The sequence below is a fragment of the Giraffa tippelskirchi genome, chromosome 13 (genome assembly GCF_054371585.1).
Source record: "Giraffa tippelskirchi isolate mGirTip1 chromosome 13, T2T-mGirTip1v1.2.pri, whole genome shotgun sequence".
Taxonomy (NCBI): domain Eukaryota; kingdom Metazoa; phylum Chordata; class Mammalia; order Artiodactyla; family Giraffidae; genus Giraffa; species Giraffa tippelskirchi.
This window is the reverse complement of record NC_137287.1, coordinates 115,589,617-115,660,012: the sequence shown is the minus strand read 5'-3', so window position 1 is coordinate 115,660,012 and position 70,396 is coordinate 115,589,617. Positions and strand designations below refer to the sequence as shown.

Here is a 70,396-nt window from a genome sequence, read left to right as displayed (position 1 = left end):
TGTATGCCTTGTGACTTTTTTCACAAAAATTGGACATTTGAATCTAATAATGTGGTAACTCTGGAAATCCATTTCTCCTCCTTCCCTAGGGAGTGATTTTATTTTGTTACTGTTTTTGTGAGTGCTGTTTTGTTTTTGTTTGTTTTTGATTGCTTTAGTCTGTCCGTATGTTGAGGATCAGTCTGAAATGAAAACTTACGATATTTTCACATTTTTTCTGAGCCCTTTCCAGGACATGCATTCTCACTTTCTAATTTTTCCTATATACGTAGTTATTTTTTAAATGTCTGGCTCCCAGAAAGAGAAAAATGAAGTGTAGGGAAATGGCCACTGGCCCTGGAAGTCACTTTGCCCAGAGGGGGAAGGGCTTGCAACAATGAGAGGAGGTGCTTCTTTATGAGATCAGAAGCAGCAATCAGCAGGCAGAGCATAGATCCCTGATATTTGGAGAACAGAATTCTTTCTGCCCAAGTTGGCTGCCACAGCTATGTTTAAACTTCTCCAGGAACATGTGCACAGTTATCTGTCCTGTGGCTGCTACTCCCCTAAGAGCTGAAATTGACGGAAATTAATTACAACTATTATCCTCCCCTGCTTTTTTCCCTGCTTTATTTAGTACTCCAATGCCAAACTTGCCTGTTACTCTAGGTATCTCTTGATTTCCTATTTTTGCATTCCAGTCCTTTGTGATGAGAGAAACATCTTTTTTTTGGTGTTAGTTCTAGAAAGACTTGGAGTTCTTCATAGAACCATTCGACTTCAGCTTCTTTGGCATTAGTGGTTGGGACATAGACTTGGATTATTGTGAGGCTGAATAGTCTGTCTTGGAAACAAACCGAGATCATTCTGTCTCTTTTGAGACTGCACCCAAGTACTGCATTTCAGACTCATGAAGGCTACTTCATTTCTTCTAAGGGATTCTTACCCCCAGTAGTAGATATAATGGTCATCTGAATTAAATTTGCCCGTTCTTGTTCATTTTAGTTCACTGATTCCTAAAATGTCAATGTTCACTCTTGCCATCTTCTATTTGACTACATCCAATTTGCCTTGATTCATGGACCTAACATTCCAGGTTCTTATGCAATATTGTTCTTTACAACATTGGACTTTACTTTCACCACCAGACACACCCACAATTGAGTGTTGTTTCCACTTTGTCTCAGCCTCCACATAGAACAGAAAATTGGCTCAAAATTGAGAAAGGAGTACATCAAGGCTGTATATTGTCACCCTGCTTATTTAACTTATATGCAGAGTACATCATGTGAAATGCTGGACAGGATGAATCACATGCTGGAATCAAGATTGCCAGGAGAAATATCAATAACCTCAGATACGCAGATGATACCACCCTTATGGCAGAAAGTGAAGAGGAACTAAAGAGCCTATTGATGAAGGTGAAAGAGGAGAGTGAAAAAGCTGGCTTAAAACTCAACATTCAAAAAACTAAGATCATGGCTTCTAGCCTCATCACTTCATGGAAAATAGATGGGGGAAAAAGTGGAAATGGTGACAGATATTCTTTTCTTGGGCTCCAAAATCACTTTGGGTGGTGACTGCAGCCATGAAATTAAAAGACACTTGCTCCTTGGAAGAAAAACGTTGACCAACCTAGACAGTGTATTAAAAAGCAGAGACATCCGTTTGCCGACAAATGTCCATCTAGTCAAAGCTATAGTTTTTCCAGTAGTCATGTACGGATATGACAGTTGGACCTTTGGTGCATACAGGAAGAAGACAAAACAATAAACTCTGTGTCTGGCTAGTCCAATTGCACCCGTTTTTTATTTTATTTATTTATTTACGGCCACACTGGTTCTTCGTTGCTGCATGAGGGCCGTCTCCAGTTGAAGCAAGCTGGGGTTATTCTCTAGTTGTGGTGTGGGGGCTTCTCACTGCAGTACTTTCTCTTGTTGTGGAACATTGGCTCCAGGGTGCATGGGCTCAGTAGTTGTGGCAACATGGGCTTTATTGCTCCCTAGCATGAGGACTCTTCCTGGACCAGGGATCTGAACCTGTATCCTTTGCATTGGCAGGCAGATTCTTAACCACTGGACCACCAGGGAAGTCCAGTTGCACTTGTTTTTGTACACTTTACTCTAGCTGGGCTCTAGGGCCACACATGTTATCTCCATTGCCTTTGTGGTATCTTGGAGCTGTTACTGCTTTGCCAAGGGAGACAAGGGAAACACTGACAGATTCAGATTTTCGTGTTGAGGAGAATAACACAAGTTAAAATCCATCATCCAAGTCATTCTTCCACTTTTGGTGCCCAACTGTCTTGGGCATCAAAAAATCCTTTCCTCCCCAAGGTATAACTGCCCTCTTTCCTCAAAGGATTCTTAGTCTTGAGTTTAGTTATTAATATTTACACACCTTTTTTTTTTCAATTCTCTGGCTTTTCCAGGAGTTGACTGGAAGAGGAAGCAAACAGTCTATGGGAATATATTATGCATTTTTGTACCCAACAAACCTTCTACTCTGGGACACCCAGTTTCATGTCTCACAATAGGGAAACCTCAGAACTTTCATTTATGTGGACCAGTCAGATTAGCCCAGTGCCTATATTCCAGGCTCTATAGCATGTCTCCTACAGCTGATGGGATTCAAGAATGATTTGCAATTCTAGAGTCTTCACCAAAGTTGGAACATACATATATTCAGAGTAAACCCTGTCTGGATGAGAGTCTCATCTTGAAGTAATCAGAATTTTTGCAGAAAATTGTCTCAGTTTAGGGGATTTGTTTTCTCATTCTTAACACTGAGCAGAGACCAAACTTGCATGTCTAATGACAAAATTTCACTGGTTCATAATGCCCCTGACATTGGCTCTAGCAACTGGTGGTCCAGAATGTGATTCACAGCTGAAGGATTGGACTCTGTCAATAAGATGGATGGGGAAGGGGTTCAGGGAAGGGATGCCTAAAGAAATTCAGAAATGAGATGGTTAACCTGAGTGTCCTGCAGCTGGGAAGATCATGGTCATGTGGAACTTTGTAGCATTGTGTTCAGAAGACTTGGCAAACAGTGTCAGGATGGTCATTCTCTTGGGAGCTAAAGCACAGTCACTGAACTGAAGCTGAGAGTTCTTTTCTCAAGACTGAGAATAGCCAAGTCAAATGTCAGTGATGGAGGCACTGAAAAATGTCCAAGTATTCAATAACTGTGATAAATAGAGATGATATCAGGAAGATAGTTGGACAAATTGGGACTCCTGACTTGGTGAACATGAATCAGAAGACACTGCGAAGAAAAATTTGTTATTAGTGCAAGAACATTTCATTTGAGTTTCAGGGTCACTGCTTGGTTTGATTTCAAGGACAAAGAGTAGTGTAGATTTGGTACTTTGGTTCTACTAACTACTCAACCTGAGAGGCGAAGTGATATAAACCTATCCAGATTTGGCTCATCACATCTCTAACAGTGTAAGCATTGACCACATGCATGAGGAAAGGTTCAGGAGGGAGTGGGGAGCAATGGATTAGGACCAGCTCACATTCCAGCTCTGGATAAAGTGGTGGGGGGTGGGGTGGGATATGCAGAGAGGAAGAAGGGCTCACACATAAAATCCTTTCATTTTAATGATCATACAGTCATTTCTCAGGAAACACAACACTAACATTAGGAAAACAGTAAAAGGATGCACATTTCAAGGATTATGGAGTTTACAAAGATCTTAAAACTGGTCTGATTTTCCCCACAGCTGTGTTTCAGACGGTGTATCAATAAGCTCCAGACCTTTTTGTTTTCTCAGATTCTCTGTTTAAGCAAAACAAACAAAGAAACAAAAGAAACAGGTTATAAGTCTTGTAAAGTCTCCCTGGACCGCGTTAAGTCATTTTTATCGCAGGGAAAGCCCAGAGGACGGCATCTCTTTCAGTGCCCCTCTTCCTGCACGGCTTCAACTCCCATGCTTCATTAACCTCTCTTTCATTCCCTCAAAACTCAGTCATTGTCTTCTGGGTGCCAGGCACTACAAAGAGTCACTACGGGTATTAAATAAATAAGTCAAACAAATTTTCTGCTTTTGAACTACTCCCAAGGCCATGTTCCATCTCACTTTCCTAGAGATCACCTACACCATAGCCCTGTTACCTCTGTGGACCTCCTTCTAGTTTTGTGACTGGGAAATGGTGAGGTGTGGGCTGGGAGCTTAGCTCTAAATGTTGCTATGGAAAGTTCTCAGGTCTTGGAGTTCAAGGTTTGGGTCTGGGTGATCTTGTGCATGTGAGATGATCCAGCCCTGGATGACCAGATTTGGTCAGAAACCTTGCCCTGACATTTATTAATGTGATCTTGGGCCAGCTAGTTACCTCTGTTGGACTTTGTTTCCTCATCTGTCATATAAAAATAATGATACACACCTATCTCAGGGTGATTTTAATTTTAAATTCTATCAATATATGTAATTACTTAGCGTAGTACCCAGCACATGCCAACTGTCCAATAAGTGATGGCTATAATTTTCTCTCTGGACTTTTGATTTCCTAACCGCAAACTGACAAGTGATTATGAGATCCAACCCAACTATTAAACATTTTGATTGTGACAATAATCCCACCTCCCCTCCCCAGCCAGGATTTGTCCTGGGATCTCAGAGCCTCTCCTTTTCCACTCCCCAAGAACCAAGGGGAACCATTAAAGAACCATTAAATTCCTTACTTTATGTAATCTTGCTCACAGGCTAGTTGACATTCTATTTTAAGCTTGTAGTTGTTAAGATTGCCATCACAGCCAGAGTAGACAAAACTTTGACATAATTTGGCAGTTGTGTTGTAGAAATATCTGAAGTGAATTTCATAGCAGCTGCCAAATTTGAGCGGCATCTTGCAGGGATCTGCGTGAGAGGTTCACATTGAATTAGGGGGAATTAAAGAGCTTGTCTTCACAGGCATTTACACATTTGTCACGGTAGTCTGGAAATACCCCTATTCAGGGTCACTGAAAGACATTTGGTTTCCTCTTGGAATTAAGATCACCTGGCAAGATTGCCCTTGGGCATGCAAATTGATTAAAACTCCGGTTTCTGGTCTTCAGCAGTGATTTGGAGAGACGGTGAGCCATGAAAAAGGAGGTTCTGTCAGCGGTGGTAGTGGTGACTTAGTCAATAAGTCTGTCTGACTCTTTGCAACCCCATGGACTGTAGCCCTCTAGGCTCCTCTGTCCATGGGATTTCCCAGGCAAGAATACTGGAGTGAGTTGCCATTTCCTTCTCCATGGGGTCTTCCCAACCCGGGGATCAAACCCACGTCTCCTGCTTGGCAGGTGGATTCTATACCACTGGGCCACCTGTGAAACCCTTTACCAGTATCTTGTGCAAAGTAATGACATTCACCTTTCACATCTTACCTTATATTAAAGCACAATCTCCTTCTCATCTTCCTCACCTCTTAACTGCCCGGACAGGACATACAATGCTTACCTTCCAGTTTTCATAGACTCACTATACTAACCATGTCCCCAGTTTAAGTTAACTCTGCGTGCTGCTCAAAACAGGATACATACCAAGATGCATAACCTTGGAGGTAATACTTTTTCACCCTCACACCCTGTCATCTCTCCCCTTGTCCCCTTCCCAGAGGCAAACCTTCTGTTCTTAGTGATAAGAATAACCCTTATGGCCACAGCAGGGGAAGGAGAGGGTGGGATGAATGGAGAGAGTAGCATTGAAATATATACGTTACCATAGGTAAAAGATAGCCAATGGGAAGTTGCTGCATAGCACAGGGAGCTCAGCTAGGTGCTCTGTGACGAGCTAGAGGGGTGGGATGGGGTAGGAGGTGGGAGGGAGGCTCAAGAGGGAGGGGACATATGTATACTGTGGCTCACTCATGTAGATGTATGGCAGAAACCAACACAACATTGTCAAGCAATTATCCTCCAATTAGAAATAAATAAATTTAATACAAAAAAAAAAAAAAGAATCACATAGTAAGTGGTCCAAAGAGCTACAACATGGTTGTACTGGCAACCCAGAGATTGTTGTTCATCCTACTCAAGCAGCCAGACTGGGATTTATTCCTTGGTAAAAATAGCTATTTAAATACAGTGACATACACAAGCTTATTTTATACATACATTCCCTGATACAGGCATGCTTCTGATCTACATTTTGTACAAGGGAAACTGAAGCTAAGGGATAGTATGGGATTGAGTGACTTGGACTAGTGTCCACATTTGTTAAATGACAAGGCTGGAGTTTGGGTTGTCTGACTTACAGTGTAGACTGTGTTACTTTTTCCCTATGTTCTGGAAGCACTTGACCTGTACATAGTACCTGTGGAAGAAAACCTCATTGTCTTTTACGTCTACATTGTAAGCTGCTCTAAACAGTAACCGTGTGTTCAAGTGTTCCGTACTTCCCCAGAGCCCGTGCTAGCGCTAAGTCACTTCAGTCACGTCCAACTCTTTGTTACACCATGAACTGTAGCCTGCCAGGCTCCTCTGTACATGGAATTCTCCAGGCCAGAATACTAGAGGGGGTAGCCTTTCCCTTCTCCAGGGGATCTTCCCAACCCAGGGATTGAACCCAGATCTCCTGCATTGCAGGTGGATTCTTTACCATCTGAGCCATCAGGGAAGCCTGGTTTGATTCCTGGTGCAATGCAGGAGACCCTGATTCGCTTCCTGGGTTGGGAAGGTCCCCTGGCGAAGGGATAGGCTACCCACTCCAGTATTCTTGGGCTTCCCTGGTGGCTCAGATGATAAATAATCCACCTGCAAGGCAGAAGACCTGGGTTCAATCCCTGGGTTGGGAAAATCCCCTGGAGGAGGGCATGGCAACCCACTCCAGTATTCTTGCCTGGAGAATCCGATGGACAGAGGAGCCTGGAGGTCTACAGTCCATGGGATCACAAAGAGTTGGACTTGACTGAGCAACTAAGCACAGCACAGATAGCTGATTAACAGTGTTATGATAGTTTCAGGTGAACAGCGAAGGAACTCAGCCTTACATATATACATGTATCCATTCTCCCCCAAACTCCCCTCCCATCCAGGCTGCCACATAACATTGAGCAGAGTCCCCTGTGCTGTACAGTAGGTCCTTGTTGGTCATCCATTTTAAATACAGCAGCGTGGACATGTCTATCCCAAACTCCCTAACTAATCCCTTCCTCCAATTCTTCCCCCCATGCCCTTGAATGGTCTGGAATTTTTGAAATTTACTGTGAAACCTGTAATTCAGAATACTTCTAGACCTTTGCACCTCCTACAAAAGAGAATCCCATTTGGAAAGGACTTATTTGCATCACAGTTTGTTTTTTCTCATCAAACATCCACAGGATGCCTAGAGTAGATGCCCTAAGTCAAGGTAGTCAGCGTTTATGGGTATTGATACTAAAGGAGGACTTTCTTGGACCATCTGCATATCAATTTTTTTCTAATTCTTTCTTCCTCATTCATAATTGGTCCTTGGATTTATTTTCTGCTTCAGTTTCATACCTTTGAGTTTTCCACATATCATGTCAGTAAGCTTAGTCACACCACCCATTAATGGAGTAGTCAGCAAGGAGAAGGTGAAGAGCCCCAGAAGAAATCCCAGCTCGATCAATTTCATGGTGTAGCCAGTAGCAAGTAGGAGAGTTTTGGTATCAACTGATGTTATATTCTGGGCCTGATACTTGAGAGGGCTGGGCCCACTTACCCCAAGGGCCAGGACTGGGCATTTCCTAGTGATGAGTTGGACAGTGAGTGCTTGGGTATCCAGCCATGAAGCTGAAGGTCCCAAGCTGATTTAGACCCCTGATAGTGAGTCACAAGTTTATCTAGAATGCAAGGCTTCTATGTATGTTTAACCATGGAGGGTAGAACCATCAGAGCATTGAATTAAAAAGAGATTGCTTCCTTTCCTCACCTTAACCTTCTACAGCAAAGAAGAGACTTATCCTGGTGCAACAGAAAGAATGTAATAAATACAACAGTAATGATAGTAGCTGTATGATCAGGTTACTCAAGATGGCTGTTCTATTGTTCTCTGTACATCCCCTATTTGACCAGTGCTGCTTCTCCTACTCACATGACTGACCTTCCTGTGTACTTGCCTCAGTATTCAGCTAGGGACTGTTATCAAAGGGGTGGTGAGAGGCATGCCCTTTTACTAGTTTCCCTGGTGACTGATGAGCCAACCTGAAGTTAAGTTCCCCTTTAACTACTGATCTCTACCCCCTCAATCTTGCTGGCCTCCAGAATGAAGTCTGCTGCCATCTCCTGCCCACTGTCTGCTGCACACAGCGGGGTGTCCTACAGATTCTCCCATCCATTAAACCTTTGATGTCTCTGCTGATGACTTTGGGCTCTTTTTTTGTCTTGAAGCTGGACAAGTACAGGCCTTGCAGGCCTGTTGGGTGCAACCCAACAGTAGCTAAACCCTGTAGCAATTTCTTCATGAAAAACACTGTTTAAATGAAACCTTATATCTAAGTCTGTATCTACATCTATTTCTATCTCACTAAATAATCACATGCACCCCATGAATTAGGTGCACTTGTGATCATCATTTACAGATGAAGAAACAGGCTGAGGTTAAGCTATATGTACAAAGTCACACGTCCATTATTTAGTGAACACAAGATTTGAACCTCAAATGTGGGACATATTGGTTCTGTTTTCTTGTAAGACTTTTGAAATTTTGACTTTTGCATTTGCACCTATAAGCCACCTGCTGTTGTTGTTCAGTTGCTAAGTTGTGTCTCACTCTTTGCGACCCCCTGAGCTGCAGCATACAAGGCTTCCCTGTCCTTCACTATCTCCCTGAGTTTGCTCAAACTCGTGTCCATTAAATCAGTGATGCCATCCAACCATCTCATCCTCTGTCATCCTCTTCTCCTCCTGCCCCCAGTCGTTTCCAGCACCAGGGTCTTTTCCAGCGAGTCAGCCCTTTGAATCAGGTGGCCAAAGTATTGGAGCTTCAGCTTCATCATCAATCCTGCCAATGAATATTCAGGGTTGATTTCCTTTGGGATTGACTGGTTTGATCTCCTTGCTGTCCAAGGGACTCTCAAGAGTCTTCTTCAGCACCACAGTTTGAAAGCAACAATTCTTTAGCCCTCAACCTTCTTTATGGCCCAACTCTCACATCCATACCTGACTACTGGAAAAACCATAGCTTTGACTATACAAACCTTTGTTGGCAAAATTACCCCATCTAAGTTTGTCATAGTTTTTCTTCCAAGGAGCAACCGTCTTTTGGTTTTGTGGCTGCAGTCACAGTCCACAGCAATTTTGGAACCTAAGAAAATAAAATCTGTCATTGTTTCCACTTTTTCTCCACCTATTTGCCATGACCTTGGACGTGGGATATCTCCTCTCGACTGCTTGCCGCTCCAGTGCCGCGTAAAGGCTAATAGAGTTTTGCCAAGAGAATGCATTGGTCATAGAAAACACCCTCTTCCAACAGCACAAGAGAAGACTCTACACATGGACATCACCAGATGGTCAGCACCGAAATCAGATTGATTATATTCTTTGCAGCCAAAGATGGAGCAGCTCTATACAGTCAGCGAAAACAAGACTGGGAGCTGACTGTGGCTAAGACCATGAACTCCTTATTGCGAAATTCAGGCTTAAATTCAAGAAAGTAGGGAAAACCACTAGACCATTCAGGTATGATCTAAATCAAATCCCTTATGATTATACAGTGGAAGTGACAAATAGATTTAAGGGACTAGATCTGATAGACAGAGTGCCTGATGAACTATGGACAGAGGTTCGTGACATTGTACAGGAGACAGGGAACAAGACCATCCCCAAGAAAAAGAAATGCAAAAAAGCAAAATGACTGTCTGAGGAGGCCTCACAAATAGCTGGGAAAAGAAGAGAAGCAAAAAGCAAAGGAGAAAAGGAAAGATATTCCCATCTGAATGCAGAGTTCCAAAGAATAGCAAGGAGAGATAAGAAAGCCTTCCTCAGTGATCAGTGCAAATAGAGGAAAACAACAGAATGGGAAATACTAGAGATCTCTTCAAGAAAATTAGAGATACCAAGGGAACATTTCATGCAAAGATGGGCGCAGTAAAGGACAGAAATGGTATGGACCTAACAGAAGCAGAAGTTATTAAGAAGAGGTGGCAAGAATACACAGAAGAACTGTACAAAAAAGATCTTCACGATCCAGATAATCACGATGGTGTGATCACTCACCTAGAGCCAGACATCCTGGAATGTGAAGTCAAGTGGGCCTTAGGAAGCATCACTACGAGCAAAGTTAGTGGAGGTGATGGAATTCCAGTTGAGCTACTTCAAATCCTAAAAGATAATGGATTTGTGAAAGTGCTGTGAAAGTGCTGCACTCAATATGCCAGCAAATTTGGAAAACTCAGCAGTGGCCACAGGACTGGAAAAGGTCAGTTTTCATTCCAATCCCAAAGAAAGGCAATGTCAAAGAATGCTCAAACTACCACACAATTGCACTCATTTCACACGCTAGTAAAATAATGTTCAAAATTCTCCAAGCCAGGCTTCAGCAATACATGAACCGTGAACTTCCAGATGTTCAAGCTGGTTTTAGAAAAGGCAGAGGAACCAAAGATCAAATTGCCAACACCCATTGGATCATCAAAAAAGCAAGAGAGTTCCAGAAAAACATCTATTTCTGCTTTATTGACTATGCCAAACCTTTGACTGTGTGGATCACAATAAACTGTGGAAAATTCTGAAAGAAATGGGAATACCACAAATTTTTGATTCCTACAGTGTAATTTTTGTGCAAGTTTTTACATTGAAGATGATTTCTCAGATGTAGTCATAAACCCTTTTATCAGATGAGTTTTTAGATCAGTAAACTGGGCGAGGAATTCACAGAAAGAAGTTATTTACAAATCTAAAGCCCAGGATGGGCTGGGTCAGGCCCTAGTGACCTGTTTGCAGCTTTCAGACTTCTTGGGTATCTTACTATATTCAATGTGAAATAAACAAAACAAAACAAAGAAAAACCCAACAGCTATGAAAAAGAATGAAATAATGCCATTTGCAGCAACATGGATGAACCTAGAGATTGTCATATTGAATGAAGTAAGTCACACAGAGAAAAAAGATATCATATGATATCACTTATATATGGAATCTACAATAATAGTACAGATGAACTTGTTTACAAAACAGAAATAGAGTCACTTGACATAGAAAACAAACTTATGGTTAGCAAGGTTGAGGTAGGAATAAACTGGAAGATTGGGACTGACATATACACACTACTATATATAAAATAGTTAACTGATAACCTATTGTATAGCAAGGGAACTCTACTCGACACTCTGTAATGACCTATATGGGAAAGGAATCTAAAAAACAGTGTTGTTGTTGTTCAGTCACTCAGTTGTGTTGACTCTTTGTGACCCCGTGGACTGCAGCATACCAGGCTTCCCTGTCCTTCACTATCTCCCTGAGTTTGCTCAAACTCATGTCCATTGAGTTGTGATGCCATCCAACTATCTCATCCTCTGTTGTCCCCTTCTCCTCCTGCCCTCAGTCTTTCCCAGTGTCAGGATCTTTTCCAGTGAGTCAGCTCTTCGCATCAGATGACCAAAGTATTGGAGCTTCAGCTTCAGCATCAGTCCTTCTAGTGAATATTCAGGGTTGATTTCCTTTAGGATTGACTGGTTTGATCTCCTCGCTGTCCAAGGGACTGTAAGAGTCTTTTCCAGCACCACAGTTCAAAAGCAACAATTTTTTGGCCCTCAGCCTTCTTTATGGTTCAATTCTCACATCCATACATGACCACTGGAGATATATACATATATATACATATATATATATCTAAAAGAGTGGAGATAGATATATATATATATATACATAAAGAAGTGGATATATATATGTATATATATATATGTATAACTGATTCACTTTGCTGTACAGCAGAAACTAACACAGGATTGTAAATCAACTCTAATACAAATTAATTAAAAAATAAATATCCTAAAGAAACCCAGAATAGACTAAAAAAACCATCCCAAGTCTTGCACCAAAATATAGACTCTGACTTAGAAGTATGGTTTTAGTTTTTTTTTTTTAAATAAGACATTTTGGTGGTGGTAGGGGGTGAAGTTTGGGACATAGTTAACACTTATTTTGTCAAGATACCAACCTATAAAGCATATGCTATGTGTCCCAATGCAAAAGACATCAACAAACCATAGTATCGGGGAAAAAAAATCTACACTGGAAAAAAGACACAGTTCGTCTACATATTTTGAAATTGTAATCTGGATCAAGGGTAAATGCTGAAAAATCACGCTCAGTTTCATTTATTTCTTGCTTTCTTTCTTGGCTGAGTCTTCATTGCTGTGAGGGCTTTTCTTCAGTTGTGGGGAGCAAAGGCTACCCTATAGTTGCAATGTGGGGGCTTCTCATTGAAGTGGCTTCTCTTGTTGTGGAGCATGGCTCTAGGGTGCGTGTGCTTAGTAGTTGTGGTTCCTGGGCTCTAGCACACAGGTTCAGTAGTTGCAGCTCACAGGCTTAGCTGCTCTGTAGCATGTGGGATCTTCCCGGCCCAGGGATCGAACAGTGTCTCCTGCATTGGCAGGCAGATTCTTCACTGCTGAGCCATGTGGGAAGCCCCACGTTCTGTTTTTCCCAGAGGCAAAGTGCACCTTCTCCTATTTCCCGAAATAAAATTGTAGAGCTTACTGTTTAATCATTCCCCGCAGTTTCAGTTTTCTCTCAGTAATAAAGCAACAGCTACATACATGTAATGAAATGCTTCTGTGTTAATGTAATAATTCCCCTGGCTTATCCAACGTGCAGGGAAGGAACACAATTTCAAAGACTACAACTTGGGGCAAGTAAAGAGGGACTGAAAAAAAAACAACACCACAATTCAAGTTTTAAAACTTGCTCTTAAAATCATTCATAGGACATCCAGGTCATTTTAACTTCTTAGAAATGTAAAAGTGTTTGCATTGTCATATGATTATCTGTCCATTATGTACATTATCCAGAATGTACATTATCAGATGCCAATTTGAGGGACTAGACATGAATTTAAAAAGTACTCTATTTCTGGACTTCCCTGGTTGGCACAGTGGATAAGAACCCACCTGTCAGCGCAGGGGACATGGGCTCTATCCCTGGCTCAAGAGGATCCCACATGTCCCGGAGCAACTAAGCCCACGAGCCAACAGCAGCTCCTGGGCCTGTGTGCCCCAAATATGGGAGCTGTGCATCTCGAGCCTGTGGCCGGTGCTCTTCAACAAGAGTGGCCATTGCGATGAGAAGCCTGTGCCCTGCAGTGAAGAGGAACCCCCGGCTCAACCCCTGGTTTGCCGCAACTAGAGAAAGCCTGAGTCCAATAATCCTTTCAGGGTAAAGGATGATGAAACATTTTTTTAAAGGAGTCAGTTATATCAGCTAACTTAAGTCATTCAGTCCGCTCTCTCTCTCTCTCTTTTTGGGCCACACTGCATGGCCTGTGGGATCTTAGTTTCCCAACCTGGGATGGAACCCGTGCCCCTTACCATGGAAGTTCGGAGTCTTAACCACTGAAAAGCCAGGGAAGTCCTTAGTCTGCTCTGTTTGTGGGATGTTTGGCAGCATCCCTTCTCTCTCTTCACTGCATTTTAGTAGAAACCACCTCCTGCTCAATTTTGCTAATCCCAAATTTCTCTAGACATTGCCAAATATTCCTTTTGGGGAAAATTGCCCCTGGTTGAGTGTCTTGGCCAGAGGCACTGACTTCCAGATCACCTTAATCCAATGAGTCATTGTGATGGTTCAAACCTAAGTTAATATTCCCTGTAAAAGAGTATCTATTTCTATTTCATCTTACTTTAGGATAAAGGTATTTTGATGTTCCTTTCAAAAACTTTGGTGTTCCCTAGAGCCTCGCCTTCCCACCTTAGCAGGCAGGTATCGACAAACATGACCAGCAGGCCAAATCTGCCACGTCATTTATGACTGTAAATGAGGCTTTCCTGGAACACACCTCCACTCATTCATTTATATATTGTCTGTTTTTGTTTTGTGCTAAACAGCAGGCTTGAGTAGTTGTGACAGAGATCAGATAGCCGGAAAAGTCCAAAATATTTACTGTCTGATCCTTTCCAGAAAAAGTTTGCCAACACTTGAGGTAAACCTTTAGCCTCTATTTAATTATACTTTTATACAAATTGTAATTCTTGGAGACACTATGACAGAACGACAAGGGTGTTCTCCAAGGGATTATAGTCTTCATGTATTCATATTCAGTCTTTTCCAGGGGGACAAAAAGTAGAAAGTAAAAAAACACTTGTCTTTCATTCTGTCCCCCAAGTATCATTATTAACTTGATGTAGCCTCTCCCTGCTGCCCCCCAGGAATTGAGGGTCTGTTGATCGTCACAGTCTCTGCTGGGGGTGGACTAGGAAGAGAATTTCCAGCAGTTGTCAACAGTATATTCACAAGTGTCACTGTCTTTCTTGGCCCATTTTATTTTGGCCATTATTTTACCCAAACCCTTGTCCCCTGGCTTCCCAACCTTTGCTCCCTCCCTAGGAAAAGCTGGACCAATCTATGAGAGAATCTTCTCCCAAATTCCCCATTCTTGTCACTTTTTCTTTAATACATTCAATAAACTCAGGGAAATCAGTCCTGAATATTCCTTGGAAGGACTGATGCTGAAGCTGAAGCTCCAATACTTTGTCCATGTGATGCAAAGAACTGACTCATTGGAAAAGAGCCTGATGCTGGGAAAGATTGAAGGCAGAAGCAGAAGGGGACAACAGAGGATGAGATGGCTGGATGGCATCATTGACTCGATGGACAAAAGTTTGAGCAAGCTCTGGGAGTTGGTGATGAACAGGGAAACCTGAGGTGCTGCAGTCCATGGGGTCGCAAAGAGTCAGACACGAATGAGTGACCGAACTGAACTAAAACTCAGGCTGGGGTGAAACATCCTTTCAAGAGATTCCATCCTGGAATATTACTCAGCTATCAAAAAGAATGAAATAATATCATTTGCAGCAACATAGATGAACCTAGAAGTTCTCGTACTAAGGAAAGTAAGTCAGAAAGAGAAGGACAAATACTGTATGATATTATTTATATGTGGAATTTAAAATAAAACACAAATGAACATATATACAAAACAGAAACAGACTGACACAGAGAATTGACTTGTGGCTGCCTGGGGGGAGACGGGGTAGGGGATATCTATATCTATACATATATATCTATATATACAAGTATCTGAATCACTTTGCTCTACAGAAGAAATTAACACTTTATTGCTATATTAATGTTATTTACTATAATAAATCAACTATACTTCAATAAAATAAAAAAAAAAAGAAATTCCATCCTGGAAGATCAGTCCCTTTTGTGTGGTATATGTGCCAGGTTGTTTTCAGTCCAGCCTTGTCTCCCTCCAAGCAAGTCAAGGTGCTTAGGATGTATCAGTTGATGAAGGGGGTGGTAATCCATTTCCCTTCTTTCTTTTTAAAAATTTATCTATTTATTTGGCTGCTTTGGTCTTAGTTGTGGCATGCAGGATCTTTGTTTCAGCACATGGACTCTCTAGTGTCTCATGGGCTTAGTTGCTCCACAGCATGTGGGATCTTAGTTCCCCGACCAAGGATTGAACCCATGTACCCTGTATCGGAAGGTGGATTCTTAACCACTGGACCACAAGGAAAGACCCTAACTCTTTGGTCGTGACTTAATAGACTCTCATTGCAGCTCAGTAGCCTTTGATCCATCTCTCCCAAGTCCTCCCCGCCCCCCACTGTGCCTGTCCTTGGTTCATGACATGGTCATGAAGCCTTGGAGGCTGGCCCCAAGCAGGTTGCTTGCAGTGCAGCATCTGATTGAGATTTCTCCTTAAGCCCAAATATGGGATCAGTTTGCCCAGTGAGTGCAACAGATTGTCAGTAGGGATTGTCCAGATGTGAACACAGTACTACCTTAAGGCCTTCATTAGGGCATGTAGTATTGTATTCCGTGCCCCCTCAGCCTCCACCTCTTCACTCCGGGTAGGGACAATGCTGCCTGTCTCCATGCTTGGATGAGGTTACTCCTTCCTGACTCATCCTGGCAGGCACTGAGCCTTGAGAAGAGCACATGAGTGGCCTGAAGCTTAAGCTCCATGAGTTTCATGGTAAATTAGCCTTTGCAGCCAAGCTCAAACTCTATTTGCAAGTCAGATCATGTTGGGGAGAGTGATGTCAAATTTATTGCTTCTCTGGAATTCCCTGGTGGTCCAGTGATTGGGACCACGTGCTTTCATTGTGGAGGGCTTAGGTTCAGTCCCTGGTCAGGGAACTAGGATCCCATAAGCCCCAAAGTGTGGCCAAAAAAAAAAATCTGTTGCTATCCAATATCTTTCTAAAAGTAGACTAAGAAAAACAATAGTGTGGAGCTTTATGGGGAAAAGGGGGGGGTAATGTACCCATTTTTCCTTCTGGATTCTTTTTTCTTTGACAATCAATTTTATGATGTCTCGTAGTCTCCCTCGTGGTTCTGCCATACTTTATTACCCTTCTATCTTCTATGCTCTGTCTTCCTTATATCAGCTAAATTTATTTTTAAAAATACAATGTGTTATGAGTCTTGGTAAGCTGCCTTAAACCCTTCTGAAACTAGGTTGAATAGAAATAAATAAATGAATAAACCCATAAGCTAGCTTGAACTCAGTCTGCATATTAAAATTATTCTTATTATTTATTTATTTTATATTTTTATTTTTGGCTGTGCTGGGTCTTTGTTGCTGCATGCAGGCTTTCTCTAGTTACGGTGCATGGGGTTCTCATTGCTGTGACTTCTGTTGTTGTGGCTTTGTTGTCCCAGGCTATGGGAGATCTTCGAGGACCAGGGATAGAACCTGTGTCCTTTGCGTTGGCAGCTGGATTCTTAACCACTGGACCACCAGGGAAGTCCCCTAAATTATTATTTTTTTTATAGGATAACATGCTGCTTGGAATGTGGAAAGGGTGAGAAGGGGCTTTGGAGACTCAAGGTCACCTCCTTGGTTCATTAGCTTCATGGTTGGGAACCTGGCACATCGTGTTCTGCCCCCGTGGCTGAAAGGTAGTGAAGTGGGACAAGTGGGAACTAAATGCAAGTAGAGCTGCCAAGAATTTACCTAAAAGAATCGTCTCATCTCAGAGAAGCCATCTCCCTCTTTCTCCTAATAGCATCTAGGAGGAGGTTCATCTGAACCCTTCTTCGAGCTTTACTTGCTTCTTCAGATGACTAGAAAAGATGGTAAGAGCAGTAGTGAGATCCCTAGAAGAGGCTATATTCATGTCTTAGTCTGAACCCTGAAATAAAATGAGAAGTGATTCAGCCATATATATATATATATATATATAAAACTTCTAATTTCTCAGTTCAGTTCAGTCACTCAGTCGTGTCTGACTCTTTGCAACCCCATGGACTGCAGCCCACCAGGCTTCCCTGTCCATCACCAACTCCCGGAGCTTACACAAACTCATGTCCATTGAGTCGATGATGCCATCAAACCATCTCATCCTCTGTCATCCCCTTCTCCTCCTGCCTTCAGTCTTTCCCAGCATCAGGGTCTTTTCCAATGAGTCAGTTGTTTGCATCAGGTGGTCAAAGTATTGGAGTTTCAGCTTAAGCATCAGTTCTTCCAATTCTAAATTTCTAATATATATATGTATATGGTGGTGTTGGGGCTTCCCTTGTGGCTCAGCTGGTAAAGAATCTGCCTGCAATGCAGGATACCTGGGTTTGATTCTTGGGTTGGGATGATCCCCTGGAGAAGGGAAAGGCTACCCACTCCAGTATTCTGGCCTGGAGAATTCCATGGACTGTATAGTCCATGGGGTCACAACGAGTTGGACACGACTGAGTGACTTTCACTTTCACTTTCATGGTGGTATTAATGTTTTGCCAAGGAAAACAAGGGAAACACTGACAGGCTCTGATTTTTATGTTGGGGAGAATAGTTAGTGTTAGTCGCTCAGTCGTGTCCAATTCTTTGCCACCCCATGGATTGTAGCCCGCCAGGCTCCTCTGTCCATGGAATTCTCTAGGCAAGAATACTGGAGTGGGTAGTCATTCCCTTCTCCAAAGGATCTTCCCGACCCAGAGATCGAACTCGGGTCTCCCGTATTGCAGGCAGATTCTTTACTGTCTAAGCCACCAGGGAAGCCCATGTTTATGTACATAAAACACACACACACACATTCTTTTTCATTATGGCTTATCTCAGGATGGTGAATATAGTTCCCTATGCTCTACAGTGGGACGGCTTCCCTGATAGCTCAGTTGGTAAAGAATCCGCCTGCAATGCAGGAGACCCCAGTTTGATTCCTGGGTCGGGAAGATTCACTGAAGAAGGGATGGGTTACCCACTCCAGTATTCTGGCCTGGAGAATTCCATGGACTGTGTAGACTATGGGGTTGCAAAGAGTCAGACATGACTGAGCAACTTTCACTTCACTACAGTAGGACATTGTTGTATATCCATTCTCTACACAATAGTTTGCATCTGCTACCCCCAAACTCTCACTCTAACCCTTCCTCACCCTACATTCTCTTTACTCTTAGTTTTGCTCTTTTGGACTATAATTTCTTTGGTATTCGGTCATTACCCTCTCCATGGAGAATACCTTGTTAGCATTCTTTCATGTTATTTAAATGATGGGGATCTGAGAAGTACAGCCTTCTTCCTTGTCCTCCAGCTTTGATCTTTCTAGCTTCCCTCCGTCTTGTCCATTGCTTCTATTACAATGTTCATAAACACTGTTTATACTATCATGCTTTTCTAAAATTTTCTGAGTCACTGAAAAGGAACATTTCTCACTTTCGAAATGCAAAGTATGAGTACATTGGATGCATTATCCTTCTGTAGTATTTAAGTTAATCTCTTTCTTGTAAGCCTTATCAAATATAAGCTTTTTATTATACATTTATTTTGGTACAGTGACCTTCAGGTGAACAGACTACTCTCTCTGCACTTCCTATCTCCTTGACTCTGGACTTGGTTTGTTATTTCCTTTGGTCAAGTTTGAAATGTGCTGATAACATTGAATTTCCTCCTTTGACTTCTGCTTTTTTCCATAAGAAGAATGTTTCTTGAGAAACCACTGGCCCCAGAAGAATGAGAGACATATAGATCAAAGTGGACCCTCCCCTCAGCCTGGATTCAAGCTCAGCTAAACCCAGTTTAGGTAGTCGGACATCTGTGTTTCTGCTGATTCGTGAGAGAGAAACTTTTATTGTTGCTTGCCACTGAGATTTTCTTGGTGAGGGATTATGTTGCTCAGCAATGTTGACTAAACCACTCATGCAGAAAATTATGATTTAAACATTACATACACACACAGTATAAGATAATAGGAGATGGGAAAGAACTAAAATAAATAGACCCATATATAATATCAATGACATTTATATTTATAAACATCCATGATACAGCAAGAAGGAGAAGGTTACGGTCCTCTTTTCTGACCAGAATGTCGTGGCTGATATTTATGATTTTTTCCTCATGCTATTCATCCACACTCCCTTTGCTTTCATCCAGCAATGTATCAGTGGGTTTGTGTGTGCTTTTTTTTTTTTAAACCTGGTAGAATTCTCATTCCAAATTCTCATACCTGAAGCATGCGAGACCTTCATGGCTCTGTCTTTATTGGTTGTTGTAATCTTCTATTACATTTGACCTAGAAGTTTCCTATGTTCTAGGTCTAATTCTTACCTTTGTAATTGATTAGCAGTAGGCTACCACTCTACCATTCTTGCCTGGAGAATTCCATGGACAGAGGAGCCTGGTGGGCTATAGCCCACGGAGTCGCAAAGAGTTGGACATGACTGAAGGACTTAGCATGGCAGTCCTAGGTCTTGTTTATAATAGTGATTGACCACTACAGCCAACAGCGAAACCCCTCTTGATTTGTTTAGTGAAATGAGGAGCATGAAATAGCCGCTTGGCCATCTTACCCCTTCATCCAAGGACAGCTTTTGTGAGCCTTGGTGGAGGAATTCCACCCTGGGATGTTAAAAAAAAACCCACAACACCCAAGTTGGTAGATCACAGTGGCTATTGCTGGAGACATTCTTGGATCCTTAGGAGAAAGATCTGTGTTAAGACACGAGGGAAGGCTCCCGCCTTCTGAGACGGGCTGCTCTCTGTCTGTGGGGCATGTTTCTTCCGGAGCCATTCTTGCCTTTTAAGATGACCCGCATTCTGTTTGTGGAATGTGTGTCTTTCTAAATAAACCCACTCTTTACCTAAAAACAGAAAATCAAAGGAGAACTGGGAATCCTAGATTGATGAGTCTTTGGAAGCCATTCAGTCTATCCTTCCTCGAGGTATGTCCACAAATAACGGGGTCACCGGTCAAAGGGGCAGTTTTCACTTCCAGACTGCAGCTTTCTCTAATGGGGTGACATGCTTAGGGGCTAAGTCCTTCTGTGACTGCCCCTGGGAACATGCTCGAGGAGTCCAGAGCTGGCAGTCTTCTTGCTGAAGTTCTTCCTAAATGTCTCAAGCCTGGCTACTTCTCTGTTGTTTCCTTGGCTGGCAAGAACTCTGGGGCTTCCAAGTCCTTTCAGACTCCGGAAGGCAGTCTTCTTCCATCGCTTCTCACTGTCTAGGTGAAACCCTATGGTCCTTCCACCAGTGTCCTCTGCCTGCCTTTTGTCTGCGGAAAACTTTAGTCAAAGAATAAGTTTAATCAGAGAAATGAGAGCATGTGGAAACAAAGTAAAACAGTCCAATGAGACCAAATGATAAAAATGCACTCATTAAACATAGTCAAGGCCTTTAACTCCTTCTCAAAGGATATATATAATATTCGGAGCCGTGTCCTGTGAGCTATCTATAAGACAGCTCACTAAAACAGCAGGTGGAAGAAGTGAACTTACATGATGACAGACTGTACCCACGCCATCAGCTGCCACAATTCTGAGAACTGGCCTCAAAGAAATGGGAACAAATGGGCCCTGAAACTAAAGATTGCTGCTGTTGCTAAGTCGCTTCAGTCGTGTCCGACTTTCAGCGACCCCGTGGACTGTAGTCCCCCCACAAGCTCCTCTGTCCATGGGATTCTCCAGGCAAGGATACTGAAGTGGTTTGCCGTGCTCTCCTCCAGGGGATCTTCCCTATCCAGGGATTGAACCTGTGTCTCCAGCATTGGCAGGCAGAGTGTTTACCACTAGCACCATTGGGGAAGCCCTGGAACTGAAGATTAACTGCACCTGAAACAATCAAGAATGACGCTGGTCAGACCACTGATGACCAGTTTGAAGAGGACTGTCAGAGATCACCGTGCTGTTTCTGCATGTAGCCCCCACACCCGAGCCCCCGCCGCTTCTGTCTATAAAAGTTCTTGCTCCACTGGTCGCCAGTGGCAGGGGGGAAGTCAGCCTTTGGAGAGATGTCCACCCTCCCCCTGAGTTGTCAGCATCTGAAATAAAGCAAACTTCCCTTTCCACTAACCTGGCCTGTTTATTGGCTTTTGAGTGGCAGGCAGCTGGACTCCACATGCCTTTCAGTAACATAGGCGAGAGCTTCATGCCTCTCAACTTCAGGGAACACAGCTCACTCTCTTCCAAGCACTCTTTTGCGCTCTGCTTGGATAGCAGCAATGGTAGGGAGTCTCATGTCTCTGCAGGTCAGCGTGGGGCTGGAATCTCTTCCCTTCTAGCACAAGTTTTAATACACCTATGAATGGTTAGGTTTTTTTTTTTAAAGCCCCTACCTGATATGCTGGAGGGAAACACAGCATTCTAGATCTATGATATCCCTTCTAAAAACACATTCATGAACCCTCTCTATATTAAAGCTCTAAACTTCTCTCTGATGGCTGAAGTTGAGTGATGGTCATTGAACCATCTGACCACTTCTAAATGGCTTCCTCTTCAGGTATTTCATTATTCTCTTCAGAATGAATGGGCACCCATCAATGATTGTCTTTTTTTTTTTAATTGAAGTATAATTGACCTGTATGCAAGTCAAGAAACAATAGTCAGAACCGGACATGGAACAATGGACTGGTTTCAAATTGGGAAAGGAATATGTCAAGGCTGTATATTGTCACCCTGCTTATTTAATTATGCAGAGTACATCATGAGAAACGCTGGGCTGGAAGAAGCACAAGCTGGAATCAAGATTGCCAGGAGAAACATCAATAATCTCAGATGTGCAGATGACACCACCCTTATGGCAGAAAATGAAGAGGAACTAAAGAGCCTCTTGATGAAAGTGAAAGAGGAGAGTGAAAAAGCTGGATTAAAACTCAACGTTCAAAAAACTAAGATCATGGCATCTGGTCGTACCACTTTATGGCAAATAGATGGGGAAACAATGGAAACAGTGATAGATTTTATTTTCTCGGGTTCCAAAATCACTCAGGTGGTGACTGCAGTCATGAAATTAAAAGATGCTTGCTCCTTGGAAGAAAAGCTATGACCAACCTAGACAGCATATTAAAAAGCAGAGACATTACTTTGCCAACAAAGGTCCATATAGCCAAAGCTATGATTTTTCCAGTGGTCATGTATGGATGTGAGAGTTGGACCATAAAAAAGGCTAAGTGCTGAAGAATTGGTGCTTTTGAACTGTGGTGTTGGAGAAGATTCTTGAGAGTCCATTGAACTGCAAGGAGATCCAACCAGTCAATCCTAAAGGAAATCAGTCCTGAACATTCATTGGAAGGACTGATGCTGAAGCTGAAGCTCCAATACTTTGGCCACCTGATGCAAAGAATTGACTCCTTAGAAAAGACCCTGATGCTGGGAAAGATTGAAGGCAGGAGGAGAAGGTTACAACAGAGGACACGAGATGGTTGGATGGCATTACCGACTCAGTTGACATGAGTTTGAGCAACCTCCGGGAGATGCTCAAGGACAGGGAAGCCTGGTGTGCTGCAGTCCATGGGGTTGTGAAGAGTTGGACACAATTGAGTGACTAAACAGCAAGAACAACATAATTGACCTACAACACTATGTTAGTTCCAGGTGTACAATATAGTGCCTCAATATTTCTACACATCACAAAATGATCAGTCTAGTTACCGTCTGTCACATACAAAATTTTTGCCAAACCGTTGAGTATATTCCATACTTCACATTTTATCTTTGACATTCATTTATTTTGTAACTGGAAATTTATAACTTCTTCATCTATTCCACTCATTCCCCCACTGCCCTCCCTTCTGGCAACCACCTATTTGTTCTGTATATGTATGAGTCTGTTTCTGTTTTGTTTCATTGGTTCATTTGTTTTTAGTTTAATTTTATTATTTCTTGTTCCAGTTTTATCAAGTTATAATTGATATGCATCACTGTATAAGTTTAAGGGGTACAGCAGAATGGTTTGACTTACATACATCATGAAATGATTAGCACAATAAGCTTGGTGATGATCCATCATCTCATATAGATACTAAATTAAATGAATAGAAAAAAGATTTTTTCTTATAATGAGAACTCTTGATTTACTCTCTTAACAACTTTCATATATAACATAAACAGTGTTAATTATATTTATCACATTGTACATTATACCCTAAGTAATTATGTATCTTGTAGCTGGAAGTTTGTACATTTTGACTTTATATACATATATTTAGCTGTGCTGGGTCTTTGTTGCTGTGCGAGGGCTTTCTCTAGTTGCAGTGAGTGGGGGCTACTCTCTAGTGGTGGTATGAGGGCTCTAGGATTCATAGGCTCAGTAGTTGTGGTTCGCCAGCTTAACCGTCCCAAGGTACGTGGAATCTTCCCAAACCAAGGATCAAACCCATGTCCTCTGCATTGGCAGGCAAATTCTTAATCACTGGATCACCAGGGAAGTTTGCTAGCTGTCGTTTGAATGGGTCAACCTTAGTGTTAGAGGACCAGCTCACTAGGTCAACTTGAACACACCTGGTCAACTCATGGTGATAAAGGAGACTGCAGACTTTTCCGAACAATGTTTCCAGTTCTCAGGCAGGGTTTATCAGGGATCTACAACATCTTTCTTAGTTGCTGGAGGTTTAGTAGAGAAATCGAGATCATTGTTAAATTAGCTGAGCTTTTATTTGGTTTAATCACACAGTCTTTCAGGGATGGAGTGCTTTTCATAAATATGCCTTGTTCCATCTTAGAAGCTATTTCAAACATCAGGCACACGATACTTGTCTTTGAGAGCTAACGTATATGGAACCTAGAGAAAAATTTTTTAAGAAACATAAAGTTTAAGGTAGAATGTACACTTTGATTCCTTTATAAAACAAGAATTTTGGACAAACAAGGAATTGGGATTACTGAATAATAATAGTCACATTTTCCTTAGACTCTCTGCCAGGCACTGTGGCATGTAGTTTTACCTGTCTCATCTCATTTTGTCTCATGACACAATTCATCCATTTACAGATGAAGAGGTTGGAGCCCTGACGACTTGGAGATACCCAATGTCACCAGGTCAGCAAGCGCAGAGCTGGGCTGAGTCCCACAGCAGCCAGGACCCCTAGCCCTTACTGCCTCCTAGTCCCCGTTATGAATGGGATATTTTCACACTTCTTTTTTGCTTGTTTTTCATTCTATTCTATCTTCAAAATCAAATATAAATGAGTCTTTAAGGAAAAGAATTTGCAAAACACCTGAGTCCAGCAGACAAAAATTAAAACAGACAGCTCCATCTGAATGCTTCTGGGCTAGCCAGTGAAGATTTTCTTTGGGAGAAGAATTCATGAAATGTTAGAATTAGGCTACGCCTTGCCAGCCTGCTTCTGATCCTCATTTGAAGTCAGAATTATGTCCTCACTACCGGCTTCCTTGGTGGCTCAGATGGTAAAGAATCTGCCTGCAATGTGAGAGAATTGGGTTTGATCCCTGGGTCGGGAAGATCCTCTGGAGAAGGAAATGGCTACCCACTCCAGTATTCTTACCTGAAGAATTCCATGGACAGAGGAGCCTGGTGGGCTACAGTTCACAGGGTGGCAAAGAGTTGGACATGAGTGAGCAACTGACATTTTCACTTTTCACTATATGCAAGGCATGGTGTTGGTTTTAGGGTACCGTGGCATAGAAATCAGACACAGTTTCTACTTTTAGGAAACTCATATTCTAGATAAAGAAAATACTAAGGTAAACAATTACAGTACAGTGTGATAAAGTAGAAGGTAGGGCCAAGATAAGGTTCTGTGAAAAGACAAGAGAACCATTCTGTCTGGGGTGAATTGGTGAAGCTTCCATGGAGATCTTTTATTTAATATGAAACTTGAAACATGAGTGGGAGTTTGTTGAAAAAGTGGGAGAAAGACATTCTGGGCAGAAAGAAGAGCTTAAGTTAGAGGATAGTTGGAGAGAGAGTGGCTGGGGCATTGGCGAAAGGGCGAGTTTAGTGAGACAGGTTTCTAAGCCTGAAAGGGAATGAGGAGATATGAGGCCCGAGTTGCGAGCTGGACGAAAGCATCAGTGGAAACATTCAGTGGAAATAGGAAGTGTGAGGATCTACTCAGCAGAAATGAACTAAATCGCCCACGGTGACAATCCTTTGGGCTTGTCACCCCAAGCCTCGGGTTTGTAATCCAGCTCCACCACTGACTGGTTGGCTAATGCTGAGATTATTACTTTAACTCCGCAATTCTCTGTTTCTTTGTCTGTAAACTGAGTATTATTGTTGCTGTGAGGACCCCGTGAGATGAAGGACATCGTGGCTAAAAATGTTAGTTCTCATTGACAGAGTTGGAAGCCCTTGGCAACACCCAGCAGAGCCCAGGTTTCCTGGAAGACTGTGATGGGATCTGCCTGGTCTGTGCTAGCCTCCGTTCCCTGTCTCCACAGGGAAATCGACACTGCCTTTTCTGGAAATAAGAATATTTTTTTTCAGGCTGTCACTAGTGCTACCATCTCCTACCTTGCCTGAACTTCCCAGCCAGCACTGGGGTCTCCAGAGTAGGAACTTTCAGTTGAGGGGAACCATTCTGCAGAGGACAGGCTGCAGGATTGGGGAGAGCAAACACTGTGACACAAGAGACTAACAGATCTGACAGTGAATGCTGCACGGGTCCTGGATTAGGTCACAGTGTTGATGCGTTGGTTGCTGGCCAGTATGTGACTCGGGAAGTTAATTATTATAAGGTACAGAGGAAGTTAGCATGGCTGGCTCCTCAGGACCTGAGCAACTGTGGTCCACCTGCACTTCAGCATCTTCACTGGCCTCTGCTCACTACCGTTTATCTAATGAGTACAGGGTTTCCAAGCTGAAATACCAAGGCTCTAACTTGGAAACTTGTTGACTTCAGAAGGGCTGGTAGAAGACCCTGAACTCCTCATTTCCCCCCAGACAGCTTGAAAAAAATGCTACCAAGATATGAAGTGAAGAGAAAGTCGCTCAGTCATGTCCAACTCTTTGTGGGTAGCCGTTCCCTTCTCCAGGGGATCTTCCCAACCCAGAGATCAAACCCAGGTCTCCCACATTGCAGGCAGATTCTTTACCAGCTGAGCCACAAGGGATGCTCCCAAGATATGAAGAGTAGCTTTCTTTTGACGGTGGAGTTACAGAAGACTCCATTTTTCTCCCCTTTCTTGTAACATTGTTAAAATAATAAAGATAATTCCACCACCCTCCACCACACCTTTTGCTTTGGCCGAGCTGCAAAGCATGCGGGATCTTAGTTCTCTGACCAAGGGTAGAACCCGTGCCTCTTGCAACAGAAGCACAGAATCTTAACAACTGGACTGCCAGGGAAGTCCTCCCCCCCCCTTTTTTTTTAAAGAGGAAAAGCCTGGAACCCAGAAACTGAGTTGCTGGCAACTTCTAACCTATGCAGCGTCTTTGCAATGACCAGGTTCTTCCATTCCACATGGCCTCATGTAATCCTCACAGAACCCGAGGGACAGATGCTCTCTTGTCTTTCCCATGTGGAAGCTGATGGTCTCAGAGACACAAGGTGAGCTGACCACGGCCACACAGTGTGAAGGGCTCAGCTCTACTCCCTGCCCAGGGCGCTGCCAACCCAGAGGCTGGCGGACCCTGGTCCCTGGCATAGGTTCAGATCTGAGTGCCCTGAGTTCCCCTTGGGCCATGACCCAGCCTCCTTTGCTGTTCTGTGTTGCAGAACTGACTCTGGACCACATCCTGCCCCAGGGAGTGAGGACATAGTCCCAGGAGGGGAACAGTGGAGGCCGGACCATCAGTGACAAAAGGCTCTTCTGATCTTTTGGGAATCTGTGAGTCCCTGGAGAGGCTGGAGAAGGAAAACTGGGGAAAACTTGTCTGGGGAAGCCCAGGTCCAACCCTGATACTTACAAAATGCTCTGGGAAATACGCCTCACTCGCCAACCCTGTTGTTTCCCAAGGGTTTGGTTTTGGGTCTGTAGAAGAAAAACATTTTCAAATGTTATCTAATGAAGTTTTTTTCTTAGAGATATCATTTAAAAAATTTCCACTACTTCCATGATTGAAACAAGACCGTGAAGCTAAGTCCTCATGTCATAGGGAAAGCAGAACCTCAGAGAACCCAGAGAACACAGAGATTCAGACTTAGGCTTGTGTCTTCAAAGATGGAGCCTTGAAAGATGTGGAGCTGAACGGTAAGGAAGGACCAGTCTTGAGAGAGAAGTGGTTGTCTCATCACTAAAATTTCCTGAGTAATTATTATGTGGCAAAGGGCTTCCCTGGTGGCTCAGACAGTAAAGAATCTGCCTGCAATGTGGGACACCTGAGTTCGATCCCTGGGCCGGGAAGATCTCCTTGAGAGGGGAATGGCTACCCACTCCAGTATTCTGGCCTGGAGAATTTCATGGACAGAGGACCCTGGTGGCCTATAGTCTTTGGGGTCACAAAGAGTTGGGCATGACTGAGCAACTAACACTTAAACAGAAAGGAAAAAAAATAGTATTATGTGGCAAGCAATGTTTTTAGAGATTGTCTGGGTTTTCTACTTTAATTTCACTTTTGCTGTTTCAGTCTTAAAGATGGGGAAGCTGTGGCCCAGATCACTCAGCCAAGAAGTGGTGGAGCCAGGATTTGGGTCCAAATATCTAGTTCTGGGCTCATATTTGATCACTCTGGACCAAGGTCTTATGTGGGCTACTATGCTCAAGGCAGGGAATGTAGCAGAGAGTAAATTAGTTTAGAAGCTCACTGGTTACGTCTCCTTTCATGTGGGTCTCTTGAGATCTTGTCTGGCCCTCCATAACCATCATGCAAGGCTGGAAAAAAAGAGTCCTCATTTTCGGCATGAGAAAATGAAAGGGAATTGTCCTACTCAAGGTCACAGAAAGACATGGTTGCAAGATAGGATTAGAAACCAGACATTTCATTGGGCCTGTAATACCCTTTCTCTCTTCTGGGAGTTCTCCCTATTCAGCAGAATTGGGGCTAGTGCTGATATCCTGGGCAAGTAATCAGAGCATCCCTTGTACTGGAGCATCTGCAGAACCCAGGAACACTGCAGGTGGGGGGTGCGGAAGTGTGGTGTTTGGTAAAAGAGGCTGAGCAAAACCAGAGGACAGAGTTGCTTTGGGATTCCGGTGATTTAGCTCCAGATACAGAGTCCCAGAGCATGGATTCTGAGACAGGTCAGTGGATGGAGGAGTTTATTGGTGTGTTCAGAGAGACAGGTACAGAAATTGACAGATATGATGGTAAGGAGAGAATGATTGTATAGTTCTTGAGTGGAGGAAGGCTCCTTCCATCAGGACATTTATGGTAATTATTCTTGGTAAAGAGAAAGAAAATGTTAGAGAGAAAGAGATCCGTCATCGTGACTGGTAAGAGACTCTTCTATTGAGCTCTCACCAGCAGTGCTATGGTCAGGGCTGGGCAGGAAAGGCCCTTACCTTTTGCGGGTTACATTTTTGTTTAATGTACAGACTATACCACAGAAGGCAGAACAGCACTGAAATCCTGGCTGGCAATCTTCCTGCAATGTGCAGAAATCGGTACAGTTTTCCGGGTCTGATCGGCAGGGTGGAGGTTCCAAGATATACCCTGGAACACAGAGTAGGAAAGAGAAGCCTGGAGTGACATTCAGAACTCTAGAAAGCCAAGGAACTGCTGGGGAACCAGGCACGCTGATCCCTCTAGTGTGGTCACAGGGAGGTAGAATAAGATTTTTGGGCTGAGAACTCTTTCCATCAAAGGTGGAGTTTGGGAGAATCCTGCATGCAGGGCTCACTCATCATCCTTGCAGATCAAATGCTAAGTCCCCATTGGCCCTGGTTGAGTCTGGTTCAAGGGAATGAATGGCATATGTGTGTGGGTCCATTTGGACTGATTCATTGTGTAGACTCAAACAAGCAATAGTTTATCCTAGGGTTTGACCTAATGTGTTATTTGTGCACAGAAAGAATGAGTAAAAGGGATGAGTTTTGAAATGAATGAAGACCACATAGCACATTCAAGTTATTGGCACCAGAATGCAGAATCCAAATCTCAAATGAGTTCTGGGGATGACTTCTTTCATGGAAGAAGGATGGGTATTTCAGAACAGGGTGCAAGGATCAGCTGTTTCATCTTCCCAGGTCTCTAGTGATTGAGAGGTCAGAGTTCCAGGGTCCCCCACTTTCTATTGTTGGAGAAGAATAAGTATTTTATGTAGACATTCCTTTACCCCATCTATCAGAAATCAGATCAAAGCCAAGAGCACCTTTACCAGGGGATCCTGCCCCAAGGCTTCAGCTCACAATATTCTCTCTGTTCCTGAACTCTAAGGCATTAAGAATGAACCCATTAACTCCTTTATTCAAGCCCTGCCTGATCTTAATTTTTGTTCCTTTTGACTTGTCTTTTCTTTGGGGCAAATGTCATAGGAAGAGCATTCTATAAGCCTTTGTTGGTTTACTGCTCTGCAGGTATTTGCAATTATAAGGGGATCTGTAGGATATCATGCTGATCTAAATGGAGTAAGTGATGAATGAAGCTGGGGCTATAACAGTAATAGCAAATGACACCGGAGATGGTGGGTAAGAAGCCAAGACCCAAGCTGATGACACTTTGGCAGAGACTAGGGCTTCCTTAGTAGCTCAGACGATTAAGCATCCGACTGCAATGCAGGAGACCGGGGTTTGATCCCTGGGTCGGGAAGATCCCCTGGAGAAGGAAATGGCAACCCACTCCAGTATCCTTGCCTGGAAAATGCCATGGACAAAAGAGCTTGGTGGGCTGCACAGTCCATGGGGTCACAAAGAGTCGGACACGATTGAAGCGACTTAGCAGCAGCAGCAGCAGCAGCAGAGCAACTAACACACAGTCCTCAGTCCTCAGCCTGTCTTCCCTTAGCTCACTGGATCAGTGCAAGAAATCGGGCTTCCCTAGTGGTTCAGTGATTAAGAATCTGCCTGCCAATGCAGCAGGGGAGACGGGTTCAGTCCCTGGTCTGGGAAGATTCCACACGCCGCGGAGCCACTAGGCCCTAGCACCATGACTACCGAACCTGTATGCTGCAACTACTGAAGCCCGTGTGCCTAAGCCTGTGCTCCTCAACAAGAGAAACCACTGCAACAGGCAACCTGTGCACTGCAATGAAGAGTAGCCTTTGCTTGCTGAAACTGGAAAAAATTCTCGCACAGCAATGAAACCAATGCAACCAAAAATTAAAAAAAAAGAAATTGGAACTGATCCCCACTTTGGAGAGCTTGGGGCTCAGTGGAACACTGTGGAAAAAGAGTCCATGAGCCAGAAATGTCAGAGAGGTTAAGCTTCTCAAATCTTGCTTCCTCTTCAGGGTATCTGGTCCTAATCTCACTATGGTACTTACCGAGCTTTCATAAAGCCTCTGTGTCTCTCTCTCTCCTCAAATTTTAGTCTTTGGTTCTCCAGCTAGCCCCTATCCTGGATACCCTCATTCTCTTGCAGCTTGTTTAGCCTTCCTTGGTCTTATAAACCTGCACTCTCTCTCTGAGAACCCTAACATAGGACCTTGCCTCCCTAGATACATGAGATAGTACACATAGTCCTCTTCTGAGTCTGCAATAGTCTGAAGCTACGTCTCCTATGGAGAAATGCAGGGATAATGAATAACAGCTCATTTTCCATTTGGTTTTGGTCATCAAAGTAACTGTGGCCAGAACTCTTGTTTGGTTGGAGCTAGGCAACAGTGGCTGCAGGGATGAGCTCGACACCTTCCCATGGATGCTAATCACTGATAACTGTGCAGGCACCTCTGAGCATTTAACACGGGAAATGAAATGCAATACTTTGTTTCCTTTCTTCCCAAAACATCCTCTGGGGTTGAGATTATGTAGGTTGCAGGTTGAATTTTGCCAATTTAATTTTCCTCTCTGTTTCAAAGCTTGAAAAGCTGGCCCAAGCATCCAAGAAGGAGCTGGATGATGGAGCTGATAACATTTAGAGTAGTTAGTACTTATTGAGCACTTATCCTGGTTCAGTAGGGGCACTCCGTGTCTATATGCATGGTCTCTGTTTCTTCTCTCAATCACCCCACTATCATTCTATCCAACACAGAGATAAAATCCAAAGGCCAGACACTCTACTTAAGATCACTCAGTGTGAAACAGAGCGGGGATTCAAACCTAGATCTTGCTGACAATAAAACTTGGACTCTTGAACACAAAACTGTATTTTTTCATGAGAGGTACCCATCCCTCACATCCTCTCATCTCTCCAGATGCTTCTTCCCTCCCCTGGGCCCAGACCCAGCACCTACTCCTAAAGTGTTGCTTGGGACTCCCAGACACCAGCTGCGATGTTAAGCGAGTCAACAGCAGGAGCTGGAGAAACACCGCAGGCTTCATGCTGCTCGTAGGATGGGTGGGCAAGTCCTGGTCAAAGCTGTGACCAGGCACAGCTTACAACAGAAGGCAAAGTGAAGGCGAGGAGCTGTGACTGCCTTACACTGTGTCCGCCAATCAGAAGGCTTTGGCAGAAATCCAAGCACCTCCCAACCACGCCCACTGCAGGGCCAGGTAGCATTTTCAAATCCACACTCTCATCACCCCCTCATCCTGACCTTCTTAGGTCTCTCATCTATCTCTGTCTTGTTAATATCCTTTCACAAAGTTTTAATAAGTTCTTCCATGTAGAGTTCTGGCATGTCTTTATTATATTTATTCCTAGAGGTTTGAACTGTTAAAATTGTAAATAGCATCCTAACTTTTTATTTTTTTTTTTTTTTTTTTTTATAAATTTATTTATTTTACTTGGGGGCTAATTACTTTACAATATTGTAATAGTTTTTGCCATACATTGACAAGAATCAGCCATGGGTTTACATGTGTTCCCCTTCCCGAACCCCCCACCCACCTCCCTCCCCCTCCCATCCCTCTGGATCATCCCACTGCCCCGGCCCCGAGCCCTTGTCACATGCATCGAACATGGAATGAAAATTATTCTTTTTCGTTTGTTGCTAATGTAGATAAATAACTTTTGTGTATTGATCTGTAGCCAGTTACCTTGCTAAACTCTCCTATTGTTTACTGTAATATCCTGATGTGTTCTTTTCAGTGTTCAATGTATTCCACATCATCTGCAAATAATGATAGTTGTATCAGTTGTATTTTTCCTCTTGGAACTTTATTGCCTTTTTTTTTTTTCTGGCTGCACTCTGTGGCATGCAAGATCTTATTTCCCCAGCCGCGGACTGACTCTCTTCCTCTGCATTGGAAGGTGGATTCTTAACCACTGGACCATCAGGGAAGTCCCCATCATTTCTTTTTAATGATGATAACATTTAAGATTTATTCTGTTAGGAACTTTCAGGTATGTAATATAAGATTAGTTGTAATCACTAGGCTGTACATTCTGTTCCCAGAATTTATTAATTTTATAACCGGAAGTTTGGACCATTTCCCCAAATCTCCTCATGTCCCTCAACCTCCAGCTCCTATGAACCACAATACTACTCTCTGTTTCTGTGAGTTCAGTTTTTAGATAACACATATGTGATATATTTATCTTTTCCTGTCTGGCTTTTTTCGCTTATCCTAATGCCTCAAGTTTCATCCAAGTTGTCATCAATGCCAGGACTTCCTTCTTTCTCATGGCACAATAGTATTCCATCATATATATATATCACATCTTCTTTATCCATTCATCTATGGTTGGACTTTGGCTGTTTCTGTATCTTTTAAACTATGTTCCTTCTTTAATGTCTTCTGTAAATTATTTTATAAAAAAAATATAGAACTACTGTTTCTAGCAGAAAAAATAGTCTGTTCACAAAAGGAGATTAGCTGTGAGAAGAGGACCGTCCCTGTAGGAGCCTCAGTGTCACAGGAGTGGGCTGTGGTGAGGGGCAGGGCCAGGGGAGGAAACAAGAACTCCTTGCTCTGCCCCGGCTTGGCCAGGAGAGGCAGCGAGGAGCCCAGGATCACCGCTCCTTCCTTCCCTTCCCTCTCCCCACTCAGCTCTCCAGGGCAGTCCGGGCCAGACTGAGCGCTCACCTCTCTGGTCAGAGGCATGAGAACCCAGGCCCTGCTGTCCATCCTACTTCTCTGTGTTCTCCTGCTGCAGGCCCAGGGAGGGCAGCACAGCCAGAAGATGAACCGTAGGTGGTGGGGGAGGGGGCTGGGAGGAGGCGGGAGAGGGGGGACGTGTCCAGTCTAAGGAGAACCTGGGAGTTAGAACTTTCCGGCACATCCTGTTTGGACCACAGCACCATGAAGACTCTGGTTCTTCCCGAACCACGGTCCTCCGGCCTCTTCATCTGGCTCTGGGAAGAGTGATGGGGGTGGAGGGGGAAACCGCATCTTTTCATCCCCCATCCCCCAAATCCAGAGACACGTGGTACCTACAACAGGGAAAGATACCCCTGAGCGAGGATCAGGTGGGAAGGCAAACAACTGTTCTTTGGTTTATGCACACATGTGACAGGTAAGCATCCCGAGCCATTCAGGGGAGTAGGTGTAGAGTGAAAGTACGTGGGAGAGCAGCGTTCGGGATGTACAGGTCTAGTTAAAGTTGCCTCGGAGGGAGCATGCTGGTGAGAGTGGGAGGGAAACATTGCTTTTGCTGGGCAGCGGCAGGGATCGTGCAGACAGTGGCAGCACGAGAGGAGAGAGAGGATGAAGGGGCAAGTTCATCTTCCTCTCTGGTCCCTGCAGATTCTGGAGAGTGGGGGAGCGTTAGCAGGATGTCCTCGCCTTTGTGGAGTTCTCAAGGTTCGGGTGTAGGTTCTGCGGAGGTGATTTGGCCAAGGCCATGTCTAATATGGGAGACGGAGTCGTGTTGCAGGATTATGGAGAGAGTCCACGAAGTCCGGGCATCGAGGTCTATTGGGGAAGAGTAGGAGGAGTGGGATTTGAGATACTACCCATCACCAGGGTCTGGTGAAGAGCGGAGGTGAGTTCCCTGAAAAGTCCTAGTGTCTCCTGAGTAGATTTTGAGGTCTCAGGTCTCTGGGGAGGCTTTCAACTCGAGAGGAGCGCTCTGTGGAACCTGGTTCCACTGACCCTGCTTCGCCTCCTGCTCTTTTTAGATCTCAAACCTAAAGCCTGTACGAAGCGGCCCAGGGAGTTTACTTGCGGCAACCACTGTTCATACTTCCAGCACTGTCCACAAAATACCGTATGCTGTTCAACCTTCTGCGGGAATGTTTGCATGAACGTCCTGTGAGTCAGAGAGCAGGGGGCCGTGCAGCCTGCCCCTCAAACCGTCTCCGCAGACACTGTGCCTGCCGCTGAAGACAAAGACCTGACCCTGGACACGAGGATGTCAACAGGAACGCCACCCTGTCCAGCCAGTATCTGAGCAACCTGTCCTTGTCAAATAAACCAGAACAAATGTGGAAGGACCTGCCTAGTTCACTCCCAGTGCCTGTGATCATGGAGAGCCCGGCGCAGACCCCAGAGGGCCCCCGCCTTTCTGGGTCCGGGTCTCTGATCTCTCTCCCCTTGTCAAGCTTCTCTGCTCCCCGTCCCCGTCTCCCTCCTGCCTCCCCGCCAGGCCCCTGTGAGCCCAGGCCCGCTGTTCCTCTGCTCACTGAACCAGGACTCCCTGGGGAGGACCCGCTCCTGTGCAGCACCTCCTGGTCCTCAAGAGAACATGCCTCGCCTGGAGCCACAAAGGGCCAAGTTCAACATGAGATGCCAGGAGGCTAGACCCTGGGGCACAGAGGGGGAGGCCCCCAAGAAGGACTCTTCTTAAACTTGGTCCACCCCCATCCCATCCTGCTCATCGTCCTTGAGAGGTTCAGGTCACTGTCTCTTTGCAATGAAGAAAATAAACCCCAAGGAAGTGAGATGACGTGTCCAAGGTCAAAGGAGAGGGAGAAGTCGTGGTCTGGTTGGAGGAGGAGGTTTCCTCTGTGCTCCCTTCTCCGCATCCCAGTGAGACGGTCCACAGGGAGTGAGTCCTGTGCCAAGCCCACTCCAGCACCACCGACAGGCTGCTCGTGTAATGGGGCCCAGCCTGCGACCCCTGAGACGCCAGGCCCTTCCTTTAACTGCGTGGTCCCAACCTTTCCTTATGGCCTCATTTTTTTTCTTTTTTTAATCTGGAGGGAGGAACAGTTGGTTCAGGGTGATGTGACTAGGATTAATTGGCACAGGATGGCTGTGACTCTTGCCCCTGATTTCATGGTGAGTCAGTAGAAATTCATCCCTGGGGTCCAGAGTCCCTACTCCTCTGTGCAGTCACCACTCCTCTGATGTGGTCCTGGGACTAAGTCCAGAGGCCGGGGCGAGTGTGGCCAGATGGGACATGGGGTCAAATGTAAAGAACTCAGGAAGGCAGGCCCTGCTGGAGGCAGGGATGTGGTGTTATGCTCCAGGCCAGTGGTTCCTGCTGAGCATCAGTGAAGGAGACACGACATGCCTCCATCGGCCCAGAGCCTCTGACCCATCTCAGGAGCATCAGAAGGTTTCTGGTACTGGAGGGTCTCCTCTACTTTTGCTAAGAGCTGTCCTCAGACAAGGGGGCCTTAGGAAAGAGATCATGATCATGGGTGCCAGGCTGATCTATTCCTTTCCACAATATACCCTGCCCTGAGAACTCAGAGGCTATAACTAGAATGTCATGGTTAGGAGGAGTGCTTTCCTGGACACCAGTGCATGTTCTGGTTTTATTGAAATAGTTGTGTGGCTCTTTATTACATAAAAGGAGGAGTGGGAGTCCCTTGGAAGACCTTGAAATTTATGGAGGCAAAGGAAGAAACAAATGCAGGTTCTGCTTTGATTTGGGTCTCCAAAAGGTCAAGTCCCAGCCTGCAGAGAATTGCAAATCAGAGCTGATCTGTTTTCAGCCAACCCATTGCCTCATGGTTGCAATGACTTTTGCATGACTTTTTCTCATCTCCTGCCCTTCTCTATGCCAAGCATATGAAAGGACTCTAGAAGTATCCTCCTCATCTCATACATCATGATGGTGGTCAACTCCTGCCTGCTCTATCCTTTGACTGCCCCCAATGTTCACAGATGGCTTCATACTGATGCCTTCATCAGCAAAGTATATCCCATCCCACATCTCATAGCTGTCTGTGTCATAACTACACCCAGGGTGCCTAATTAAGAAGCTCCAGGAAGATATCTGGAATGCAAATGTTGGGGTTAGGTGCTGGGTGCAAGATTTACCACCAAGAAATGCCCATCAGCCCAAATATATTGGTTCCTTGAACCATTTCAGGAAGATTTTCTTTCCAGAAGGAGATGTTCCTAAGTCTAAAATAACATCATCTAGGAGTATGCGTGCATGAGTGCTCGGTCCCTTCAGTTGTGCCCGACTCTTTGAGACCATATCTACTGTAGTCCACCAGGCTCCTCTGTCCCTGGGATTCTCCAGGCAAGAATACTGGAGTGGGTGGTCATTTCCTTTTCCAGGGGATCTTTCAGACTCAGGGATCAAACCCATGTCTCCTGCATTGGCAGGCGAGTTCTTTACCACTGAGCCACCAGGGAAGCCCCTGTGTGTGTATGTATAGGGTTGACCAAAAAATTCATTTGGGTTTGTCCATAAGATCTTTTGACCACCCCAATATATATATATATTAAGCTGAACATGAGTTCATATTAATATCTCTGATTTTAATCCAGTAACCCAGGGTTCATTCTAGCATTTTCCTTTTGCTTATTTCTAACTTCTCTCACAGAAACCTGGCTCTTATCTACCAGTTACTTACCTGTTCAATCTTTCATACATGTAAAATAGTTTTAGAATTGTTTTCCCATACCCTGTGAAAAACAAATTCACCAGGGACCTGCTCTCTGAAAAACTGAAAGAAAGGGCTGCTTGCCAGTTACCCACATTAAAATGGCATGCAAGAAATAAACTTCTATTCTTGAAGTCCATGATTTGTCCTATTAGTTCTAAGGTAATCAAATGGGGAAGCAAGAGTTGGAAACGTATGTGCACTATATAACAATAGAGGGGAGTGTAATAATGGCATTCAAGGGTAGTGGAGTGGAGTGGGAAAAAAGTCAAGGACCACTGCTGGCATATAAGTTTATTTGCTAAGGATTTATTCCTTCCCAGCCCTCAGTGAGAATAAACTGGTGTGTCAGTGAGAGGCTAGTGTTTTAGCTTCTTCAGTGATTAGCTGCAAGAGAAAAAGTTTAGATGCTTAGCGGCTCTGGAAATCTGGGAAGCAAGAATTCATTCCCAAGCTTAATATTATTCATCTTCACCAGACCTTGGAACAAGAATACTTCATGTAACAACAGGAATTGTCCACTTCTGATTTGGAGGAGGGGATGGTATTAGTTCACTGAATAGACGAAGGTAGAGATATGGGACCTGGCTAAGCTAAAATGGTTCATGGAAAAGTCTGACTATGGATGCTATGGCTAGAAATCTGGACTAAAAAACAGAAAAACACCAAGCTGTTGCAATATAGAATGAAGACATCATAGGCATTGATTATATATTGAAAGAAACAAGGTGCCCCAAGCTGGTATCTTGGTCTATTTGCCAGTGAATTGGCTTCCAGGTTTAGGGGACATGGTCTTCTGCTACGTTTGAGCCTAAGATTTGGGATACCTCAGCCCTCTGTTTAAAGATAACAGCATCTGAGAAGAAGGTGAGAATCAGTGATGACACACACCCAAGCGTGCACCTCCAAACTCACTGTATTTTCCCAGCAGATGTTTCCACAGTAGGTCCAGCAGCATGTGTGATTTACTTTTACACATCTAAAGTTTCTAGTACACCTCTTGGTACATTCTCGGATGGTTGGCTGTCCCCAGCACTCCTGAAGTAACAATTCCCCCCTGAAAATGAGATGAGATGGTAAGACATTGATGGGACCATATAGACAAGTGTGGGAAGAGAAGTCCTTCATAAGCTTAACAGCTTATGTTAAGCTAGAGGGGCCCCTCCTAGAATCCTGGCCCCCAAGTCCCTACCAAAGTATCTAACTTCTAAGAAAAATCCCCTTAGCCTCCTCATTGTATTTTCACTGACCCCATCACATCTTTACTAACCTCTTAGACTTCTCTGCTCCCCAAGTCCTATAGTGTTGCAGACTTCTGGGTCCTATCCTAGAGATAGGATGTTCCATATACTCCCAGCATTCATGTACCCTCCTATAAAAATTACATCTTTATAATGGGAGATCTCAGAGTCTGAGATAACCTCTACCCTCATTATCACACCTATTTCATAGCATGGGAAACTAGACCAGGGAGAGTAAGGAAAAGAGTCGCCTCACTTTCTTCCCCTCCTTGCTGACCCTGCCTTTAATGTAACTCAGCCTCAGGACTTCTCTGGTGGTCCAGTGGTTAAGAATCCGCCTTCCAATGCAGGGGACATGGGTTTGATCCCTGGTTGGGGAACTAAGATCCCACATGCTTCAGGGCAACTACATCTGCATGCCACAACTAAAGAAAAAAAGTCATCCTATTAAAAAATAAATAAAGTAATTCAGCCTCTCTCCAAATTCTTCTCTCTCTCATCTCATTTTCTTGGCTCCCTCCATGATTTCATTTTCTCATCATACGGCCCCCAACATTGCTCCACTAAAGACCCATCTCATGTCTCTTTTCCATCTTTTTACATTCTGGAATATCCTACCAATGGGTCGGCTTTAGCTCAAACAGTCATTCCATTGCATTGGACTTCTGAGATATCCTACCACTAAATTAAGGGTATATATCAAGAAATGCCATTTGGTAATCATCAACGTGCACACAGTTAAGACACAGAGCTTCTGGAAGAATGGGAAAATATGGTAGCTCTGTACTGGTGCCCACTCTCCTCCAAGATAGCCTGACATGGGAAAATATTATATCCTTATAATTTATGGAATGTATCTAGAAGCTGACAGGTACTCATTGATACTTTTAAGGTTGGAAGAAAAGACATTGAAGGATCTCAGCTTGGGAATTTCTTGGATCTCTGTCTATAGAAAAGTATGTATACACAAAAGCTCCAACAGGTGATCCAGGGAAGGTGAGTCCTAGGTCAGATGTATCAGGCACGATACTTCTTCATTTGTCTGGAAATAAGCACAGCCCCATCATGCCCTTTTGATCCTCAATCCAGCCTCATCACCTGCTGCTATATCTTTCCTTCACTCTTCCCAGCACAGACAGTGGTACCCCACAGAGGACCATCATGAGGAGAGGTGTCCAGAACTTCATCATGTTGACCATATATATACGTCTAAATAGGTGTTGTCAGGAGTTCTTTCCTTCCCACTCGCTGCTAGAGGTCAAAAGACACAAATAAAGAGAGCTGTGAAGCAAGAGGAAATTCTCATGGAATTTCTTTACAGTCTGTCCTCTAACTATTCTTCCTTGCCCTCCACCACCCAACCACAGGTACAAACCAAAGCTGGATGTTGGCTTTGCTAAAAGATACTTCTCCATCTCAAGTTTCATGCCTTCCTTTTGCAGGAAAACCTTTTTTTTTTTTTAATGTGTGTATTATCTTCCCTTGATTAAAAAAATGACTCAGGTGCTTCCCTGGTGGTCCAGTGGTTAAGAATCTGCCTTCCAATGCAGGGAACTTGGGTTCGATCCCTGATCAGGAAACTAACTCGCATAGCACAACTAGAGAGCCCATAAACTGCAACGATAGATGCGCGTGCTGCAACAGAGACCCAACGCCAAATACATAAACAGAATATTTTTTAAAAGGAAAAAAAAAAAAGGAAGTGAGTGGCCAAGGAAAGGTATCACAATAAACCAGCTGGAAAAGATGGATTCAGCCAGATCAAGACAACCATGAGTGAGCAACTTCCATCAGTTGGGTGGGGGAAAATTCAAGCCATGAAACCACCCATGACAGAGTCAGCTTGAAGCAGTACCAAGTCCAGAAAGTACAAAGTTCAAGAGTGCAACACTGCCTGCCAGAAAGAGCTGTCCTGACCCTTTTGTCTATTCTTGCTCCTCTACCTCCAAAATGGCTCTTAGCTACCTGCAGGAGGAGAGGAAAGAGTAAGGAAACTGACTACTCTCTATCTAGGTATGGAGGGAACAACCATTTTAATTCAAGCTTAGTGTTTCAACTGGTACTTGGGCTTAGACTTTTTCTAATTTTATTATATTATATTATGAATAATATATTTTTAGCAAATTTAGGCAGTGACTAAAAATTCTAGTTCTATACCCAAGCTCTCATACAGAACCAAGAAATGAAGTAGCTCTTCTGGATATATTTAAATGGGACAAAGGAGAAGACTTTCAACATTACTAGTAACATTCCCAATGAATATTAATGATATGTGTACCAGTAACACAGATCATTAATATTTTCTCATGGATCATAAGACATCTGAAAATTTGTGACTTCTCTTCCTTTGGGGGGAAAAATGTCATCGGAAACCTCCTTGTAACTGAAATTTGGTTAAATGCATTTGTAGATGTGGAGGTCCTTGGACAAAGGATACTGCCTGTCTCAAACCCTAGGTGGGGTTGGTGCCAGTTTTTCCTGTTTCAAGATTAGTTTATTCTCAAAAACAGACTCACAGACCTAGAGAAGGAACTTATGGTTACCAGGGGGGAAGGACGGTCTGGAGTGATAGCTAGGGAGTTTGGGATTGACAGGTACACACTGCTCTATTTCAAATGGAAGGACTTCCCTGGGGGTCCAGTGTTTAAGACTCCTCAATTCCAACGCAGAGGGGCACAGGTTGGATCCCCAGTTGGGGAACTAAGGTCCTGTATGCCCCACGTGCCTTGTGCTGTGGCCAGAGATTTTTTTCTAATTTTTAAAAATTAAAACTGTTAACCAACAAGGACCTACTGTATAGCACAGGGAACTCTGCTCGATATTATGCAACAATGGGAAAAGAATTCGAAAAAGCATTTAAAAAAAAAATTTAAAAAAAATAGAGGTAGGATGAATTGGGAGATTGGGATTGATAAATGTACAAATGTACATATAGATCTATGTATAAATGTATAAAACAGATGACTAATGAGAACCTACTGTATAGTACAAGTAACTCTATTCCATGCTCTGTGGTGACCTAAATGGGAAAAAAAAAAAAAATATATATATATATATATATATATATATACACACTGATTTACTTTGTGGACAGAAGAAACTAACACAACATTGTAAAGCAACTATACCTCAACATTTTTTTTAAGTACAATTTAATTTTATCAATAATGGCTGTGGTTTCTCATAGCCTTAAAGAGTTAGACATATAAAAGGAGCCTAGAGACACATAACTCTAAAATGTTAAATTATAAAATAAATTGGTTTATTTTACAACAGGAAACACATCCTGTTTTATCAATAGGAGGAAAATTCTCTCCCACTTGACACCACACTGAAAACTGTCAGTGTGGTATAGACAGTAAATTCCTGTGACTTTCTGGAGTCAGAGATTCAAATTCCTGTGAATTCCCAACCCCAACACGCCTAGTTTAATATAAACTATGTGTTTGGCTAACCACCTGATTTCTTGAAGACTCAATTTCCCTGTCTGTAATATTCTTGGGCTCCAAAATTACCGCAGTTGGTGACTGCAGCCATGAAATTAAAAGATGCTTGCTCCTTGGAAGAAAAGCTATGACAAACCTAGACAGCATATTAAAAAGCAGAGACATCACTTTGCTGACAAAGGTCCGTGTAGTCAAAGCTATGGCTTTTCCAGTAAATAGATGTGAGAGTTGGACCATAAAGAAGGCTGAACATGGAAAAACTGATGCTTTGAACTGTGGTGTTGGAAAAGACTCTTGAGACTCCCTTGGACTGCCAAAGAGCTCAAACCAGTTAACCCTAAAGGAAATCAATCCTGAATATTCATTGGAAGGACTGATGCTGAAGTTGAAGCTTCAATAGTTTGGCCACCTGATGCGAAGAGCTGACTCACTGGAAAAGACCCTGATGCTGGGAAAGATTGAAGGCAGGAGGAGAAGGGGATGACAGCGGATGAGATGGTTGGATGACATCACCAACTCAATGGACATGACTTTGAGCGAGCTCCGGGAGATGGTGAAGGACCAGGAAGCCTGGCGTGCTTCTGTGGGGTTGCAAAGAGTCTGACATGACTGAGCGACTGAACAATATGCGGATGATATAGCCACATAGCAAATGTTGGCTATCTGAAGCACTAGCAAAAAATTTCAGTTTTGAAAATTAAAAAAAAAAGCCTCTTGGCATATGTTACAAATTATGAAACAGGAAAATATAGAAAATTTGAGAGATTTCCCTGGTGGTCCAGTGGCAGACTTTGCCTTCCAATGCAAAGGGGTTTGGATTCAACCCCTGGTTGTGGAGCTAAGACCCCACAGGCCTTGTGGCCAAAAGATCAAAACATAAATAAAAGAAGCAATATTGTAATAAGCTCAATAAAAAGACTTTTAAAAAATGGTCCATATCAAAAAAATCTTTTAAAAAATAATAAAATAAAAACTGAGGCACATAGACCGTTAGCTGGGTTGCCTTTAACGTCTAAAAAACTGTTATTTGGAAATAATTTCAAAATTACAAGAGTAAGACTAGTACAAAGAACATCTACATACTATTTACTCAGATTCACCTATTTTAAGAATTTACCCCTAATTGCTTTCTCTCTCTTGCATGTGTGTGCGTGCATATATATATATATATATATATGCCTGAACCATTTGAGGGTAAGTAGATACATCATGGTCCTTATTTAGGAATAATACTTCAGTGAGTATTAACAATAAGAACATTCTCTTCTGTGATCACAGTACAACTATCACCTTCATTAAATTAAACATTTCTAAAATCTTTTTATCAAATCTACCATCAGTATCTCATTGTATAAATTCACCCAGCAATGCCCTTTGTCTTTTATGATGTTGACATTTTAGAAGACGCTAGACGATTTTTTCTTTTAATTAAGCATTCCTCACGTAGGGTTTGTTTGCAATTTCTTCATGATTAGGTACAGGCTATATGTTCTCACTGAGTCTACTCTGTAGACAGCACATAATGGCCTATGTATTGCAGACAATACTGTGTCATGTGTATTGCAGACAATACATAGTGACGTGGTGTCCATCTGTCTCATCTTTCTCTCACTTTCTCCATTTGAACATCAAGGACCATTACTTCTTTTCTAGAGGGTTAGTGTTGTTTTAATCTGGGAGCATGATTTGGATACAAGCCACAAATGAAAGCATTTTCAGGCTCACATTTCCAGCCCCAAGATTCTGACCTTCACCTACCTCTGAAGTTGTACGAGTTGGAAGTGCCGGTGTTTACATGGCTGATGGCTCTTCTTCCTAGTCTCTGAGAACTGCCAAGCCGTTGCACAGGGGGAATCTGATGAGCAGAACAGAGCTCGAAGGTTCAGAATGTAATCATGGTTCTGGTTGTGGCAGATCTGGGAGTTCTGCCAGTAAGTTGGGTACATATAGAACATTGTCCCTAAATTCCTATAAAATGTACTCAAGGAGTACTTTTTTTCTGTCTCTTTGTGCTGCAGGTAATACAGGTAAAAACCAAACACTGTAGAACTGCAGGAGCCCTCCCCCTCCCCCAACACACACATTTCCAGGATGTCTGGGTGATTGTAAGGGTAGTGAAGGATCTGTGTATCTCTTTTTTGCTAACATTTGTGTGGTGACTTTTGTAACATCCTATCAATCTCTATGTTAACTTTTCCATGGTCAGCATCAGCCTAACACTACCTGAGTACGATGTCCTGTGGGTTTTGATCTACTGAAGAAACAGGGCTCTGCCAAGGGAGCTTGGAAAGGCCACCTAATACAGAGATTTATAACACAGACTTAACCTGGATTCAAATTCTAGTTCCCACTTACTTTGGGTGAGTCACTAATCCTCTCCATACATCAATTTCCTCATTGTCAAAGTTGATTGATAGCGGTGCTTTCCTCATAGGTTATTGTGAGAGATAACCATGAATGATTATCTCTTAATAATGTCTGAAATACAGGCAGTGATTGTAAGTTAGTTAAATCAACAAATGAGAGTGTTACCCAATGAAGTGTCAAGCATCACCCAGTTTAATACCAAATTTACTACCTGTCAGATATTTAACATGTATTAGCTAGTACTCTCAATGACCCTATGAGTTTAGTACTATCATTCCTATTTTACAGATGCAGAGACTGAGACACAGAAGGGTTAAGCAACTCCTTGAAGTTCTTAAGGGCAAGATATAAATAAATAAATAAGAAAGTAAATAAGTAAATAGACACAGCGTAATTGTGGCTATCTAATTTTAGCTGTTTTCAGAAAATCTATACAGATCAACAAGGAGCAAATAAATCACTCCACACATAACCCTCAGCCTAATGAGGAAATAGAGAATGCTACAAATTTCTATCTGTTAGGAGAGAAATAAACATCCCAATCCAGCAGATGCAGTGTTGGAGTCCATGTCGTGCGTGCATGCTGTCACTCAGTCACATCTAGCTCTTTGTGACCCCATGGACTGTAGCCCACCAGGATCCTCTGTCGATGGGATTTTTCAAGCAAGAATACTGGACTAGGTTGCCATCTCCTTCTCCAGGGAATCTTCCTGACCCAGAGATTGAACCTGCGTCTCTTGTGTCACAGGCAGATTCTTTACCTGCTGAGCCATCAAGGAAGCAGAGACATACAAAGACCACAGAGACTGCATGCCTGGAAATGAGGTAAGGGCACTGGGCTTAGCACAAGACACAGATAAAATAACCCTCAGAAAATGGAAGTCTGAATGCAAATGGAGGAATACTGAGAACAGGCTGACATCTACAATAGATCCCTGGATTCTGAGAAATCAAGAAGAGAAGTGCAAGTACAAGAAACCCTAAATAGGCAAACACAGGAAGACACTGTTTCTCAGAGCGCCACCAGTGACACAGAAAGGGCAGCACTTCTTGTAGACTTAGAGGCTGTGGGAGAGAATGGAGCTAGAGAGGAAGTCAGTGGGTCCTCAGAGTCCAAACACCTGATTATACAGGTGACTCATTTCCTCTGGAACCGATCAAGCTCAGTCTCATTTATACCATTTCCATTTGACAATGAACCACTTCTATGCACTGCCCCCTATTTTGAGACTTCATAGATCAGATAATCCCCAAGTTGTGATGGAAACTTCCAGTTGCAGAGTGGTTTGATGCCCCCTTGTTAGACATGGGTCTTTACCAGGGTTTGCTAGCAATGAAAAAGCTGCTTCAAAAATGGAAACCATCTGGCAACAGAAGAGAAAGTCTGATCTCAATATAGGTGTGTATTCTTTGATTCACCTACTGGAATTGCAAAGAGACCAGTCAACATCTTAATCTATCACAGACACTTTGTATAATGCATGTGCTAGGGGCTAAGACCCAAGGGGCAGGCAACTTGCAAAATATCCTGGACCTGTTGCAGAAATATTCCTTAATCTGGATTCCACTCAAAACTAGCAGCCCTGGACTCCCCTGGTGGTCCAGTGGATGAGAATCCGCCTGCCAGTGCAGGGGACATGGGTTCAATCCCCTGTCTGGGAGGATTCCACATGCTGTGGAGCAATTAAGCCCATGTTCTGGACCCCAAGAGCCACAACTACTGAGCCGGCATGCTGCAAGTACTGAAGCCCATGTGCCTATAACCAGTGCTCTGCAACAAGAGAAGTCACTGCAATAAGAAGCCTATGCACAGCAACAAAGAGTAGCCCCCAGTCGCTGCAACTAGAGAAAAACCACGTGTGGCTCTGAAGACCCAGTGCAACCAAAACTAAAAATTAATGAATTAATTATTAAAAAAACACTATCAACTTTATGTTCCCCCAGAAAGTCAATAAGAGCAGAGTGCCCTTAAAGTGGCCTTTATTGTCTCCAAAATCCAAAGAGCTCCACCAAGGGTAGGACTCGGTGCTTTCATTGTTCCGTCCCTAGTTAGGGAACTAAGACCCTGCAAGCTGTGTGTCACAGCTAAAAAACAAAACAAAACAGCAGCAACAAAAAGCAAAGAGCCCCACCACACATTGTGTCTTTCTTCACGGTGGGCAACAGAAGCTTCAGCAGCTTGTCTGCTGCCTCAGAGGGACTTTCCTAGGCGCCTGGACAATTGGATCTCTGGAAATGTTACCAGCAGAGCAAGTCCTGGACTATTATCAGGTGTCAGACTACTGTCAGTCCGGACTATCGCCCCACCCTCTGGCGTGCAAGTGCTAAAGCACCTAGGATGCCTGCTATTTCCATTCTCTATGGCTAGTGAGCAGAGTGTCATAGCTGTGATGAATCCGGTATGATGGTCCATGGAACACCAAGGGATCAAAGTCTCTTCAGACTATGAAGTCAAAACCCCAAAGAGATGAATTAGTCCTGAAGTAAGACGCTGAGGGTCTATTGCTAGGTCTATACATGGGAGAAAGCTACTTCCGATTATCTTGGTTGATAGGAATGAGAGGTAAAACTTTGCTAGAGGAAGATCTGCAACTTGAGAGGAGAACAAATCATGCAATAAATAAATATATAGAGAGACAGACAGACAAATAGATAAATGAATGAATGAATAAGGCGTAGCAACCACGAGCCCATATGTTTGTCACAAACAGACCAGTCCTGATCTGTGATTTTCTGTAAGCAGGGACTTGACCTTTTGGAGATCCAGATCGTGGCAAAATCTGCATTTGTTTCCTCCTCTGTCTCCATAGATTTCAAGGTCTTCCAAGGGACCCCCTCACTCCTCCCTTTTATGTAATAAAGAGGCACATGTTTATTCCAAAAAAAAACAGAACATGAAGTGGTATCCGGGAAAGCACTCCTCCTAGCCATAGCATTCTAGGTGTAGACTCTAAGTTCTCTAGAGCAGGGTGGACTGTCCAGAGAGGGTCAGGGTACCAGTTATCACAAGGGAGAAAGGCAGCTGCTTCCAGTAAAATTCATGGTCCACGGTGTTCATGCCAGTGGCAAGGAATAGGTCAGCCTGGTACCTATGATATACCCATGAAGTAGGACACAATGGACTTAGACATGGGAGGTCTCTCATTACGTGGCCCCTGGCGAGTAATTTTGCCTCTCCTAATAGTCTGTCCCAGCGTGTTTGAGGGGATAGCCAAGCATTGGGAAAATGCTTGTAGAGTGAGGTTATCTGAGGAAGTACCACATAAGAGCTCCTGTAGAGCACGCTCTTAGCACCCAACTACCTCCAATGATGTCTGAGTTGCTAGTGGATCATGATCCCTTTCCTAAGGCCCCCTTGTCCAAAGATAGCTCTTAGCAGAAGTGGAGGAGACCCTCCAGTACCAGAAGCCTTGTGATGCTCCCGAGATGGGTCAGAGGCTCTGGGCCGATGGAGGCATGTCGTGTCTCCTTCACTGATGCTCAGCAGGAACTACTGGCCTGGAGCATAACACCACATCCCTGCCTCCAGCAAGGCCTGCCTTCCTGAGTTCTTTACAATTGACCCCATGTCCCATCTGGCCACACTCGCCCTGATCTCTGGACTTAGTCCCAGGACCACATCAGAGGAGTGGTGACTGCACAGAGGAGTAGGGACTCTGGACCCCAGGGATGAATTTCTACTGACTCACCATGAAATCAGGGGCAAGAGTCACAGCCATCCTGTGCCAATTAATCCTAGTCACATCACCCTGAACCAACTGTTCCTCCCTCCAGATTAAAAAAAGAAGAAAAATGAGGCCATAAGGAAAGGTTGGGACCACGCAGTTAAAGGAAGGGCCTGGCGTCTCAGGGGTCGCAGGCTGGGCCCCATTACACGAGCAGCCTGTCGGTGGTGCTGGAGTGGGCTTGGCACAGGACTCACTCCCTGTGGACCGTCTCACTGGGATGCGGAGAAGGGAGCACAGAGGAAACCTCCTCCTCCAACCAGACCACGACTTCTCCCTCTCCTTTGACCTTGGACACGTCATCTCACTTCCTTGGGGTTCATTTTCTTCATTGCAAAGAGACAGTGACCTGAACCTCTCAAGGACGATGAGCAGGATGGGATGGGGGTGGACCAAGTTTAAGAAGAGTCCTTCTTGGGGGCCTCCCCCTCTGTGCCCCAGGGTCTAGTCTCCGGGCATCTCATGTTGAACTTGGCCCTTTGTGGCTCCAGGCGAGGCATGTTCTCTTGAGGACCAGGAGGTGCTGCACAGGAGCGGGTGCTCCCCAGGGAGTCCTGGTTCAGTGAGCAGAGGAACAGCGGGCCTGGGCTCACAGGGGCCTGGCAGGGAGGCAGGAGGGAGACGGGGACGGGGAGCAGAGAAGCTTGACAAGGGGAGAGAGATCAGAGAACCCGGACCCAGAAAGGTGGGGGCCCTCTGGGGTCTGCGGCCGGGCTCTCCATGATCACAGGCACTGGGAGTGAACTAGGCAGGTCCTTCCACATTTGTTCTGGTTTATTTGGCAGGAACAGGTTGCTCAGATACTGGCTGGACAGGGTGGCGTTTCTGTTGACATCCTTGTGTCCAGGGTCAGGTCTTTGTCTTCAGCCGCAGGCACAGTGTCTGCAGAGATGGTTTGGGGGGCAGGCTGCACGGCCCCCTGCTCTCTGACTCACAGGACGTTCATGCAAACGTTCCCGCAGAAGGTTGAGCAGCATATGTTATTTGCCTGACATTCTCGGTGATCTGTGCAGGGGACTGTGCACAGATATATTTTGGGTCTTTTCTCACACTGCTTGATTTCTGGGGGTTGCTGCTTTTCTGAAACAGAGCAGAGGAAACGTCAGTGGAACCAGGCCCCTGAGAATACCTCTCTAAAACTTAAAACCTCCTCCAAGACCACAGACACAGGCCCACTCATGACTCTTGGACTTTTCAGGGAACTCACCTCCACCCTTCACCAGACCCTGGTGATGGGTAGTATCTCAAATCCCACTCCTCCTACTCTTTCCCAACAGACCTCGATGCCCGGACTTCCTGGACTCTCTCCATAATCCTGCAACATGACTCCGTCTCCCATATTAGACATGGCCTTGGCCAAATCACCTCCGCAGAACCTACACCCGAACCTTGAGAACTCCACAAAGGTGAGGACATCCTGCTAACGCTCCTCCACTCTCCAGAATCTGCAGGGACCAGAGAGGAAGATGAACTTGCCCCTTCATCCTCTCTCTCCTCTCGTGCTGCCACTGTCTGCACGATCCCTGCCGCTGCCCAGCAAAAGCAATGTTTCCCTCCCACTCTCACCAGCCTGCTCCCTCCGAGGCAACTTTAACTAGACCTGTACATCCCGAACGCCACTCTCCCACGTACTTTCACTCTACACCTACTCCCCTGAATGGCTCGGGATGCTTACCTGTCACATGTGTGCATAAACCAAAGAACAGTTGTTTGCCTTCCCACCTGATTCTCGCTCAGGGGTATCTTTCCCTGTTGTAGGTACCACGTGTCTCTGGATTTGGGGGATGGGGGATGAAAAGATGCGGTTTCCCCCTCCACCCCCACCACTCTTCCCAGAGCCAGATAAAGAGGCCGGAGGACCGTGGTTTGGGAAGAACCAGAGTCTTCACGGTGCTGTGGTCCGAATAGGATGTGCCGGAAAGTTCTAACTCCCAGGTTCTCCTTAGACTGGACACGTCCCCCCTCCCCCGCCCCCTCCCGGCCCCCCTCCTCCACCACCTACGGTTCATCTTCTGGCTGTGCTGCCCTCCCTGGGCCTGCAGCAGCAGAACACAGAGAAGCAGGATGGACAGCAGGGCCTGGGTTCTCATGCCTCTGACCAGAGAGGTGAGCGCTCAGTCTGGCCCGGACTGCCCTGGAGAGCTGAGTGGGGAGAGGGAAGGGAAGGAAGGAGCGGTGATCCTGGGCTCCTCGCTGCCTCTCCTGGCCAAGCCGGGGCAGAGCAAGGAGTCCTTGTTTCCTCCCCTGGCCCTGCCCCTCACCACAGCCCACTCCTGTGACACTGAGGCTCCTACAGGGACGGTCCTCCTCTCACAGCTAATCTCCTTTTGGGAACAGAAGCTTTTTTTTTTTCTGGAAGATGTAATCTATTTCTATTTTCTAATTACAAAATAATTTATAAGAAAAAAGACAGAGTGTTAAAAAATGATCATCTCACTGCCTAGAATTAACATGACCCCTGTTATACTGTCTTTCTAGTTTCTCTGCATATTTATTATGTATAATTCTTTGTCTTCTCACATTTTGAATCACCCAGCTTTTGTTACCCATCATCTCCACTCTCAATGAATCATGTAAATATTTCACAAAATGTGGTTTCTCATAATTGCACAGCCCTCACTTAACATAAATGCCTATTGTCAAGCATCTGTATTACATTAATTACTGATTATCTGGACAATATCCTGTTGAACGTTTCTATTCAGAAGTCCTTTTTTTTTTTTCTTTTAAAGTAAGGCAGCTGGAATTTGTGAGTGAGAAAGTGAGTAGGTACACAGTGTTCTTCCTGGCTAAGCAGGAGACATTTCTCATATCAAAGGAAATCCAGGACATCTGGATGGGTGAATATCAAAGAGGCTGCGATGTGACCAGTATGTTCCTGAGTGGGAATGAAAGAAGGGCTGCAACCAAAATCACCTTTAAGTTCCTGGCCTTTGAACTGACTTTTTCTCCTCTTCTGCCCCCTGTTTCAGACCACAACCCCCTGGCCCCCGCCGCAACCCCACCAACTCTCCCAGTAGGAAGAAGTCAGATAAAAAAACTCAGCCTGTTACTGCAGACATTCCACTCAGATACCTTCAGAGGTAGGTGGAGGGAAGGGTTTTGAGGCGTGAGCTTTTATTTGTGGTTTGCTCAGGTAAGTTTCCTGCCCAGTGATGTCAACACTCTTCCTTTTAAATGGGGATCATTGCCTGGGGTACAAAGAAGAAAGTTGATAGAGAGGGCATGGGGACTGTCTGAAGTGCCCTAGGTAAAAGGAGCAGAGAATAAACAAGATGACAATATCCCTGACTAAAAAGCCCCTTTTCTCTCCTTTAACATCTAGAAAGCCCAGGACCCTGAATTTAGGGGAAGGGGCAGGAGTTTTGTGTCTTTGTGATGCCTAGAGACCATTTCATTGCCATACACCCTATGTCATCATGGCCAAAAGATTCACCCAGACCTCTGTATGTGAGTAGTACCCAGCCTGGGCGGGATGATACTTTTCCTCCCTGGGATCATTTAGTACACCTGAGGTGTGCAAAGAAGGGGACTGGGCATCCCCAGGATCCTGAACAAGCCCTTTAGGGACAAGTGAGAAGCTCAGGGAACAGGAAAAAGAATGAGGCTTTTTAAATGAACAGATCTCAAAGCTCTGGCAAACTTGGCATCTAGAATGCTATTTTTGAATACAAATAAACAGCTTCATAGAACCCATTGCTTTGGATATATTGTGTATCTGTCTTCCTCCTTCTGTGTGCAAAAGGCAGGGGTGTCAAGAATTCAGAGGCCTGTCCCAATCCATGCCCACCTCCACCCAGTTCCCTTATGCCTCACCCCTGCCTGTAAGTGGTTAACAGAGCATCCTCATTACATGTCTGTCTTTCTATGTGCTGCTGCCTTCGGAGGATCAGAACACTGAGGCTGGCCCAAGGACTGGGAGTCTTACACTCTTAGCTGGCTTTCCAGTGCAAAAAAAATCTGAGTGATTTACAGGATTTCTGGAAGCCCACTGTGCTTAAAGAGAGTTCTCCTTTGGCTTGGAGCTTCACCAGTTAAGTTGTACCCTTTGGTATAATATTGCCCAATGCATCAGTAGGTGAACTTCACAATTTGCCTTCCCCATGCCCTGCTGAAGCAGGCTGGCAAGAATGTGGGTTCTGAATGGACACGGTTGGAGAGCAGATATAAGCATCTGAGTGGAAGCCCCCAGCATCTGATCTTTTACCTTTTCAGTTTTTTGATTGTGCCGTGGGGCATGTGGGATCTTAGTTCCCCAACCAGGATCGAACCCATGCTCCCTGAAGTGTAAGTGTGGTGTCTTAACCCCTGGACCACCAGTGGAGTAGCTCTTTTACCTTTTAAGGGCTTTTTCTCTCCTCTTCTTTCATTAATCTCCTCCTCTTACTGCCTCTCCTCATCTCCTAAATCCAATTTGCCTCTAAGTCAATGATTCACATGTCTCAAATGTGCATTTTTGCAACTTCCACATTTCACATATTCTGAGTGGATAATGAGTTTTCAAAGATCCCTTTGAAAAATTCCACATCTTTTCAGTGATCTCTAGTACTATCCTTGCTTTTAAGCAAAGGCATTTTGTTTCATTCTGAGGGGTGTAGTTTCATAGAATTTCCTGTGATGATGGAGATATTCTATGTCTAACCTATCCATTAGACTAGCCACTAGGTTCGTGTGGGTACTGAAGCCTGAAATGCCTGGAAACTAAACTTAAGGTTAATTTTTAATTGAAGTATAGTTGATTGATAGCAGTGTTAGTTTCAGGTGCAATGCATAGTTTTTGTATTTTAAGGTTATATTCCATCAAAATACTGGGTATAATTCCCTGAGCTATACAGTAAAACTTTGCTGTTTATCTTGCACTTTAATTAATTTATATAGTCATAGGTGCCAGCAGCTACCATATTGGACAGTGTAGTCTCCTGCTGGATTGAAAACTTCTAAACAAAGACTTTCAGGGAAAGAAACAACCTCTACCTTGTTACTATGTAATTTGTGATATCAGAATTTTACCCTTTTCTTAGATTCTTTCATTTTTCTTCCTGTTTGGTTTTAAGAGAGCAAGACAGCAGATAAAGGATGAAGGAAGCGATGGGAGAGGGTAGGGACTTCTAATTAAGTCTCCTCCCCCAACTCCCAACTCCCTCCACCCCTCAGCTGCCAGTTGTCAGCAGGCTATTTCATCTTTTTTCTGCTTCTTTTGTTTTCTCCTGAACGCTTACTATCATCTATGTATTTCCTTATTCTCTTACTTAACTAGAATGGCAACTCTACAAATGTATGCATTTTTGACTGTTTTCTTCTTGACACGGGGAATGATCATAATATTTACCATTGTATTGTTGTCACGACTTGTGTGATGTGATCATATTATTTTTGTCTCCCTTGTTCTGTTAGATTTTATTCAGAATATATTTTATTCTGTTCAGGAAATAGCTAGTTATTTCCTTGCTTCTTCAGGAAAACTTTGGTAGCTGCCCACAAGTTCTGTGACTTTAGTCACAAAACATCTTCTCAACCTAATAATTAAAATGTGCAGGCGCACGAAATTAGCCACAACTTCCTAAATTGTTTAGAACTGTGGATCCTCCTTTTTCTCAGAGGCTTCAGCTATGGAAGAGGATGTGGCCAACATCTTTCTCTTGGGTTCTTTGTGATTCTGTTCCTTCACTCCCAACTGGCTTAAAAAGTTTCTGGCTCCTGGGTCGTGGAGGGAGGAAGGACCAATAAGAGAGACTGGGAAAGTTCTTACACAATAGATGTGATCACTGCTTGGCACTGGGCTTTTGGTCCTCTTTTATGGGTGATTTCAGAGTTCGTTGGAGACACAAAATGGCGTCAGGCCATTTACAAGTCAGATACTTCTCAAACTGTAGCCCTCTTTTCTGCTACTACAGGTCACTTTAGACAAATTCCTTACTTTTCAGAGTCTTCAGTCATGACTGGAACACAAGTCTACGGTATCCCCGTAAACTTTTGGGGACATACTGGAAACTCTGCGTAGCATCCACAGAGCTTATGCTCCCAACTTGGAATCAGAAGACAGCATGTCTACTTCTCTGGGCAAAGCTTTCGACCAATGACATCTCCTACAACATCCTCTCTCATCACTCCTTCAACTTTGGATCATCTATGCAGATGAAATTTTTTGTTTTCTGTTTTTTAACAATTTCATTAATTTTTATTGGAGTATAGTTGCTTCACAATGTTGCGTGAAAGTCTTGCTTCTAAGTTTGGTCAGCAACTTTTGTCAAGTCCTGCTGAGTCATCTGTCTCATCCACTCTGTCTTAAGGTCTCAACTAAAACTTTCATTGTATCATCCTGTTACCTGTGTTCTTAACTAACAGACCAGATTATTTCAAGTATTCTTATTTTGCTAATTTCATAAAATAATGACCACAACATAAAAGCATACACATTATGCAGTTATCTCTGGGTGGTGGAATAATGCATAGCGCTTACCCATTTCCTCTTTTTTCTTTTTTTAATTTGCTGTGCTGGGTCTTCGTTGCTGTGCAGGATTTTCTCTTGTTTCAGTGAGTGGGGGCTACTCTCTAGTCGTAGTGCATGAGCTTCTCATTTCAGTGGCTTCTCTTGTTGCTGAGCACAGGCTCTGGAGTGTTTGGGCTTCAGTAATGGCAGCATAGGGGCTCAGTAGTTTCAGCTCCCGGGCTCCAGAGCACAGGTTCCGTAGTTGCGGCATACATGCTTAGTTGCTCCGTGGCACGTGGGGTCTTCGCAGACCAGAGATCAAACTCATGTCTCCCACATTGGCAGATGGATCGTTTACCCCGGAACCACCAGGGAAGCCCTCCTGTTTGTATTTTTTTTGTTTTGATAATACAACCTGAAGATAGATTGCTTTTTGATCAGAAAAAAAACAGTGCACTAAAAAAAAGGTAATTTCATAAAGGAAGGGGTACCTAATGTGAAGGGGGAAGAAGTTCAGGGGAGTCATTGGCTAGTTCGCTGTGTTGTTGGGTGCCAGCGGGTGGAAAGGAGAAGTAGGAGAAGAACAACGCAATACTCACAAGCACTTTCTCTTTCTTTCCTACCTTGTCCCCTCACTTCCTGTCTGTCTCTAGTAGCATCGGGAAAAGACCTGCCTTCTGCCAAACTTAACCCAAACACACGTAGAAACGACCATGAAGCCCTGGATTCTTCTACTCATGCTTCTCACCTATGAGCTTGTGATGTTTCTGCCTGTGCTGGGAGGCCTCAAGAGCAAACTTCTCTGTAGGTGGTGTGGCCAGGGAGGAGGGTGCTCTGCCCAGGCCTGGGGTGTCTGGTATAACTGATTCAGGGCCCACATTTCTAGGATTACCCTTTAAATGAACAGAGTCCTCCTTCAAGCAAGAGACGTCCAAGAAAGATTAGGTTGGATGTTCCCAAACTGGCATCTCCTCAAGCTTCCTTTCCCAGCTCAGAATGCCATAGTGGGTACGTGGAAAGGGAATGTAGCTTTTGCCCACATTCCATAACCTAGCAGGATACAACAGTGGCCAATGTCAGACCACCTTGGGTGGGGGAAAGACCAACACAGAGCTTCCCTCTGGGCCCACAGTTTTCCAATCTGAAAATTGGGTATGGAAATTGGAGCTAGAAACTATTGCAGACCTTGCAATCTAAAGTTATATGGGAACAGACTTGGTGAGGTGGTGTCATCTGTGTTGGGGCTGTCCAAGGCCCCATCTTTAGGCAACGTGGACAGAACCCGAAGCTCTGCAATGCTATAGGAACATGTGGTAAGAGGGAAGTCATGCCATATAAGGATGGTCTTCTGTAAAAAGCCACTGGCTAGGATTCACAGAGGAATTCTCTTCAAAGGCAGAAAAATACTTTGTGGCTTAGAGCTCAGGGATTTTTCAACTTGAGAAAGGGTTTCTTGTCCAAGTGGTGGGTGGATAGACACTGCCAACTTCTACCCTCTTGATTCCAGATGAACTAAGTGATACTGATCAGTGCTGGGTACAGCCTCCATCATTAAGCTATTGTGCAAAAAGATGCACTAAATTAAGGAAATGTTCCTTTCCAAATCATACATGCTGCTGGACCTACTGTGGAAACATCTGCATGGACAATGAGTGAGTTGCTTGGGGTGGGAAGGTTGGCCTGGGGATGCTTCCTTACTGCTCCCTGCCCTTGTTCAGAAGGTGTGACCTGGGACAGAAGACATCATCACCCAAACCCTGGTCAAAGAAACAAGCAGCATAAGGCAACATCCTCCTGCCTCCACACCTAGGCTGCCACTCACTGCAAAGTAAACCAAGATACCAGCATGTGGCCCTCCACATATTTTTTCACTGTCATTCAATTCCCCACAACATCACCCATCAATTTGTTCATCCTTCTCTTGTCCAAGGTTCCAATTATTGCCTCAATCTGGCCTCTCCACTGGCCCCTTTTCTTAGCCAGGCCCAAGGAGACCAGGTCTTTACTTGTCTGCTCAATTGGAAAATCTCTTGAGAGAGATTGATTAAAAGCAGGTAACTCCTGATCTTCTAGGAAGACTTCCTGTTCCCATTAACTGGGACTAAGGGTGCTGTTAAGTTTGGGAATGGATGCCCTCCAGAGTTCTGTGACTTTTAACCACTTAACTTTTCTCTTCCAGGGAACCTTTTAAATCCATGATAAAATCGTAGTTTCTAGCTGAACTCCTCCCAACTAGTGCGGGCTGGAGGCTATGCGGTCAAGAAGAGGGCTGCCCAGTTCTCTGTTGGAATACTCACTTGCTCCAGCTGAGGATCTCTGTTCTTCCTTGACCTTTCAATCTTGAGAAGTCTCACATCTTTGCCAAATAAACTGATCCACCAACTTGAGCATTCTGTGTTTGTTGGTACTTTACCCCTGTGACTTCATTTCTTTCATTATAACTCTCAACAGCCTCCAAAGGTGTTCCCATCCCATCATGGGCAGAGGCACTCAACTCTGCCTTTCAATTAGACTCATGTATTAGTCCGGCATGCTCATGGTTGTAGCAAAAATACAGAGTTTATAAAAATTTTGTGGGGCCATGTGCTCTAGATCTCACGTGCTGCAACTACTGAAGCCCGCAGGCCTTAGAGCATGTGCTCTGCAAAAACAGGAACCACGACAATGAGAAGCCCGCATAGTGCAGCTAGAGAGTAGCCCCCATTTGTAGCAACGAAGACCCAGCTCAGCCAGAAATAAACAAATAAATAAATAAGTTAAAAAACTTATGTGGTCAACACAGTAAGGTTTATCCTTATTCATAATATATCAGGGTGATCAATGAATGACCCATGTCAAGATTCAAGGACCCTGGCTCCTCCCATCTATAGCTCCATCATCTCCTAGGGCTGCTTCTGCATCCAGCCAGCAGATGGGAGAAGAAAGCTAGGACGGAGGCTCACGTGGAAGGCTTTTAAGGGCCAGGCCTAGAAGTGAAGTTTGTTATTTCTCTCCAATATTCTATTTGCCATAATGTGGTCCCACCTATTGGCAAAAAAGACTAAGAATTATAGTCTAGCTCAATTATCGTCTGCTGCTGCTCCTGCTAAGTTGCTTCAGTCGTGTCCGACTCTGTGCGACCCCAGAGATGGAAGCCCACCGGGTTCCCCTGTCCCTGGGATTCTCCAGGCAAGAGTACTGAAGTGGGTTGCCATTTCCTTCTCCACAATTATAGTCTAGCCCAATAAGAACAGGAAAGTGGATTTGGTGAACACACGACAGTCTCTCACCTGCCTATTTATGAAAAGCCGGACTCCTGAAGTAAGACCTAAGACCCTGGCCTCCGTACCACTCTGGCCCCGGGAACAAGCACCCTTGGTAACCCCCTGTTGTTGGGCTTCCCTGGTGGCTCAGATGGTAAAGGATCCACTTGCAATGCAAGAGACCTGGGTTCAATCCCTCGGTCAGGAAGATCCCCGGAGAAGGAAATGGCAACCAACTGTAGCAATCTTGCCTGGAGAATCCCACGGACAGGGAAGCCTGGCGGGCTGTAGTCCATAGGGTTGCAAAGAGTCGGACATGACTGAGGTGACTTAGCACACTGGTTAGTGCCTTGGAGCTCAGAACAGTGAAAAGGGACAATGGGCCAGGGGCTTGGGTAAGCATCCTTCAGGAGTGGGGCTCCGGGCTCCCCACTACGGAGCGCCCCTGGGGATTTCCCTTCACCATCATAGTAGTATTTTACTTTCTCCTGGATTAGAGATCCTGTTTCCTAGACCCCACTTCTCTTTCTTAACAACCTCATTTTGGTAATATATACACCCGACAGGGGCTTCCTCAGAGAGATTGTTTGAGAACCAGTTAAATAAAGTACATTAAAAAATTTGAGAGCTTTCATGCCTTCGTTCTACCCTTATCTTAATATATAGTTCGGCTCGGGTATCAGTTGGATTTTCAACTACAGGTAACAGTGACCAAGAAGAAAATGGTGGCTGAAATAAGAGATGTTAATTGTTTTTCAGGCACAAGATTCAGGATTTAGGTATCCAGAACAAGATCTTCTACCATAAAACTATAGAAGATCCAGCCTCCTTTTGATCCACTGTCCTTGATGTGATGCTTCCATTTTTTAAGGTCACCTCATGATCCACAAGGATTGAGCAAGATATCAGATATCCCCCTCAACCAGGTATAAAATTCAAGTAGATTAAAAAGTTAAGCCAGAATAAGAAAATTCAAAGCATAACAAAACTAGAGGAGCATGGAATAGGCTATGTCTTTAAATTTGAGGAGGAATAACTGCAAGGCCTTAATAGTAAAAATGGCATTATGGTTGACTTGTTTTTGAAATATTAATCATTATTTCAATCACTACTATATTTTAAGAATATATTTATATGGCTGCATCTGGTCTTAGTTTCAGCATTCAGCATCTTTAGTTTCAGCATGTGAAATGTAGTTCCCTGACTGTGGATTGAACATGGGTCACCCTGCATTGGAGTCTCAGCCACTGGACCATCAGGGAGATCCCTATTTCAGTCACTATTTCTGCAATTCCTTTTTTTTCCCATCAAACTCACCATGAAACTAGGGCCTGATTTTTGTCAGTAAAATACCTATAAACAGATGCAAGTGTTTTGGGGATTAATGAGCTAAGTTTTATTTAAAATTCCTTGTGGCTCAGCTGGTAAAGAATCCGCCTGCAATGCGGGAGACCTGGGTTCGATCCCTGGGTTGGGAAGATCCCCTGGAGAAGGGAAAGGCTACCCACTCCAGTATTCTGGCCTGGAGAATTCCATGGACTATATGGCAAAGAGCTGGACACGACTGAGCAACTTTCACTTCACTTCATTTCATAGTTGATTTACAATGTTGTAAATCACTGTAAAGCAAAGTGATTCAGTTATATACACACACATTTAAAAAATATTCATTTCCATTACAGTTGATCACAGGATTACAATTTTTAAGATTTGGGAGTTTACAGCTCTCTTTTATGAAAGATAAATAGCCCTAGTATCTATTTATATCTAGGTAATGGATAACCAACTGATAATAGCTCATTACTCTTCTTCATAATTTTCTGTGTTTTTCAAATTGCTAAGATAAAAACTAATAAAGTACAAAGAATCCATTTTTACAATGAGAGGAGTATATAAAGTATAAGAGAAGGCAAGTGCTTCATGAGACATCAATGCCCAGCCCAGGAGAGGTGGCTGAAGACGGAGAGGAGGTAGAACCAGACAGGGCGCTGAGAGACAGTCACGTGGTCTCCCACCTCCCCACTCTGAAAGCCTTCTTGAGCCCCTGCAGATACTGGCCCAAGTTCTGGGTCTCCTGCCAGGCTCACCTTCACATGTCCAGGGTCAGCATCATGAAGTTGTTGGGTCTCCAGCTGCTGACGCTCTCCTGCGTGGCAATCCTGCCAGTTTCAGGAAGCTGGAAAGAAAGAGTAGACTCTTCCCTTGAGCTTCCACCTTACAGTAGGTATTCGGGCTGGGCTTCAAGATGAAGAAGGGATAGGAAACAAAAGGACCTTTCTTGGTCCAACTGCAGAGAAGAACCAGGGTCTGTAATAGAAGCACTGGTTCTTTTTTGAAGTCAAGATACCAGAGGAAGGCTGAATGTTTTGTTCTCAATCTTGAGGGTCTTCTGATGCTACAAGTAATGTGATTTTTTTTTAAAGTGTGTACATAGAGTTTTTGTCCAGGAGGGCACTTCACAGTGAAAAGCTCCACGGGGCCTAGAGCTTAGCTTGAGCTTCCTGGAGTTTATGTTCTCAGGAGTTTCAAGGATGAGCAGCAAACTGGAAAAGGGCTGGTAATAATTTCTTGAAATATGCCCTTTGTTTACAGATCTGAGTATTTCAGAACACGGGGTATGGAGAGGAGAAATAAAACACACACTCATCTAGAAAAATGGTACTGATGATCCTAACTGCAAGGCAGGAATAGGGATGCAGACATAGAGAAGGAGAATGAGAAGGTGGGATGAATTGAAAGAAGAGCATTGACATAAATACAGTACCATGTGTAAAACAGTTACCTAGTGGGAAGCTGCTGTATAGCACAGGCAGTTCAAGGTGGTGCTCTGTGATGATCTAGAGGGGTGGAATCGGGGGGAAGTGACAGGGAGGCTCAAGAGGGAGGAGATGTATGTTCACATATAACTGATTCACACTGTTGTACAGCAGAAACGAACACAACATTGTAAAGCAATTATACTCCAATGAAAAAAATAAATAAAAAATAGAATGAGAGGAAAATAAGCCTAGATATTCCAAGATTAAAGGCCAATAAAAAATTCTGCTCCATAAAGAGAAATTTAGAACCACTGGTGTAAAAAAATTGAAATCAATAGAATTGAGGGGAGAAGAGTGGTGAATAAGTAGTGATAGCTGTTTCTAGTGAAGAACTAGGTGTGAAGGGCCATTTCCACCAGAGGAGGAACAGTGGAGTCTCTGCTCTGGGACCTGGTTCCCCTCACTCTGTAAAACGAGAGTGGGAGACTGGGAGATCTCTTGGGACTCTTTGTTCTGAAACTTGGGTTTCAGGACCCAGGTTATGTGAGTTTAAATTCCACAGGGGTGACTTTGGGGTGGCTGGGTTTGTTGGGGGCAGGGGTGGGAGCAGGATCTTGAGTCTGGGCACCAGGAAGCCCACCTAGACCCCGGGGCAGGGAGAGGAAGAAGAGAAATGAGTGGAGTAGGTCCCGGGGTCTTGGAGAACACCCTTCCTCTGGAAGTCAGTCCTCATGTATTTCTTCTAAGTTGAGCCAAAGCTGAGACTGAAGCCCTGCAACAAGAGTCCCACTAATGAGCAGTGTGCTGTCAAGTGCAAGCTTCACACAGAGTGTCAGCTCGGTCATCACTGCTGCGGTGCCTTCTGCGGAGGTATCTGCATGCTTCTAAAGCCTAACGGTAGGGTCTAAGAAGCACCCTTCCTTGCCTTGCCATTTGGTTCTCAAGGACTATGGACTCCTGGGACTTCCCTGGCAGTCCAGTAGTTAAGACTCTTCCCTTCCAACACAGGGGGCATGGGTTTGATCCATGATCGAGGAAATAAGATCCCACATGCCCCAAGGTACAGCCAAAAGATTTTTTAAAAAAGGAAAACCAGAAGACTATGGGTTCCAAATTGCAGGCAGACAGACAGCAGGAGACTCAACCTCCCCTTCCCCTCCCAGTTTCAATATGTAATCAAACATGGGCTCCCCTGCCTCTTCATTCATCTGAGTCCCCACTGTCTGCTTGTGGGCCTACCTGATTCATCCAGACTTCAGGAGGTCTGGCATTTATGTCTCCTTGTTCATGGTTGACTTAAAACATCCCCAGAGAAGCCTGTGTGGCCCTTCCCTACATCGCAGAACACATCCCTGCCCCTATGGTTTGCGAGGATCTGTTTTCTCTGGATTGTGTGATGAATGAGTACTTACCCGCCTCTCTCGTAGAGAGCAGCAATACAGACCACAAAATCAGCAGCATCCTGTCCACCGTTCTGCCCACAAAGCACCCGTGAAAGTCGGAGGATACCTGGGAGGCCTGGGAAGGATGTGCCGTGACCTCCAGTAGGATCATCTTCCTGACTCAGCTCTGGGTGGGGGTGAGGAGGGTGGGCCCAGGGCAATGTCCACCTGCCAACCCTCTTCCCTAAGCTATTATGTTATCAGCTTTAATTCCTTGACAAATAAGCTGTGACAGTAAAGGAGACATCTGTTTCTTCTTCCATAATGCCCGTATCGTTCGCTGACCATCCCCACCCCACTATATACAAGCCCTCAACTTCTGCCTCCCAGTTTTTTTTTTTCTGACCACATCTTGCAGTATGTGGGACCTCAGCTCCCCAACCACTGATGGAACTTGTATCTTCTGCAGTAGAAGCACAAAGGCCTAACCACTGGCCGGCCAGGGAAGGCCCTGCCTCCCAGTTTGATCCCCCTACCTCCTCCCCCTTCAGGGGCTTGATGTCCTAGCCAAGATTTCTGGATTCTACTCTTCTTTGTCCACAGACCAACCTCCCTGGGATGTTCTTATGGCTATAGAAAACACTGTTTCTCTGAGATCCCCATAACTTGGTCTAGCCTCTCTCCTATAGTCTCAGGCCTGTGATTTAACTAGTTCACGAGCTTCCCAGGTGGCACAGTTGGTAAAGAATCTGCCTGCCAAGGCAGGAGATGCAAGAGACTTGGGTTTGATCCCTGGGTCAGGAAGATCCCCTGGAGTAGGAAATGGCAACCCACTCCAGTATTATTGCCTGGAGAATTCCATGGACAGAGGGATTTGACGGGCTCCTGACAGTCCATGGAGTCAAAAAGAGTAGGCCACTACTGAGCACACATGCACACACATGAAATTACAATCTTACCTGAAGGGGATAGCACCGATGGTCTAGAATGAAAGCAAATAACCCTGGCCTCACCAAGTTCTCTTCCTGAACAATGCCTAATGTATTACCATTACTTATTCAATCATTCGGCATCTACAGGGATATTTTCAGGTGTAAATACTCCTAGAAATCGTAAGCAGCCTTTGGAGGGTGGTAGCCTACCATGTGCCCAAGATGGTGGCAAGGCCGCTCCACGTAAATGAGGGTGTCACAAACTCTATCTGTTAGCATTTTACCCAAGGAAGGAGGTATGATCCAAACAGGTAGAAACCAGAACGAGGCATGACAAGAAGGGGCCAATGGACAGACAGTCAGTGCATTCAAGTACAGAAGGCAGGGGAGTTGGTATGGGTTGATGTAATCAGGCTTTCTGCAAGAAGAGATGCTTGGTCTTATCTTGAAAGATAGAGAGGAATTGGAATGCCCCAAATGATAGTTATTTTCCCTCCTTGAGTAGATTAAATATAGACTTGGGGGGAGAGGAGAGGGAGCTTGAAAGACATGAAAACCTGCTACCCTATCCTCCCCCTGCCTCCAACAGCAACAGACGAGTTTGCTGAAAGGGTTGGATCGTGAATTTGGTATTAAATTCTATGACCCTAGCATTTCTAATTTGCCAACTTTTCCTTTTTGATCTGTGCTGTTATGCCCATAAAACCTGCAGAGAATAAGTTGTTGTTGTTGTTCAGTTGCTAAGTCGTGTCTGACTCTTTGCGACCCCACGGACTGCAGCAAGCCAGACCTCCCTGTCCCTCACCATCTTTCAGAGTTCACCCAAGTTCATGTGCATTAAAGCGATGATGCCATCCAACCACCTCATCCTGTTTGCCAAAATTAGTAAAGAAGAACAAACAGCCACTGACAGGTGACTGAACCTATCCAAATTCAGTCATCAACTTGATGATGAATGAATATCCGAACCCCACTCTCCAAACACCTCTGTACTTGAGTTTACTGAAGTATTTCTGTGCCAGGGGACAAAGATGTGCTTTAAGGAAGGGGTCTGGTGGGGAACAGAGTTAGAGAGGGGCACTGTGCAGAAAAAAGCATTAAGTGAGATGCACGATGGAGGACAGGTCCTTAATGTTTTCCTGGACAAGCAGGGGGTGATTGCCTTAGGACAAAACCAATGAACTAGTCACTGCTGAGTGATTAGAGAAAAGGAAAGTTGAGAAAAATCTTTGGAATCACTTGTCAGAGAGAACAATCTCCTTTACCCCCGGGAATGCTAGGAACACACTGAAATAGCCTTTGCACCTGGTTGTCTAGCTTCAAAGAGTGGAGTCAACCCACTCTGGAAGTGGGTGGTGATTGGTAGTCAAAGATGTGGACTGGGAGCCCCCCAGGGGATCTCATTTTGGCTTTACTGGGAGGATTGGTCTTAAGTAAACTGGCGTGCCATGGCCAGAAGCATGATTGATCAGCAGACAGTTTTAACCTCCTTCTCTCAGTAACTGATAAAATAGGACGCTATGTCTGCTCCCTTCCCCACAAAATCAGCAAAGAGATAGAATATTTGAGCAACATAAACAAAAAGTGACTAATCGACTTACATAAAAAAGAATTCAGGACTTCCCTGGTGGTCCAGTGGTTAAGAATCCTCCTGCCAGTGCAGGGGACATGAGTTCAATCCCTGGTCTAGGATTTCACGGTAATTAAGTCTGTGCGCCACGACTGCTGAAGCGTCTGCACCTAGAACCCGCGCTCTTCAACCAGAGAAGCCACCGCAGTGAGAAGGCTGCTCAACACAGCTAGAGAGTAGTCCCCACTGTCCGCAACTAGAGAAAGCCCAAGTGTAGCCACAAAGACCGAGTGCAGCTAAAAATGAGTAAGTAAACAATAAAGAATTCAGCATTTCTGTGGAATATGCTTTCCCCCCAGAGCATGTGCGTGTGGGCTCAGTCACTTCAGACATGTCCAACTCTTTGTGACCCCGTGGACTGTAGCCCACCAGGCTCCTCAGTCCCTGGAATTTTCCAGGCAAGAATACTGGAGTGAGTTGCCATGTCCTCCTCCTCCAGGGGATCTTCCCGACCCAGGGACAGGACCCGCGACAGCTGTGTCTCCTGCATTGCAGGCAAAGTTCTTTACCATGGAGTCACCAGGGAAGCCACATGGGAACATTAAAGGATGTCTCAATGAATGTCAATAAATTGAAATCAAACTGACTATGGTGGAAATTCAAAGTGACCACTGTGGAAATAAACTAGAAAATAAAATGAAATAGCTAGAAAATTATCCATATAATGAAAAATAAGGCAATTCTAAGGAACCACGGGTCAAAATGAAATCATGATAGGAAATAGAAAATACTTTGAACTGAAAAATGAAAATATGACATATCAAAACATATGGATACAGAATGATGTCAATAAAATGATGACCTAGGAGACCCCAGTCTCTGTCCCTCTACAAAGGACAATAATTAGACAGCTATCTGTGAACATAAACAGCTCTGGGGGCGCTTTGGAGTCCACTTACAAAATCTGAGCAAGAAAATTTGAGCAACACAATGGAACACCACCTGAGAGAACCACCCAAGAAGAGAAGAGATAAATTTGTTGTCTGTATTTGTGAGTTTGTTTCTGTTTTGTAAATAAGTTCATTTGTGCCATATTTTAGATTCCATATATAAATGATATCATACATATAAATATGAATAAAATTGAATCACTTTGCTGCACACCAGAAACTAACATAACATTGTAAATTGACTATTCGTTGTTTAGTCTCTAAGTCATGTCTGACTCTTTGCAACCCTGTGGACTGTAGCCCGCCAGGCTCCTCTGTCCATGGGATCTCCCAGGCAAGAATACTGGAGTGGGTTGCCATTTCCTTCTCCAGGGGAATCTTCCTGACCCAGGGATCAAACAGAGATCAAACCCAAGTCTCTTGTGTCTCCTGCCTTGGCAGGCAGATTTTTTACTGCTGAGCCATCAGGGGAGTCCAATACTTCAACAAAAAAAGAAAAAAAAAATTTTTTTTAAAGGAGAAGGGAGAATGGCTGCATTTTGCTTACATCATCCCATCCCTGAAGCAATAATTGCTCAGGCATTACTCAATAGCCCGTATTGACAGGAATTTTCCCAGGTAGAAAGAGTTCTCCTCCCTAGGAAAGAAAGGGCAACAGATGTCAGAACTTTGGTTATTGTCCCTGAGGCTCTGTATACCTTTTTCAATATATTTTTCTCTGTTGTTCAAATTGGATAATTTCTACTGCTCTGTCTTCAAGTTCACTGCTCTTTTCCCTGTCATCTGCATTTTGATATTAAGCCCATCTAATGAGTTTTTTATTTCGGTTATCATATTCTTCTCTTAAAAAGTTTCCATTTCAGTCTTCTTTATCTCATCTATTTCTTTGCTGAGGCTTTCTACTTTTCCATCAGTTTCAAGGATGTTCATAATTGCTTGCTGCAGAATTTCTATAGTAGCTGGTTTAAAGTCTTCATCAGTGACCTAAATGGGAAGCAAATCTAAAAAGGAGTGGATATATATGTATATAACTGATTCATTTTGCTGTATAGAAGAAACTAACTCAACTTTGTAAAATAACTATACTCCAGTGAAAAAATATTTTTAAAAAAGATGACAACAATAAAATCCCTCAACCATAATTACCTTGCCTCTCCCAACTTTATAGAAGAGGGAACAACTCTTACTTTAAGACCTTTGTCATTCAATACAAAGTAAGTTACAGAAATAGGAAAGATTAGGATGCCTATTACAAGCTGTTCATCCACTAAGAATGGATGTTTTTGGAACAGTAAAGGTGTGGTCAAGGTTTCAAAATTTTGGAAAATATTAAATGATTTGTTTCCAGAGAGAAGTTTTTAGATGCATAGAGTAATCTTTGATCTTTACTATGTGAACCAACAGAATGCAAGAGAACTTCCACTCATGTTTTTGCTGTTCTTCAAGAACATCAGTGAATTTGTGGAGAAAATATCACTGGTACATCCATGTATACATGTGCATACTAAATATTTTGTATTTTTATTACTTGTTATCTTATGAAAAAATACCAAAGAAATGTAAAAGAAAAAGTCCTTGTCAGATAATTCCAACATTTATTTCATTTTAGAATTGGAGTCTGTGGATAGTCTTTTCCCTTATGAGTTGTTGTTTTCCTTTTCCTTCATCCAGTTTCTAGTTCACTCACTCAGTCGTGTCCGACTCTTTGTGACCCCATGGACTGCAGCACGCCAGGCTTCCCTGTCCGTCACCAACTCCCGGAGCTTGCTCAAACTCATGTCCATTGAATCGGTGATGCCATCCAACCATCTCATCCTCTGTGGTCCCCTTTTCCTCCCACTGTCAATCGTTCCAAGCATCAGAGTCTTTTCCAATGAGTCAGATCTTTGCATCAGGTGGCCAAAGTATTGGAGCTTTCAGCTTCAGCATCAGTCCTTCCAATGAATGTTCAGGACTGATTTCCTTTAGGACTGACTCGTTTGATCTCCTTGAAGTTCAAGGGACTCTCAAGAGTCTTCTCCAACACCACAGTTCAAAAGTGTCAATTCTTTGGTGCTCAGCTTTCTTTATGGTCCAATTCTCACATCCATACATGACTACTGGGAAAACCATAGCTTTGACTAGATGGGCCTTTGTCGGCAAAGTAATGTCTCTGCTTTTTAATATGCTGTCTAAGTTGGTCATAGCTTTTCTTTCAAAGAGTAAATGTCTTTTCATTTCATGGCTGCAGTCACCATCTGCAGTGATTTTGGAGCCCAAGAAAATAAAGTCTGTCACTGTTTCCATTGTTTCCTCATCTATTTGCCATGAAGGGATGGGACCGGATGCCATGATCTTTGTTTTCTGAATGTTGAGTTTAAAGCCAGCTTTTTCACTCTCCTCTTGCACTTTCATCAAGAGGCTTTTCAGTTGCTCTTCATTTTCTGCCGTAAGGGTGGTTGCCAGGAGCCAGCTCACGAGATCCCACCCATGACAGAGTCATGATGAGAAGACCTGACGAGCAGAGCAACTCAGGCCTCAGGGAATCTCAGAAGGCTGCTTCAGCGCTCACCTTAAAGATGATATCTATCTTTCTGATGTTTGCTATAATAAACCTCTTCTTATTTTCTGTGACTTAGGCAGAAGGCCTTTCCTGATCTCTTCCCAAATTGATCAATTTAAAACCTTAATTGACAAGGCCCCCAAACGGTGGCACCCTATTAGATTATCTAGGATATAGAGTATTTTAATCTAAACTCCCCTTGCTAGCATTTTAGTCTGTTTAACAAGTGTGCTTGTGCCTTTGGAGCTAATGTGCATGACTGCTCCCTAACAATAAAACAGCATTGAGAGCCTCTGCACAGAAAGCCCCAATGGGCACAGAACCCTTCGTAGGAAAAAAAGGCTTATTAGGAAATATAAGAAATATTGCTTTATGAAACTGTTACTTAGTCTATATTTACTCACTATGTTTTTGCTCTTAACATATTTAGCCTATATAATGAAAGCATAATAGTTAGAGATTTATATAAATAGACGTTTAGCTTTAATACAAATAATAAGACAATTGTTAATTTAGTTGGTGATTTTTGCTAAGAATTGACCTTTGCGCTACATTGTTTCAGCTTGCTGTACCATGACTTTATGGGACCACATTCTTTTTCCTTAAGCTCGAGGCAAAAGATAGATTACAGAAAACAGGTTTTACTTTGAAACTTTCTGTTGATGAATTCTTTCTTTGTCATAATCTGTTGTGCCTGTATTCTTTTTTTTTTTTTTTGTATTCTTTAAAAAATGTAACTCTAATGCTCTGTGCCTGATACAAAAGTATTTTGGCTGATCAACCGTTATCAATAAAGAGTCACAAGATGTTAGCAGGCCTCCAGGCCAGAAGATGATGAGCTTAAGTTACTAGGGGATAACAGGATTTAAAGAGATAAGAAATAAACTGAGGAATGTAATATACAGCCCAGAGACAAGCTTGAGTTACAATGTTATCACAAGGACACTTAAGAGGGAACTCTGAAGGACAACAATGATTTATGGAGACAGTAAATATGTGTGAGGGGAAACTGAAGATGTCATACCTCTGACCTAATGCTTTTGTAAAAGTATAAAAGAAAACCTGATGCTTAAAATAAACATGCAGCCCAGTGCTTTGAGCGAGAGACGGCATCATTTTCTCCGCCGATGCCGTCCATCCTGAGGTAACCCCTGGACCAGCTGGAGCAGGACTCCGGCAGGTGGTGTCCTCTGCGTATCTGAGGTTATTGATATTTCCCCCGGCAATCTTAATTCCAGCTTGTGCTTCATCCAGCCCAGCATTTCGCATGATGTACTCTGCGTAGAAATTAAATAAGCAGGGTGACAATAAACAGCCTTGATGTACTCCTTCCCCAATTTGGAACCAGTCCTTGTTCCATGTCTGGTTTAACTGTTGTTTCTTGACCTGCATACAGATTTCTCAGGAGGCAGGTAAGGTGGTCTGGTATTCCCATCTCGTGAAGAATTTTTCACAGTTTGTTGTGATCTACGGAGTCAAAGGCTTTGGTGTAATCAATAAAAAGAAGTAGATGTTTTTCTGGAATTTTCTTGCTTTTTCTATGATCTAACAGATGTTGGCAATTTGATCTCTGGTTCCTCTGCCTTTTCTAAATCCAGCTTGAACATCTGGAAGTTCATGGTTCACGTGCTGTTGAAACCTGGCTTGGAGAATTTTAAGCATTACTTTGCTAGCGTGTGAAATGCTAAATAATTTTGGATTATATATTGGACATTTTGAATATTGTATTATGAGACTCTTGGGCCTTGTTTAAATCCACCGGAAAGGGCTGATATTTTGTTTTTAAAAGTCATTGAAATGGTTAGGTTCAGGTTTAAAAGTTCCATCTGTCTTCTGTGGGTGATGGTTCCAATGTCAGTACAATTTCTAAAGCTTTGCAGTTCCTTCAGTAACTTCCCTTCCCATGTACCACCTAGTGGCTAGTCTGGGACCTAGAGAGCGGTGTATTTGTTCATTTCTCAAGGTATGTTAAATAGGATTCCATACATGCTTGGAGGTGGGCCTAGGAGTAACCAATAACTTTATGGGCTCTCTTTCCTGAGTTCTTTTCCCTGTGATCTCCCTAGTACCGTCTGTTTCTTCAAAACACCTAAAAGCTGGGGCTTTGGTTACCCAGCTCCTCAAGGCACTTCCACAACTGCATCCATATTCAGGGCCAAGTGGCAGAAGAATAAAGAAAGAAATGGAGGACAGCAGGAGTCCACCCACTCTCTTAGAAGTACAGCTGTACCCCACAGGGAAGATTTCCCTTCCTTCTGGGTCTTGGCTCCTTCTAATTCCTGTACCAGCTGCAGTCATCACTAGCATAGAATTTCTTAGGGGCCAGGGTGAAAAAGAACAAAAAAGAGAAAGGAAAAAAACAAAAACAAAAAACCCTGGGGATTTCTGCACCTCTTCTGAACATTGCATGTTCCCTTTCACATGCATCAAACCAAAATTAGAAGATTTCTTCTGAAGCTCTGTCTCTCTGCATCTTAGTTTGTTTATTTCGTGGTTAACCAGGAATATTTGATGCAGAAAAAAATGCCAGTAAACTCATGATTGGTAACGTGGTCCTCGTAGTCTTTCCCAGTTTCCCGGTTATTAGATACTTTACAGCTTTTATAGCTTTATTCAGTGGGAGACACAAGGAACCAGAACCAGTAAGTAGCTTTTTTTACCCCTAGAAATAGGCTCACCTTTCCTTCTACTAAGCTTTGAGTTTGTGTGAATCTATTTCAGAGCAGGGCTGAGTTTGGGGTGACTGGTTGATGGTTGTTGTGGTTGCCCTTGGGTGTACGTACCACGAACTTTAAATTCCATTCTCAAAACAGAAATAGTGTCTGTGTTTAGGGTG

General features: G+C 43.9%; 5 protein-coding genes across 5 annotated transcripts; 2 read left to right on the top strand and 3 right to left on the bottom strand.

Annotated features, from left to right (window-relative positions):
• Positions 1–28,706: 28,706 nt before the first annotated feature.
• On the bottom strand, positions 28,707–31,626 carry WFDC13 (WAP four-disulfide core domain 13). Its single transcript, XM_081552313.1, has 2 exons — positions 31,539–31,626; positions 28,707–28,861 (listed from the first exon to the last, which is right to left on the bottom strand). The coding sequence occupies exons 1-2, from the start codon at positions 31,624–31,626 to the stop codon at positions 28,707–28,709; spliced, it is 243 nt and encodes an 80-aa protein (XP_081408439.1).
• A 1,663-nt stretch (positions 31,627–33,289) lies between these two features.
• On the top strand, positions 33,290–34,444 carry LOC145530994 (protein WFDC10B-like). Its single transcript, XM_081552312.1, has 2 exons — positions 33,290–33,377; positions 34,308–34,444. The coding sequence occupies exons 1-2, from the start codon at positions 33,290–33,292 to the stop codon at positions 34,442–34,444; spliced, it is 225 nt and encodes a 74-aa protein (XP_081408438.1).
• A 2,878-nt stretch (positions 34,445–37,322) lies between these two features.
• WFDC11 (WAP four-disulfide core domain 11) lies at positions 37,323–39,466 on the bottom strand. The gene is made up of 3 exons (XM_081560984.1): positions 39,314–39,466; positions 37,890–38,031; positions 37,323–37,361 (listed from the first exon to the last, which is right to left on the bottom strand). Exons 1-3 carry the CDS (start codon positions 39,412–39,414, stop codon positions 37,323–37,325), a joined length of 282 nt encoding a protein of 93 aa, XP_081417110.1. The 5' UTR covers positions 39,415–39,466.
• Positions 39,467–48,684: 9,218 nt separating this feature from the next.
• Positions 48,685–49,843, bottom strand: LOC145533495 (WAP four-disulfide core domain protein 10A-like). The gene is made up of 2 exons (XM_081560983.1): positions 49,756–49,843; positions 48,685–48,833 (listed from the first exon to the last, which is right to left on the bottom strand). The coding sequence occupies exons 1-2, from the start codon at positions 49,841–49,843 to the stop codon at positions 48,685–48,687; spliced, it is 237 nt and encodes a 78-aa protein (XP_081417109.1).
• A 5,053-nt stretch (positions 49,844–54,896) lies between these two features.
• Positions 54,897–56,440, top strand: WFDC9 (WAP four-disulfide core domain 9). Its single transcript, XM_081560982.1, has 3 exons — positions 54,897–54,987; positions 55,691–55,835; positions 56,363–56,440. The coding sequence occupies exons 1-3, from the start codon at positions 54,897–54,899 to the stop codon at positions 56,391–56,393; spliced, it is 267 nt and encodes an 88-aa protein (XP_081417108.1). The 3' UTR covers positions 56,394–56,440.
• Positions 56,441–70,396: the final 13,956 nt, after the last annotated feature.

Excerpts from the sequence above, each read along its gene's own strand:
- WFDC13 (XM_081552313.1), bottom strand. The coding sequence starts at position 31,626 with ATGAAGCCTGCGGTGTTTCTCCAGCTCCTGCTGTTGACTCGCTTAACA. Across the intron at positions 28,862-31,538 it reads TCCCAAGCAACACTTTAGGA|GGTATATCTTGGAACCTCCA; the intron begins GTAGGTGCTGGG and ends TCTGTGTTCCAG.
- LOC145530994 (XM_081552312.1), top strand. The coding sequence starts at position 33,290 with ATGAGAACCCAGGCCCTGCTGTCCATCCTACTTCTCTGTGTTCTCCTG. Across the intron at positions 33,378-34,307 it reads GCACAGCCAGAAGATGAACC|ATCTCAAACCTAAAGCCTGT; the intron begins GTAGGTGGTGGG and ends TGCTCTTTTTAG.
- WFDC11 (XM_081560984.1), bottom strand. The coding sequence starts at position 39,414 with ATGGTCAACATGATGAAGTTCTGGACACCTCTCCTCATGATGGTCCTC. Across the intron at positions 38,032-39,313 it reads AAGGAAAGATATAGCAGCAG|GGGGGAATTGTTACTTCAGG; the intron begins GTGATGAGGCTG and ends TCTCATTTTCAG. Across the intron at positions 37,362-37,889 it reads ACATCTGCTGGGAAAATACA|CTAATCACTGAAGAAGCTAA; the intron begins GTGAGTTTGGAG and ends TTTCTCTTGCAG.
- LOC145533495 (XM_081560983.1), bottom strand. The coding sequence starts at position 49,843 with ATGAGAACCCAGGCCCTGCTGTCCATCCTGCTTCTCTGTGTTCTGCTG. Across the intron at positions 48,834-49,755 it reads GCACAGCCAGAAGATGAACC|AAAAGCAGCAACCCCCAGAA; the intron begins GTAGGTGGTGGA and ends GCTCTGTTTCAG.
- WFDC9 (XM_081560982.1), top strand. The coding sequence starts at position 54,897 with ATGAAGCCCTGGATTCTTCTACTCATGCTTCTCACCTATGAGCTTGTG. Across the intron at positions 54,988-55,690 it reads CCTCAAGAGCAAACTTCTCT|ATGAACTAAGTGATACTGAT; the intron begins GTAGGTGGTGTG and ends TCTTGATTCCAG. Across the intron at positions 55,836-56,362 it reads AACATCTGCATGGACAATGA|GGAACCTTTTAAATCCATGA; the intron begins GTGAGTTGCTTG and ends TTTCTCTTCCAG.